Source organism: Cibotium barometz, chromosome 1, assembly GCF_041138505.1.
Source record: "Cibotium barometz isolate CiBa-2024 chromosome 1, ASM4113850v1, whole genome shotgun sequence".
Taxonomy (NCBI): Eukaryota; Viridiplantae; Streptophyta; class Polypodiopsida; order Cyatheales; family Cibotiaceae; genus Cibotium; species Cibotium barometz.
This window is the reverse complement of record NC_141046.1, coordinates 23,553,125-23,625,213: the sequence shown is the minus strand read 5'-3', so window position 1 is coordinate 23,625,213 and position 72,089 is coordinate 23,553,125. Positions and strand designations below refer to the sequence as shown.

The window sequence follows — 72,089 nt, the reverse complement described above, 5'->3', positions numbered from 1 at the left end:
GTTCCCAGGTCCCCTAGCCAGATCTTCATGCAAATTTAACACCAGTCATGCCACTTACACACCCAATATGAAATTGCCTTTTTCACAGATTCAACCATCTTTAAAACAATCATTTAATGAAATCATAGTATCACTGATCACAATCTTCCAAAATATCCGGTTGAATCTTAATTTCCAATCATTCCTTCATCGGAGTATCTATGGCATCATTGGCAACCAGAACGCTCACCACCTGTCCACTCAGGGGCCTTTTCAATAGTTCCTAGCTCATAGTACCCGACAATATAATCACTTATAAAAATCAAGATGGAATCTCCGTTGAAGATCAGCAAGATCAACCAATAGATCTATATAAAAGAGCCATGGACTCATCCGTTGAGGACCAGCAAGGCTAGTCAACCAGATCCATGCCTGGTTCCAGAAAACAACTCTTACTCCTTGTTCCAATATCTTCCACGACGCACGTGTGGGTATTTTTGGCGACCCAGAGCCCGAGCACCGTATGGTCAGCACCCTCTAGGATCCTTCGCAGGTCACCTAGCGCTTCACTCATAGGCCGCTTCCTTGGTCCCTCATCCACCGTGTCGGAAGCTCACCATTTAAATCGAACCGAGGCTGGTCAAGACCTCGGCCGACCTTGCTACGCGAGACGTCCTCCGTTGACTCTCCATCAACTGTTGCAACTTTATCAGTTAGGTCTCCACGACCTTATTCACAAGACGGTAAAAAATGCTTCCCCAGCATTCTTGACAAAACAGTCATTTATAAACAGGTCACAAATACAGTTTCAATTGTTGCCATATATATATAGGCAGTGATGTGTGTGAACACACTTAGGACCGCCGGGGCACTTTTTCCCTCTTTAGGAGGTTTTTTCCCCCGGCTTGTATATACGCCCATCCTTCTAGGGCTAACTTATCTTTTGTACATTGACACAATCTAATACACTTTGTGTTGTGTGCATTCTTGCTTCTTCTTCTCCAAGCTTTGTGTGCTTTCCTGCAACCCTAATTCCAACAATTGGTATCAGAGCAGGCATCGGCTCCCAGGGCTACGCCGCCAGCACCCTCCGACTCACGTTCTCCGATTGAGGTGAGTTTTTACGTTCTCAAAATTTGCATCTGAGGTCGTTTCGGGCTCCGTTTTTGCATTTCAAGTTCTGCACAGGTGTTCGTCATTTTCTGCAGAAATTTCGACAGTGCAATTTTCTGCAAAACAGGCATACGTACTCTATTGTGGACCGTGCTACATAGCACGAGTTGTTTTCTGTTCAGTCTTTGCTTCATTACAGGTAGCTTTTGCATCAGTTTCAGTCAGTGGCCATGGCTGATAACAGCAATGATGTATTTCGCATGTTATCTGCTGATGACAAATTGGATGGAGACAGCAACTACCCACTTTGGGCATACATGATGCAGCATGTTTTGGTTGCAAAAGGAGTGTGGAACATTGTGCAGGGTATGGATGTACGTCCAGGTTCTGTGGATGTAGGATCTGTTGAGGATGTTGCAAGTTCTAGCAGCTCTACTGTTGCTGCTATTTTACCCACTGCTGAACAAGCTCGTTGGGATGGTAAAGATACGCAGGCTCATGCCTTGATTGCACTTTCTGTCAAACGTACGTAACATCACCCCACATATTCGTTCAATTAAGACAGCAAAACAGGCTTGGGATATTCTAGCTGGTTTGTATGCAGGTCGTAACGAGGCAAAAATTGCTTACCTGCATAAAGAGCTAGAATTGAAGATTATGCAAGAAGATGATGACATGAATGTTTTTCTTGCTGAGATTAAAGATCTCAAAGAACAGTTGATTTCTGCAGGTGAGATTATTCCTGATCATTCTCTTGTGCAGACTGTTCTTGATGATTTACCTGAGACATATCAGACTTTTGCTTCCACGTGGAGACTTCTTAATGAGGACAGACCTGATGCTGTCAAGTATGATACTTTAGTCAACAAGCTCTTGCAAGAAGCGCAGTCCAGGCAAAACAAGGCCAGGCAGCGTGCAGTTGATCAAGCATTTATTGCTATTCAGCAGCAGAGAAGAAGTGGTAAGGCAGCCCCTTCCACTGTTTCTTCTCCTATTAGTAGGTCTGCAACTTCTTCTCCTTCCCACAGGTAGCAACAATAAGTCTGAGAAGGCTCTTGATAAAGGCAAGAAAAAGACCAGGTGTAACTATTGTAAGGCAAATGATCATGTCATTAAGAATTGTCCTAAGCTAAAGGCTAAAGAGGCAAAGAAGAAAGAGTCAAATGCAGCCACAATAGCGGATGCTTCTACAAATGCAAATTCTGCAAATGTTGTGCAGGATACAGAATGGGCGTTTAGCGTGTATTGCCAGTATGACCCATCTGTACATGATGCATGTTTGGCAGTTTCTGTTGACTCTAATGTATGGTATTTTGACAGTGGTGCTACAAAGCACATTACCTCGCATCGTGATATGTTCACTTGTCTTGAGGCTGCCTCTAATGGGAATACTGTCACATGTGCCAATAATGCTTCTTACCCAGTGAAGGGCATTGGTAAAATTATGCTTACTGCTGCAAATGGCAGCGCTTTCACACTTTCAGATGCTTTGTATGTGCCAGGGATAAAGAAGAATCTATTGTCTGTCTCTGCGCTTGCTAGACTTGGATTTGTAGTCAAATTTGTGGATGACAGATGTACTGTTCATGATTTGACTTCTGGTGATACGATTATTGCATCTGGCACCTTGTTTCATGGGCTGTATAGGCTCAATTCTTATGACAAGTGTGTGGAAGATTCAGCAAATGCAGTTTCTGATGAAAAGGCAGTTTCAGATGCAAAACTATGGCATGCTCGTTTTGGTCATCTGAACTTTGCTAGTTTGCTGCGTTTGCAGAAATTTGATATGGTTGCTTCATTGCCCCCTCTTGAGGCACCATTGAAACATGTTTGTGAAGGCTGTATTTTGGGCAAAATGCAGCGTTCTGCATTTCCAAAGGATGGTTCTGTGCAGGCCACTCGCAAATTGCAGCTTGTACATAGTGATGTATGTGGGCCTATGCAAACTCCGTCATTTGGTAAACACTTGTACTTCGTGACTTTCATTGATGATTACTCAAGGCATGCATGGGTATATCCACTGAAGGCAAAGTCCAAAGTGTTTTTGTGCTTCAAACAGTTTATGCTTATGGTTGAAAATGTATCCAATTGTACTGTGGGCACCCTCCGTTCTAATCGGGGGGGGAGTACATGTCTAAAGAGTTTGATGCATTTCTGGCTAGTCGTGGGATAAAACACCAATGTACAGTACCGTATACCCCTCAGCAAAATGGTGTTGCTGAGAGGAAGAACAGGTCACATATGGAGATGGCACGATGTATGGTCAAGAGCCAAGCTTTGCCACATGCGTTTTGGCTTGAGGCTGTCATGTGTGCTGCATATGTACTCAACAGGTGTCCCACTAAGGCCTTGCAGTCTATTACTCCATACGAAGCTTGGCATGGCAGGAAGCCTTCTATTGGTCACTTGCGTGTCTTTGGTTGCTTGGCCTATGCTTTAGTGCCTATGCAACAACGCAAAAAATTGGATGATAAGGCTGTCAAATGCATTTTTGTTGGTTACAGTGCTGAAAGCAAGGGTTACAGATTGTATCATCCGTAGTCAAAGCGTATCTTGATTAGTCGAGATGTTGTTTTTGTGGAAGATGCTGTGCAGCCCTTGTTATCATGTACCAAAGAGACAGGTGTGAGCTCACGGGATGTATTTGATACGTTGTTGCCTCTCTTTACAGGTGGGAATTCAAATGTAAGTCCTAATGAGGCAAATATTCAGCCTATGCAGATTTCAAACGACATCATAGATCAGCCTATTTCTGATGCAGATTTACAGGATGTAATTCATGAGGATAGGGCTGAAAATGAGCAGGCTAGAGGTATGCCTAAATGGCTGGTGCAAACCTTGCGTGATAGTAAGATTGATGTACCTATGACTAGTCGTACTCGTTCAGGTTTTCAGCATGCCTCTTATGCATCAGATTGTTATGCTTTGGCTGTGTCTAGTATGTGTGAAGAGGAAGAACCTCTTTCATTTGATGAGGCACAAAATTCAGAAAATTGGTTGGCTACAATGCAAAGTGAATATGATGCTATAATGAAGAATGGTACATGGTCTTTGTGTGATTTGCCTATTGGTAAAAAGGCCATTGGATGTAAGTGGGTTTTTAAATTGAAACGAAAGCCAGATGGTAGTGTTGATCGCTATAAGGCTAGACTTGTTGCAAAGGGTTATGCTCAAGAAAAGGGCATTGATTTTGATGAGACCTTTGCTCCCACTTGTCGTATGACTACCATTCGTAGCATTTGTGCATTGGCAGCTCATAATGGTTGGAATGTACATCAGTTGGACATAAAGACTGCGTTCTTGAATGGAGATTTGCATGAGGAGGTGTATGTATCGCAGCCTCGTGGTTTTGTTCAAAGAGGGCAGGAAAACAAAGTGTGCAGGTTGAAAAAGGCTTTATATGGTTTAAACCAAGCTCCACGAGCTTGGTATGAGAAGATACATGCATATTTGACTGCACATGGTTTTCAGAATAGTCCAACAGAAAGCACTTTGTATGTTAAACATGTGGATGATGTACATCTAATCATTGCTCTCTATGTCGATGACATGCTACTCACAGGACCAAATGAGAGTCATATTGCTGATTTTAAGGCTGATTTGAATGCCTCTTTTGAGATGTCAGATTTGGGGCATTTGCATCATTATTTGGGGATACAATTTAAGCAGTGTGATGGAGGTATTGCTTTGTGTCAGACAAAGTATATTGAGACATTGTTGCGGAGATTTGGCCTTGAAGACTGCAAGCCTATTGCTACTCCAATGGAGACAGGTTTGAAGTTGAGTCTTCATGATGCTGGAGATCACTTTGATGTCACACTCTATCAGACAGCTGTTGGTTGCCTCATTTATGTATGCATTACGAGGCCGGACATTCAGTTTGCAGTCTCATAAGTGAGCAAATTTATGCATAGCCTAGGGTCTCAGCATTGGAAGGCAGTTAAACGCATCTTTCGCTACTTGAGTGGCACCATACATCTTGGGTTGTTTTATCCCAAGGGGGGATCGTTGCCACCAGATTTACATACTTTTTCGGACTCAGATTGGGCTGGTTGCTATGACACAAGAGTGTCCACAAGTGGTTTTTGTTTCATGCTCGGTAGCTCATGCATATCTTGGTTGAGCAAGAAGCAACCTACTGTGGCCACTTCTAGTTGTGAAGCTGAGTACAGGGCAGCTTTCACAGCTACGGTTGAGTGTGTGTGGCTCAGACGGCTTATGGCTGACTTGGGTGTTGGACAGGAGTCTGCCACCTCTATCTTCACTGACAGTCAGAGTGCATTGGCAGTTGCAAGAAACCCAGTTTTTCATGCTCGCACAAAGCACATTGAGGTGCATTATCACTATGTCAGGGAGAGACTCTCAGCAGGAGAGATCAGCTTGACCTATGTGCCAACACAGGACAACCTCGCCGATCTTTTCACAAAGGCGCTTCCTCGTGAGAAGTTCGAAGCTTTCCGCAAAGCTTTGGGCTTGCTCCCCTTTGTGGACTGATCTACTTCGGGCATGGCACTCCCCTATACATGAGTGCCAGCTCTCGTTCACACCATCACTCCCAGGGGGATTTGTTGCCATATATATATAGGCAGTGATGTGTGTGAACACACTTAGGACCGCCGGGGCACTTTTTCCTCTTTAGAAGGTTTTTTCCCCCGGCTTGTATATACGCCCATCCTTCTAGGGCTAACTTATCTTTTGTACATTGACACAATCTAATACACTTTGTGTTGTGTGCATTCTTGCTTCTTCTCCAAGCTTTGTGTGCTTTCCTGCAACCCTAATTCCAACATCAATAATGAAGTCTCGTCTTTCCCCATTATCCTTCATCAGTCCACATTACTTATTCCACATTCCATTCATATGTGTACTCATTCTCATCCAATCACATCATTTTCCATCTCTTCACATCAGATTCATCATATATCATTTGTTCACATCCCAATTCACATGTCATCACATCTCATCCATTCACTCATATCGACGTCACATCATTTCACATACACATTCGCATTCATTATTCCACCTACACATCCACATTCATACATCCACATCCACATCCGCATTCATATATCCACATCCATATCCACAACCATACATCCACATCCATATCCACATCCATACATCCACATCCACATCCACATCCATACATCCACATCCACATCCACATATCCACATCCACATCCATACATCCATATCCACATCCACATTCATACATCCACATCCACATTCATACATCCACATCCTCATCCACATCCATACATCCACATTCACATCTACATCCATACATCCACATCCACATCTACATCTATACATCCATTTTCACATCCAAATCCATATATCCATATTCTTCCATCCACATCCATACATCCATTTTCATATCCACATCCACATCCACATCCACATCCATACATCCACATCCACATCTACATCCATACATCCATTTTCACATCCACATCCACATCCACATTCAAACATCCACATCCATACATCCACATCCACATCTACAACCATACATCTATTTTCACATCCACATTCATACATCCATTTTCACATCCACATCCACATCCATACATCCACATCCACATCTACATCCATACATCCACATCCACATCCTCATTCGCACATCCAATTCCCCATTCACATTCATACATTCACACGGACATCCATACATCCAGATCTATACATGCATATCCACATTCACATTCATAAACATCCTCATCCACATTCCATACATCCATTTCTACATTCACATTCATACATTCACATACACCTTCACATCTATTCTTTTATAACACAACCATTCTCATCTTATCACAGCCCATACACATCTTATCACATCAGATACACTTCTTACCTCATCCCATACACATCTTATCACATCCTATCACATCCCATATGCATCTTATCACATCCTATCACATTAGATACACATCTTATCACATCCGTTACACATCTTATCACATCAGATATACATCTTATCACATCACTATTACATGTTATTACTATTTAATAGCTTTTTTCTAGATTGATACCAATAATAGGACCTTTTTTTTCTTCTAATCTTCAGCCACTTGCTTGGTTTAAATTAAAGATTCTTTTGTGACGACTATTTCCATATTGCTTCTCAAATCTTCAATTGAATTTTATTTCATATTCTTCTTTTGAATAAAGGAATTCATGGGATTTATAGAAATCAATTCTACCCACATTTCTTCATTTGGTAAAAAATAACCATAAATCGAATTTATACTAAAATTTCCTCTTCTTCTTATTTAATTTCTAGGTTTCCAATTACCAAGGGAATTTCTCTTTTTGCGTTTAATTAATTACATTCCAATGTTCTTGGAATTCCTCTTTTTGTGTTTAATTAATTACATTCCAATGTTCTGAAAATTCCTCTTTTTGCGTTTAATTAATTACATTCTAATGTTATGGGAATTCCTCTTTTCCCAACAAGTATTTCTCATATAATAAATTCATTAAAATATCCATTATTGCAATATGTTAGAAATTTCTCTTTGCCCAACTAAATGAGGGAATTCCAATTGTCGTAAGAATTCCTCTTTTGACATTTAAATATTTCTCATAGGTAAATAAATTTATCTAAAAATTTCATCTTTGAAATTAAATAAATTATCCCATAATTCCATTATGATAAGAATTTCTCTTTTCTCATCCAATCATGGAATTCCAAATGTAATGGGAATTCATCTTTTAACATTTAATTATTTCTCATAAATAAATAAATTTATCTAAAAATTTCATCATTGAAATTAAATAAATTATATCATAATTCCATTATGATAAGAATTTCTATTTTCTCATCCAATCATGGAATTCCAAATGTAATGGGAAGTCCTCTTTTAACACTTAATTATTTCTCATAGATAAATAAATTTATCTAAAAATTTCATCATTGAAATTAAATAAATTATCCCATAATTCCATTATGATAAGAATTTCTCTTTTCTCATCCAATCATGGAATTCCAAATGTAATGGGAATTCCTCTTTTAACATTTAATTATTTCTCATAGATAAATAAATTTATCTAAAAATTTTATCATTAAAATTAAATAAATTATCCCATAATTTCATTATGATAAGAATTTCTCTTTTCTCATCCAATCATGGAATTCCAAATGTAATGGGAATTCCTCTTTTAACATTTAATTATTTCTCATAGATAAATAAATTTATCTAAAAAAATTCATCTTTGAAATTAAATAAATTATCCCATAATTCCATTATGATAAGAATTTCTCTTTTCTCATCCAATCATGGAATTTCAAATGTAATGGGAATTCCTCTTTTAACATTAAAAATTTATCTATACAAAAAGATAAATTTAACTAAAATCTTTCTTTAATTTTTTTACATAAATTATACATAATCTTAGCCTTCTAATTCTTTTCTCTAAATCAATGGAATACATGGATTCCCAAGGTCATGGGGATTACTCTTTTAATATAAAATTTAATTACTAGAAATTTCTCTTTTTCTTAATTCAATAATTATGCATAATCATAAAAATCAATTTCTCCATGATTACTATGAAAATCTTTCAATTAATCTAGGATGATAATTCCTAGAGTATGGTAGGAAGTCCTCTTTTCATACTTTGAATGAAAATGTTTTATGTGTAAATTTTACAGAAATTTTGCCATAGCTCCGCTGCTATTACTGAGAAATCTCAGTTTATTTTAAAAGAATGAACTTTAACATTATAGATATGATTAGAATGATCCCTAATTGGATCATTAACCCATTATGGATTGAATCATAAATTCTCATGAAATAACTAACTTAAAAGCATAAAAAAGCCATTAATTTGGCCTCCAATTAAACAAGCATAGAATTTATTCTTGGATTAAGGAAAAGCTTCATGTGAGAAGCTTCATTTGGATTGAGAATCGGTCATGGGAATGACCATTCTTTGAGTGAGAGAGAGAAATTACATAAAAACCATTAAAATTAAGCATAAATGGAAATGTATGTATTCCTTTACTACCATTCATCAATTAACTTCAATAGCATTCAAAAGCCATTTCAATTAAGCTTCTCAAGCTTGAGAGGGGTTGAGAAGAGAGAAACATTGAGAAATTATGGAAAAAGATCAAAATTCACATTTTACTTTACAAATTGCTTGATTCTTTGATCACGGTAGAGGCCCCCAACCAATCAATTGGTTTGGTATGTTGATGGAGCCACCAATGGGGATTGAAGAAAGAGGGAAGCTCTAATTTCTTCAAGTTGGAGAGAATTTAGAGAATAGTAAAAATTATCATTATTTCAACATAATTTTGGTATAGTAAAATTCTCCTATTTTTTAATAAATGTTTAGGTTCTATTTATAGGAGATGGAGGCTCTAACCAAGACCAACTGATTTCTAGAATTTTCCAGATTTCAGCTTGGTTGAATTTGGACAAGATTTGGACCTAGTTTGGTTCCTTTTTGATTCGGTTTGAACCAAGAGAGAGGAGAGATAAAAATATCACATTATTTTTGAGTTTAAAACTCATTCAAGCATGTGAAGTAGGCACCTCCTTGAAGGGATCGCCTTTCCTTACACGTGTCATCTCCTCCCCACACGTGGATTGATCTTATTGGCCCATAGGAACCTTAATTCGACCATAATCCAAAAATTTCTGAAAATCTAGACCCTTAGGCTAAGGTCCTTTATACCCATTTCCAATTAATTCCAATTGCACATTGGAAAGTTCTTTTTGAATTCCTATTTCAGGGGAATTCATTTTAAACACTAGGAGGATTTTTATATCCAAAAATATCTCAATTTTGGACTACCTCTCTCTAAACATTTTCTCTCTCTAGGTCAAAACAGGGTAAAATAGAATCTTTCTTTTATTTCAGAGAGGGGAATAATTATAAGATCAAAAGGGGAGGTTCTTACACCTACACATCTCAAAAGCTGGAGGGAGGAATCTTACATCTTACCCCACTTAAAAAACGCGAGATGTCCTCATCTCGCAACTAGAGAACAACTCTTTTCCTTAAGATCCAATTTGATTCTGGGGTTCCTTATATTCTGGTCAACCCAACAAAATCCTGGGATAAAGATCCCTTATATAGAACTCGTCATCGGATAACGATTCATTCAGATCATAACATTCATACTTTTAACACAATAATGGTCCATTAGACCGAAAAAAAAAAAATTTCTTTCTGAACATTCCTCGACGGGAATTTCAGTCAAACAAGTCCTGAATTTGTCATCCAATTAACTTAATCCACTGGGTCAAGTGTTAATAGTAGCAATCTAACAGCACAATCCACTAATCTCATAGTGATTTGCTGAAGTCACTATCATCATTCCTATTACGAATATTAGCACAGGGACTTGTCCCGTTCATCCTCATTGTGGTTTTACTCGGCTTATTACATTTCAACCAAATTTCAGGAATCATCATTTTTCAATCAGAATCCAAATCAACTCATCAGTTCACAACCAGAATTTAAAAATCATATCAACCACATTCGAATTCATCATCTGATAGCATTTTAGCTTATAATTTCAGGGTCTTAGATTTACTCGTATATACTACCAGTAAAGAGCTGCAGCTATACCCTCGGTATATACGGGTAGTCACGGTCCTTGGAATTATAAGGTAAATACCATCATGTCTAGGTCTCAAGCAAGTCAGGGATTCCATACAATTGCGGTACTTCCATCTGAAGACCCAATTACTAACTTATGAATTTCACTCTGAATATCAATTTGTATCCACATTTATATCCACATCCATACATCCACATCCACATCCATACATCCATATCCACATCCACATTCATACATCCACATCCACATCCACATCCACATCCACATTCATACATCCACATCCTCATCCACATCCATACATCCACATTCACATCTACATCCATCCATACATCCACATCCACATCTACATCCATACATCCATTTTCACATCCACATCCATACATCCATATTCTTACATCCACATCCATACATCCATTTTCACATCCACATCCACATCCACGTCCACATCCATACATCCACATCCATATCTACATCCATACATCCATTTTCACATCCACATCCACATCCACATTCATACATCCACATCCACATCCGCATCCATACATCCACATCCACATCTACATCCATACATCCATTTTCACATCCACATTCATACATCCATTTTCATATCCACATCCACATTCATACATCCATTTTCACATCAACATCCACATTCATACATCCACATCCACATCCACATCCATACATCCACATCCACATCTACATCCATACATCCACATCCACATCCTCATTCGCACATCCAATTCTCCATTCACATTCATACATTCACACCGACATCCATACATCCAGATCTATACATCCATATTCACATTCACATTCATAAACATCCTCATCCACATTCCATACATCCATTTCTACATTCACATTCATACATTCACATACACCTTCATATCTATTCTTTTATAACACAACCATTCTCATCCTATCACAGCCCATACACATCTTATCACATCAGATACACTTCTTACCTCATCCCATACACATCCTATCACATCCCATACGCATCTTATCACATCTTATCACATCAGATACACATCTTATCACATCCGTTACACATCTTATCACATCAGATATACATCTTATCACATCACTATTACATGTTATTACTATTTAATAGCTTTTTTCTAGATTGATACCGATAATAGGACCTTTTTTTTCTTCTAATCTTCAGTCACTTGTTTGGTTTAAATTAAAGATTCTTTTGTGACGACTATTTCCATATTGTTTCTCAATTCTTCAATTGAATTTTATTTCATATTCTTCTTTTGAATAAAAGAATTCATGGGATTTATAGAAATCAATTCTACCCATATTTCTTCATTTGGTAAAAAATAACCATAAATCAAATTTATACTAAAATTTCCTCTTCTTCCCATTTAATTTCTAGGTTTCCAATTACCAAGGAAATTTCTCTTTTTGCATTTAATTAATTACATTCCAATGTTCTGGGAATTTGTCTTTTTGCGTTTAATTAATTACATTCCAATGTTATGGGAATTCCTCTTTTCCCAACAAGTATTTCTCATATAATAAATTCATTAAAATATCCATTATTTTGATATGTTAGAAATTTCTCTTTGCCCAACTAAATGAGGGAATTGCAATTGTCGTAAGAATTCCTCTTTTGACATTTAAATATTTCTCATAGGTAAATAAATTTATCTAAAAATTTCATCTTTGAAATTAAATAAATTATCCCATAATTCCATTATGATAAGAATTTCTCTTTTCTCATCCAATCATGAAATTCCAAATGTAATGGGAATTCCTCTTTTAAAATTTAATTATTTCTCGTAAATAAATAAATTTATCTAAAAAATTTATCATTAAAATTAAATAAATTATATCATAATTTCATTATGATAAGAATTTCTCTTTTCTCATCCAATCATGGAATTCCAAATGTAATGGTAATTCCTCTTTTAACACTTAATTATTTCTCATAGATAAATAAATTTATCTAAAAATTTTATCACTGAAATTAAATAAATTATCCCATAATTTCATTATGATAAGAATTTCTCTTTTCTCATCCATCATGGAGTTCCAAATGTAATGGGAATTCCTCTTTTAACATTTAATTATTTCTCATAGATAAATAAATTTATCTTAAAAGTCCTACCATGCTATGTGACATATATAGACAAGTTCCTTAATTAACTTATACATTGTTGTTTAAACAGCCTTTAACAATGATACAACACCACTAACAAACAAGGGATTTAAAAATATATATATATATAATGCTCAAAATTATCCGTAGCCAGATCCAAGCTCTCTCATTCCTTTACGTTATTCTGTCGATGATCTAGAATTCGGCCTTCCAGCCTCTATAGACTGGGCAATCCCTACTGGACAATACACCTCGTTATAATATCGAGCAGCTGGCGAGGACTCAAGTTGGCCTCTCGCCCTCTCAAGCTCCATCGCTTGATCCTTCCGCTCCTTAGAGGGATGTCTATACGCTAGGGTGGGCTTATTCACTACACTAGCCTGAGCCCGCAAAACTAGGCACATCATAATACTCGCCTAAATCAGCGAATCTCATCTTCCCAATGGTACAAGGGATACCTTGGGCCTCGCTAATGTCGCCGCCCAGCTACATAACACGGAAATGTAGTCAGGCACATTGAGGCAGGGAGAAGATGTACCTATACTTTTTAACTTAATCAAGATAACAATTGCTAAACTAAACCTTAGAATACGATAAACAACATCACCTAAACGAGAAAACAACAATATCACAAGGATTTTGGTATTTTTCAAAGCAAGGATAGTAGTATCTTCTTTCTTAATTAATTAATGCTAATATTAAAAATTCAATCAAAAACCTCTTTTTTAAACGATGACCAAGCTAACCTAGCCATTCATTCCTTGTGGGACTCCCAAGGGGAGAGATAGCGTCGCATCCGGAGCATTCCCTCTAGTGTTGTTATGCACACTTTCCGAGGTAATATTTTGGCATCTTTGTGGAGGAGCCAATCTGTTCACCTTCTCGTAGCCCACGTTGTCTCGCAAATGCAATGCTTCAGTCAGAGGATCACAAATCAGAGTTCGTTTGCTCTCTTTATGAGCATAAAACTCTTAGGTGGGAACCACCTTTAAGAGCCCTTACTAAAGTCACCGCAAATGGGGGGGAAGGTGTCCTTAAAATGGAATTTGGGGCAAAAGGCTGCACCTATAGGAAGAGAGGGGGAGTTCTCCCTTAAGTCTATTCACACGGGGGAGAGCAGCTAAGGACGCTCTCTACTTAACACAAGGGCGAGATGATGAAAAAAATTATCTAGAGCTTACTTGGAGATGGGCTAAAAAGGCTTGCTGGGAGAGGGGCCGCAGAGGGTTGTCGGGTACAATCCCGCACAGAGTGTCAGGTATGGACTTTCGGGTATAGTCTCTACACAGACTCTGAGGTGGTACGAGCAACATAGAGTGTGGGGGGTGTCGACCATGGGGGTGTTGGGGGGTTTATATTACGAAATTCTATAAGGGTAATCTTTCCACTGTACTAGATGTTCTATAAGAGTTCTATAAGGGTAATCTTTCCACTGTACTAGATGTTCTATAAGAGTTCTATTACGGAGTTGCCTTTCTCTAGAATCTATAATCCGACTAGGTTATAATTCAAGGACTCTTTGAGTTGGGATTACAACTTGCTCATCATCAAGAATATGATCGAGACTGGGTACATAAGGCTTTAGTAAACTTACATGAAATACACTGTGGACCTTAATATGGACTGGGACTTGTAGCTTATAAGCACGTCTACCTAGACATTTGATGACTGTATAAGGTCCACAGTATCTTGGGCTGAGCTTCTTATATTTCCCAAGTGAAAGAGAGCTATGCTTGGTTCGCACTCATAGAAGAACTTTGTCTCCTTTTCGTTGTCGGCATAATGCTTTTGCTGATCTTAAGCAGCTTTAATATCTTTCTAGATAGCTTTGGTCTATTCCTCCATCTCCTCAAGCATTTTCTGGAGACTTGGACTCTTAAGGTTGGATCATAGAAATTAGAGGGGATAAGCACTCTTGCCCATAGAGTGCTTTGAATGGTGACATTCCTAAGCTCTAATGATAAGATGTATTATAAGCGAATTCTACCAGAGGAAGATATTGAATCCATTTTCTTGGCTCCCGTCCACAATATGCTCTGAGAATGTCTTCGATTATTTGGTCAACTCTCTCAGTCTGGCCACTAGTCTCTAGATAATAAGTTGCACTAAAACAAAGTTGAGTACCCAAGGCCTAAAATAAGGACTGCCAAAGCTTTGAAGTGAAGTCAAAATCTCGATCACTGACTATCCTCTTCGGTAGACCATGAAGCTTGAAGATCTCCTTGATTAATAACTGGGCAACATCAGAAGCTTTGAAGGTTTTCTTTGCTGTTATAAGATGAGCTACTTTGGTAAGCAAGTCCACCACCGCTAGAATGGAATCATATCCTCCTTGTACGGCGGGGAGGCTTGTGACAAAATCCATACTAATGCATTCCCACTTCATTTGGGGGATATCCGAGGGTTGAAGCTTCTCAGACATTTTGACTCTTTCAGCTTTGATCCTTTGACATGAGAGACATTGCTTCAAGTACTGAAGGACATCATTTTTCAAGCCCACACAATTGATAGCTCCTTCTTACAGCATTCAAGGTGTTTGCATAGCCTAGGTGCCTAGCGGAGCTATCATGAGCTTCGTGGAGGATTTGAAAAGATGCAGGGGAGAAGAGAGCTCGAGCTCTTGCAAGCACACACACTCACAAAATCCTAAAAGAGAACACATAAGGTGAGAGGCTGAAAATCTTCTTCTTCTTCACACAACACTCAACACACCATATACAAAGATAAGAGTACACACAATATGAAAAGGTACTCAACCAAATACATACTAAGGTTCTCTATAGTGTGAACCCAACTAAATGAGCTGGCACTATAACTATGCCAGTCTCTAGAATGGCTGTCACACAGCCTGTCATCCCACTAACCGCATATCACCCATGATCTCACCAACTATGCCAGTGGTGTAAGTGTGAGGCCTATCCCCCAGGCGGGTCAGCAGTGTCCACCGCCTCACTAGATGAGCTCGATATCTCAACACTCCCCCCCTCAAGCTCAACTCCATCTCATGTACACCAAGCGAAGCCCTGAATCTGCGGAGCTTCTCTGTACCCAATGCTTTGGTGAAGATGTCAGTGACCTGATCCTGTGTGCTGACATAAACAAGGTCAACGTTTCCTGCCAAAACCTTCTCTCTGACAAAATGGTAGTGGACCTCTATATGCTTTGTGCAAGCATGAAAAACTAGGTTCCTGGCCAACTGTATACTGCTAATGTTGTCACAGAAAATGACAACTTATCTATCCAGTGATAGACCCAAATCTGCAAGTAGCTTTCTCAACCAAGCTACCTCACATGCTGCCATAGCAGCACCTCTGTACTCGGCCTTTGTACTGGATAGAGCAACCGTAGGCTGCTTCTTGCTTCTCCAAGTCACAGCAGCACTCCGCAAAGAAAACATGAAGGCACTAGTAGATCTTCTATTTGAGATACTCCTAGCCCAATCAGCATCTGTGTACCCATGTACACATATCTCTGTCCCAGTTTCATAAAATAGTCCACAATGCAAAGTAGACCTCACATACCTCAGTATGCGTCTCAATGCATCCAAATGTGGCTTCCGAGGAACCTGCATAAACTGACTCACCAACCCAACAACATAGCTCAAATCTGGCTTGGTGATCATCATGTAGATCAAGCTTCCTACTATGCGTCTATACATAGTAGGATCCTCCAAAATCTCTCCTGAATCTGCACTCAACTTGCCATTCTGATCCAATGGCACTGAGATAGGCTTACAGCCTGTCATACCATACTTGGACAACATGTCCAAGCCATACTGTCTCTGCAGTAATCCAATACCATGTGGTGACCTAATCACCTCAATGCCCAAGAAATATCTGAGCTCTCCCAGATCCTTCATCTCAAACTTCTGTCTAAGCAAGATCTTTACATCAAAGATCTCTACATCATGGTCCCCCCGTAATGATCAAGTCATCTACATAGATGACAACAAGCACAACCCTTCTATCACTGTGTCTCACATACAGCGAGAAATCTGCATTGGCTACATGAAAGCCAATAGTGACAAGATATTCAGAAATCTTGTCAGACCATGCTCTTGGTGCTTGTTTTAAGCCATACAAGGCTTTCTTCAACCTGAAAACATGCTCGGGGTGATTCACATCCTCATAACCAGGTGGCTGCAACATATACACCTCTTCCTGCAAATCCCCATGCAAGAATGCATTCTTTACATCCATTTGATGTAAAGAATGCATTCTTTACATCCATCTGATGTAAAGACCATTGCTTTGACGCAGCCACTGCTATCACAACTCTCACTGTTGCCATCTTGGCCAACTGGGCTGAAATTTTTCTCATAATCAATGCCATATGTCTGCGCATATCCTTTGGCTACCAATCTAGCCTTGTACCTGCTTATGCTTCCATCACTATTATGTTTTACTTTGTACACCCACTTGCATCCAATGGCTTTCTTGCCTTCAGGTGATTGCACTAAATCCCAAGTCTCATTTCCATATAGTGCATCCATCTCCTCATCCATAGCTTTCTCCCAACACACATTTCCAACAGCCTCATCAATGCATGTGGGCTCTATAACCTGTACAACTTTTGCCATGTATGCATAGTGATGTGCCACATAACCATCATAAGTAAACCTCTGCACAGGATTCTTCGCTCTCCCAGATCTTCGCAGCTTTGCATTCATGGCTTCCATAGCCTTCTTTACACCATGTGTTCTCATAGCTGGTAGACTCTCCATCAACATGAGAATGCCTTGTAGAAATGTCAGGGATACTAAGGGGCTCAACCACTTTCTCTTTGCCTTTATGTGATATACTAATCACATTTGCAGGACTGGTATTATGATGCAGCCTCCCACTCCATGGTCTATCAACTGAACCACTAGATGAGGACTCTCCTGGTCCACTCAAAGACTGTGATTGCTGACTTGCATTCTGTGCAACCACATTTCCACTCACATCAGTCCCAACAGCTTCTTTTTTAGCAGCATACCAGCTGAAAAAAATAGCATACCAGTAGCATACCAGCATACCAGCTAATCATCTCATCAAAAACAACATTACCCTCAACTCACATGTAGCAGGGTTATAACACCTGTATCCCTTTTGCTTAAGGGAATACCAAATAAACACACATTTTTCAGCTTTTGGATCCAGCTTAGTTCTCAGCTCATTTGGCACATGCACATATGCAATGCATCCAAAGACTTTCATATGAGACAAATCATGTTTTCTGCCAGTAAACCTCTCCTCTGGAGTTACATCATGTATGGCTGCAGTTGGATTCCTGTTCATGAATGTAAACTGCTGTAGAAACAACCTCAACCCAATAGCTATGCGGCATATTCTTCTCTCCCACCATCAATGCTCACGCAATCTCAGCAATGTGCCTGTTTTTTCGCTCAGCAATGTGCCTGTTTTTCTGCTCAGCAACTCCATTTTGCTGCGGAGTGTATCTGCATGTAAACTGTATCTGAATACCATTCTTCTGCAAAAATTCAGAGAACTCATTGGAGAAGTACTCTCCCCCTCTATCTGACCTTAGGCACTTTACATGTTTCCCTGTTTGCTTTTCAGCCACCATAACTCTGAAATTCTGAAAATGAGTGAACACCTCACTCTTCTCCTTCATGAAGTATACCCACACTTTCCTTGTGTGGTCATCAATAAATGTCACATAATACCTGCAGCCTCCCATAGACATGGTCTTCGTAGGACCCTATACATCTAAATGCACAACATCTAGTGCATTTCTGCTCACATTTCTGTCACGTGGAAATACATGCTTTGTTTGCTTTCCAAACTGGCATGCTTCACATATTTTCTACATACCTTCAACTTTAAACTTTGGCAGCCCTGTCACAATTCCTTTAGTCTCTGCATAGACTTCATTCTATGCACATTCACATGTCCAATTCTTTTATGCCAAATGCCTATGTCTACAACAATTCCTAAACCATTTGCAAACATCGCAGCACTCACTTCAGGCATGTTTACATTCAATGTAAACATTCTGCCCACTCTGTTGCCTTTTGCAACCAACCTGCACTTGTCTTTAAAGTCTTCAACATAACAACCATCAGGGTTAAACCGAACCTACAAACCCTGCTCAATCATCTGGCCAACTGAAACCAAATTCTTTGTTATGTTCGGAACATGAAGTACATCTGCAAGGTACTTCACTTTGCCATCCAGCATAGACAATGGCACATCTCCAACATGGGCAATTGGATGAGCAGTGTCATCCCTTGTTTCCACAAAACCTGGTCTTTCAAGGTTTTTCATCTCCTTGAACCACTCCCCATGACTTGTCATGTGGTTCGAAGCACCTGAATCAACGTACCATACATCATCTTTATGTGCTGCTTCAACATTTTCAAACATGGCATTAACGACATGTTGCATAACAAACAACCTTTCATTATCCTCATTGTTTCTGCTCGAGGATGCATAGTTGTTTTGGTGCAATTTCCCATTTTGCATGTCAACCTGCTTCTTATAACAATCTGCCTACAAATGTCCAGACTTACCACAATAAAAGCATCCACGTGTATCATTATACTACCTTTGCCAATTTCCATGATCTCTTTGACTCTCCCTGCCTCTGAATTGGCCTCTTCCACCTGCGTGTTGTTGTTGTTGTGAATTCTGGGACTATTGTTGCTGCTGCTGGCCATAATTCTGATTACCTGTTCGGCCACCTCCTTGGTCGCGTCCACGGCCTCCTCTACCTCGTCCTCTTCCTGAACTTGTGTAGAAGGCCTGTTGCTCTGAACTGTTTTTGTTTTGTGAAGTCTGTTGGTCTTCACCCAAGCTCTTCTCTTCTATAATCAACATAGACACCAAATGTGTGAAATTGGGAATGTTTTTCCGAGTCTGAATAGACATCTTGAATGCCTTGTATCGTGGCCCGAGACCACGTAGATAGACTTCCACCTTATCATCATCATCTACTAAAACGCCAATAGATGCAAGAGATCCCACAATACCCTTGATCTTCAATGCATAGTCATTCACAGACATACTCTTTTTCTCCACAGTATGAAGTTCATTCTTCAATTGTATCTTTCATGCCTTGGTATTCGTTTCATAGAGTTTTACCAAGGTGTCCCACGCCTCCTTGGGGGACTTGGCATCCTGTATGTGCCCAATCATGGTGTCCTGTATACTGATAGAGAGCCAACACATAACTTTTCTCGCTCCTTGGTTCTAATCCTTGAACTCTTTCACATTTGCAGCACTCAGATTGATCTCCGGTATCTCCGGTGCCTCTTCATGCTCACCTTCTATGTAGTCCCAGTAACCCTTTCCCATCAGAAAATTTGTTAACCTGAACCTCCAAGCATGGAAGTTGTTCTTGTCAAGCTTCTCAGCAACAATCTGGTTTATGCCATCATTTGACATCTTGCCAGACACACAAATTTACTAGAAACAGCACTGTGGTTTCTCATGCACAAACTGTTGTATTTTCTGCAGCGGTACTATACTACACTCAAATGTCACACCCACCAGTGGCCTCAATGTGCATACATACACCCAATGGCATCTGTTTGACCTCCTTGCAGCACACACAATGTCTGCACAACCAATCTGTCTTCTTGCAGTTCTTAAAACAGAGTTCTGCATAAAATCGATGACTTACCCGCAATGCTCGAAATCACCTGCTTTCCGAAGAATGGAGGTCCTAACGCGCCCGAAACGCGTTTTCGGCCTGATAAATTTTATCCGATAGGACTTTATAGTTGCCCTATAGCTTTACTCCTGCGAAGAAAGCTCCTCAATCAGAGATCGTTTGTTGCCGGTGCCTCCCGTAGAGCTCCCGAGGGTGTAGTCGCCAACACAAATAGGGAAGAGTAGATGAAGCTCTTACCCTCGTACCACTTCCTATGCTTCTCTTGCTTGCAGCTCAGCCCTTAGCATAAACTAGGCTCTGATACCATGAAAAGATGCAGGGGAGAAGAGAGCTTGAGCTCTTGCAACAAGCACACACACACTCACAAAACCCTAAAAAGAGAACACACAAGGTGAGAGGCTGAAAATCTTCTTCTTCTTCACACACTCAACACACCATATACAAAGATAAGAGTACACACAATATGAAAAGGTACTTAACCAAATACATACTAGGGTTCTCTATAGTGTGAACCCAACTAAATGAGCTGGCGCTATAACTATGCCAGTCTCTAGAATGGCTGTCACACAGCCTGTCATCCCACTGGCTGCATATCACCCATGATCTCACCAACCATGCCAGTGGTGTAAGTGTAGGGCCTATACCCCCCCATCTGGGTCATCAGTGTCCACCACCTCACTAGATGAGCTCGATATCTCAAAAGGATTAACTTCTTTAGGGAAGGATCCTTAGGAATACATAGCCTATGATTAAAGTACAGGCACCCATCATGGGTGGAGTAACCTTTGACTAGTTTTTTCACTTTTTCTGAGGTTCCTCCTTCTTTGACGAGTTTCACCATCTTTTGTTAATTGGGATCATGGAATGACACTTCTTTCACCTCGATTAGAATGGGACAATTTGGAATAGAAATTGCACTCAATAAAGATTTGCGGCGGCTAAGTGCATCAGCTACTACCACAGTATCCTTCCCAGGGTAAAATTTGATGTCGAAGTCATATTCTTGTAGGATCTCAATCACCTTCTCTGCCTCATGTTGAGGTTAGGCTAGGTGAAGATCCACTTCAGACTCTTGTGGTCAGTAACAAGCTGGAATTTGTATCCCAAGAGATAATGTCTCCATAACTTGAGGCAATGAACAACAGCTAAGAGTTCCAAATCATGGGTGGCATGATTTGCCTCAGCTTGCGAGAAGTATAAGCTACTAGTCTTCCTTCTTGGCCTAAGACACCACCAACTACTAGACGACTAGCATCAGTAAAACCACCTCAAATTCATTGTGAAATCGAGAAGTTTTAAGATTGGTGCTGAGGTAATGATGGCTTTGAGTTGATCAAAGATGACTTGATGGATTGGCAACCACACTATCTTTGAATCCTTCTTAAGAAGATCCATCAACCAGGGCATAATCTTTAATGAAAATCATGTACCATTCTATGATTCCCAAAAATCCATGAACTTCACGGGCTGATTTAGGGGGTGGCCATTCTAGTATATCCTTAACCTTGACGGGATCTATTGAGATACCATCTTGGGAGACAATGAATCCAAGATACTCAATATAATGAGTAAAAAAGGTACATTTTCTCTTCTTAGCATATAGTTTATGTCTGCGTAGCAATTGCAGAACTCTGCACACATGCTCCTCATGCTCTTCCACCGACTTGGAATAGACTAAGATGTTATCAAAGAAGACAAGCACAAATTCATCCAAGTAGGGATGGAATATATCTTGCATTAGGTGGTTGAAAGTTGTAGGAGCATACAGAGACGAAAAGTGTTGTCCTTCTTCTTTTGGAAAAGAATGGGTGCTCTCCAAGGAGAGCTGCTAGGACGTACAAATCCTTGCTCAATAAGTTGGGAAAGTTGCTCCTTGAGCTCAATGGCTTCAAGGAGAGACATCTTATAGGGTGTTTTTGAGACTGGTTGCCCCAGGGATTAACTCGATGTCATGATCAACTTCTCAAGGAGGAGGTAGCCCTATAAGCTCTACAGAAAAGATATCAAAGAATTCTTGGAGCCAAGAGGGTTCTGATTCCTTACTAGGTTCATCAGCTTTGTTAAGTTTAACTAGGAAAACTTGTTGTCCCTTATGTGCTCCCTTGAGAAGATGTTTTGCTTTGACTACCCTAGACTTGGGTTTAAATGTCTTCTCCGGAACTGATATTACTTGGCCATGCTCCTTTTTAAAAGTGATACTCCCCTGGTCATAGTAAATACTAGCATTGTTTACAATTAACCAATCCATCCCAAGGATCCTATCATAAATACCTAATGGTAAGATTCTAAAATGGCCATGAGTTTGTTCACTACCCAATTTAAAGTCAAGGTTTCCTACAGAATGGTGAGATACTATTTCCTTCCCATTAGCTAGCTCTACAATCATTTTCCTAGCTAGTTTTTGACTTAGATTTAATTTTTGTAAGCACCTAGGAGAAAGAAATGAATGGGTCTTGCTACTACAATCAATCAAAAGCTAGAATGGCTTACCATGATGGAGTGGCTGGGGTTTGAATAACACCAAATTGTTAATTTGGACCTTGATGTTCTACTGCCGCATGGACGGTGGCATGCTCTTCTTCAGCCATCTCCAAAGTTGGTTCTTCACTTATAGCATAGGCTGCGTGGGCAACTACTCCATGACCTCTGCCATGTCCACCACCTCTTGCACCTTGGTGGATGGGGTTCCACGGCCCTCATTTGCTCGATTGCCTTGAGGAAAAGATGATGCTAGCTTGGGGTAGTTGGCCCTAAAGTGTCTCGGCTCATTGCATTCGAAACACAGAGGGGCCTCTTTAGAAGTAGCAGCATACGAACTGGGAACAAAGGAGTTGGTTTGCTGCCCTCAATTGTAGTAGGGAGCATTTTGCTGGGGCTTCTTGTAAGACTGATCTTTAGGGTTTGCTTCAAGGTAAGACCTCTTCTGAGGCTTAGCTTTACTAGACTTCAACTCTTTCACAAGAGGTTTTGCTCGTATGAGAGCATCTTGCAATGTGCTCGGCCTCATTGCTTCGAGGCGGGAGTCTAAAGATTCATTCATACCTTGGTAGAAACGGGCTACTTGTTGGGAGCTAGGGTATACTTTCGGAGAGTGATGAACTTGGGGTAGTATTCTTCCAGGGTAAACTGAGCTGCTTGAGGCTAAAGAACTCATTCATCTTGATAGATTCATGAGATGGGGGGAGATACCGCTCCTGCACAGCTTTCTTGTTGTCATCCCATGTTTAGGAGTGTTCAGTGATCCCCTTGTCACGGCACCATTGCTTCCACCAGAGTTTAGCATCTCCAGTGAGGCGAAATCATGCAAGCATGGACTGGTTTGCCGCTCTAGGACTGACAGCTGAGAAATAATCCTCCATTGCCTCGATCCATACCTCCGCATCCTTCTCAAATTTTCAACCTTCCCCCTTAAAGGAGGGAGGTTACATTTGTTTGAGTAGGAGCTTCTTCTCTTGGACATCTGTGTATAGTGCATTGGGGAGTGGAGGCTGATTGTCCTAGCCATTAGTGCAAGATTAACTTTTAGGATTACAAGATTCATACATTGCACTACGCTCATGTTTTTAAAAATAAAACTTTGAAATAATTTTATTTCTCAAATATTTACAAGGACAAGTTTTATTACAAAGATTTGAGACTAATTTAATTAGTCTTATTCATCATAAAAGAAAATCCTAAGCTCAACTAAGACATAAGACTAGAGTGGTCCACATAGGTGAAATATGGGGGTTCCGCCATGGTCTCTAAGACTCGAAAGATTGAGGGTTAACGTAGTATGTTATTTATGCTTGTTAGCACATTTTAAAAGCTTCTTTAACTAGCATAGAATATAGTAGTTGTGTGGGGTGATATTATAATAGCCTAAAATGTGTGATAAATCTTAACAATATATTTACCATGTGTGAAATATCACGTCAAGTTTTCTACCACTATTCTTAATGATGACTCAAGTTTTCTACCACTATTCTTATTTAATGATGATGAGGAGTAAGGGAATCGAAATGTGAATCATAAGTCCTACTCGTGTAAAAGCAACGTTTTGAAATTTTTGTGGGTATAACTCGCGGGGCTTACGTTCTATTTGTGAAAGGATGAAGCAGCAGAGGAAAAGAGCAGGCTCTCCAACTAAGCAGAGAACACCAAAGCGAGCGAAGAAATTTGAAGCAGCAGGCTCTCCAGCAGAGCAAAGAACATTAAAGCAAGCAAAGAAATTTGAAGCAGCAGGCTCTCCAGCAGAGCAAAGAACACCAAAGCGAGCCCGAGTAGCCCCTCCAATCGAGGTGGAGTCAGACAGAGAAGAGTAGAAGATGCTGAAGAAAGACAAGTTGTCCTCAGGGAGTAGGTTTCGTGCCCCACGGCAATTCAGCTCCCGCAAGACTATGACTGTCATCACTCAAGGTCCTTTTTTCCTCTAACAATCTAGCACTTGGCGTTATTCCTTGCACCCATTTCATGCCAGTGTGCTCTAAGCATGCCACCACGCAAGCGAAAATCGGTTTCTCCTCCTCCTTAATAATATAATAGAAGATAGATAGATATAATATAATAGAAAATAGATAGATATAGACGCCTAGCAATTTAGCAAATAAACATGAGGTGCCTTAGTTTGCCATGTGGCGTATCGATGTTGGTAGTAAAAGGGAAGAAAATCGAAGGGACGTTCATCTCATAGAGAGCGCAAAACTATGGCTCCCAAGAAAGGGGTTGGGAGAGGGTCAAAGCTGAGTGGGGAGGCGCTATGGAGGGCTCCGGTGGGAGAGAGGCCCATACCCAGGATCTCTAGCTCGAAGGGTGCTGTGCGCGAAGCCCCCAATTACAACTACGCTATGAGCGTCATGAAGGTAACTTCCTGCTTGCGTGCGAGCGACTGAGTGAGATAGAGGGAGAGAGAATTGCGAGATTGAGAGATTGATCTTTTTGCGCAACTAATGCAGCACCCTGACCCCATCGGCATGGGGCTCGCCAGTGAGGCTTTCTTGGAAGCTGCTGGGCCTGATTGTATCGTCCCCGGACAGCAAAAGCCAGTGAGAATTCTTGGATTGCAGGTGTGTATATATGCAGCATCATCTGTTGTATGAGGTATTTAAGCTATTATTAGGGCAATAGCTAAACCAAGTTGAACTGCCCCAGAAGTGGGTTTGCCCCCCTTTTAGCAGCTCTAAGATAGCAGGGAAGCCAACCGTTTTCATGTCTTGTTCCTTGAGTGAATGTGGGTTAAGGAAGGCTTACCACATGTGGTTGTGGGATGCTACCCAAGCTTCACATTATTATGCCCTTTCAGATTTTTTTTGGGTAAGGGTAGACGATTTGAATACGCCAGGTCCGTATGTGAGCCTTGAAAGGGCAAGGAGATGGCAACGATCAAAGCCAGGGATGTACCTACCTTGAGTTGTTGCTATGGCTACTTGAGTTGAATGCAAACGACATAACTTAGCAATGAGGAGAAAAGCAAATACACTTATAGGCTGAATGTCCTTAATAAGGATGGTCTGAAAGGGCAAGAAAGGATGGCAACGATCAAAGTGAGGGATGTACCTACCTTGAGTTGCTGCTATGGCTACTTGAGTACTAGCTTGAATGCAAAAGAAAATACTTATAGCTTTATATGTTCCTTAATAAGGATGCTCTTAGTAATATGGCCCTTTGAAGCATTCTTAGAAGATAATTTGATCTTTAGACCAGAGCTGTCAAAGTTTTCAATGCTTTTCATATGAGTTTCTCAAGAAAGTATGTGGATCAGGAGCAATGCTTGAAGTTCCACTTAGGCAGAAGTTTCGGGAGCGATAGCAGATGATTTTCCAGTAAGATTGACATGGCTGAGGAGGAGAGCACAATATATGTCATCAGAAGATATTATATCAAGCACAAATTGTTTCGAGTTCGAATTCAAAGTGGTTGGAGCTTGCGAAGCTTTGCAAATGAATGAAAAAGCATTTAGAGGCTGGATATGAATTGGAACATAGCATGTAATCTAGAGTGTTTGCATATAGAACTGATTAGAGCTTGTCATTTGATGTCAAGGAATGAAAGAAGAGAAGATAGTTTTCTATTTGATATTTTTGTTAAAATATGTGCTTCTCATGTGTGGGAATAGGTGCTTGTATTGGGTTGGGCATTTATCTTTGTGCAATATATGTTTATGCTAGTCGTGGGCCAGTCGACCAGCTGCCCTCCTATATAAAGGGCCTCTCTCCCACTATTGTAATCATTCAATCCTCGTGCATATTGTCTATCGCCCATTTGCTGGCTGTACAACCTTTGTAGCCTCTTTGCGAACTTGATCATTGCCTACTCTCTCTCTCTCTCTCTCTCTCTCTCTCTCTCTCTCTCTCTCTTTTATGCTTCCGCCTGTGCCCCACTCTAGCATGGTATCAGTCGCCTAGGTACCTGTCTGTCCACATTACCTGCAATGTCTTCCCTTCCCTCTTTTGCGTTTTTCGGAGGAAGAAGACATTGTTGCATTTTCATCAGTGGTTGCGTTTTCATCAGTGGTTGCATTTCTTCTCCTGCACTTCCTTCTTCATCAGCGTTTTTCATCTCCTAGTGCTCCTGCCCTGCAGTTTCCTCACGGAGTCAAGGTGCAACCTAGAGGGGGGCTGCATTGGTGATTGGTGGGCTGCGTTTTCTTCATCAAGAGCCTCTTCTTCATCAGCGTTTTGCTTCTAGCGGTGCTCTTGCCCTTGGTGTTAACCATGAGGTGCCAAGGTGCAAGCCTAGTTGGCCGCATTTTTTGCTTCTTAGAGCATTTTCTGCAGCAGCTGGTGGTGTTTGGTCTTTTTTTCTTTTTTTTTTTGCAGCAAAGACAGCAGTGGAGGGTGGTGTGTTTATGTGTGGTGCGGCCCGACAAGTGGCTTCAATGGATCCTCTTCTTCCTCGGCTCCCCTCCCCTTCTGGTGGGTGCTTTCCATTGCGTGTTGGTGGACTGTTTTGCTGCTGTCGAGCCCCTTCTTTCCTCAGTTCTTTTTAAGGGGGCTGAGTGGTCCTCGTGCTCTTATCCGTTGGATGTGCTTTGGAGAAGTATTGGAGTGTTGAGAATCGAGTTTTTCAGGCGGTTTTCTAGTAGCGGTGGTGTTTCTTTTGCTGCGGATATGGCTCCCTCGTGTACAACAAAGGAGGACAAGCTTGATGGTACAAATATGGTGGCTAGAGCTTTCCGATGCTAGGTCACTACCTATCTTTTAGATTCTGATGACCTAAGCTCCCTCCTATTGGAAGAGGAATCAATCCTCAGGACACACAGGGTAAGTTAAAGGTTTTGTGTCTTGATCCTGATTATGCCTTAGCATTAGTGCAGAAGAAGATTTGGAGTCGTTGCTACTCATCTCGGAAGAAAGGACATTTGTCTAAGGACCGATTGTCCAAGGAGGACACAGGCAAGGGCAAGTCTTCATCCGAGAAGAAGGGCAAAAACAAGACATAGCGTAGTGATTCAGATGCTTCTAGTGGTTCATCTAGGGCTCCCAAGGCACTTCTGGCTCGGGAGGTCCAGGATGGTGTTCCTCTCTAGTTATACAGATAGGTTTCCCCCGTGTGCTTCGAGCGAGAGGAGGCTTGTGGATGGAAGAGGGGACTGGCAGCAACTACTCATTTTTGGTGCACAGGAATTGAAACCGGCCTTTAGTAGAAACCAAAATGCGGTAAACCGCCCAAACACAATTGTAAGTCAGCAACGAAAATAGACAAAAGGGAGCTAGAGTGTTCCTACACAAAAACAATGACACTTGTTGGCCCCAAAGCTTGGTGCCCCTTTCGGTATTTCTTTATTCACATTCAAAGAAGAGTTCAACTAAATACATCATGGCCATACATGGCTTAAACACATGCATGTCCAAACTGCCAGTCCCCCGGACCTCTCGGCTTAGAGGTTTCACACAGCCTTGTGCTCAAAACACCACACTACTTTGCACCTCTAATTTGCCAAGAAAGTACATCCACGAGGCCGTGAATATGTAGCCAATTGGCCCATGCACATGTCAAAATACGTGGCGGAGATGATGACATGTGCTTCAAGCGAGAGGAGGCTTGTGGATGGAAGAGGGGACTGTCAGCAACTACTCATTTTTGGTGCACAGGAATTGAAACCGGCCTTTAGTAGAAACCAAAATGCGGTAAACCGCCCAAACACAATTGTAAGTCAGCAACGAAAATAGACAAAAGGGAGCTAGAGTGTTCCTACACAAAAACAATGACACTTGTTGGCCCCAAAGCTTGGTGCCCCTTTCGGTATTTCTTTATTCACATTCAAAGAAGAGTTCAACTAAATACATCATGGCCATACATGGCTTAAACACATGCATGTCCAAACTGCCAGTCCCCCGGACCTCTCGGCTTAGAGGTTTCACACAGCCTTGTGCTCAAAACACCACACTACTTTGCACCTCTAATTTGCCAAGAAAGTACATCCACGAGGCGCTGAATATGTAGCCAATTGGCCCATGCACATGTCAAAATACGTGGCGGAGATGATGACAAAATCTGGAAACACTTGAGCAAGAACAGTGCAGAAAAACAGCACGAGAAGGAGAGAGATAGAGGCGTGTAACTCTGTTCTATATACACAAGATCCCGGAATATACAAGATACAAGACAAAATGACAAGGGGGCTATGGGGCCATTTTAGATGGCCCCAATACTGCAGTCGGCCTGCTCATAGGCAGCCGACAGGATGTGTAGAACTCCACGACCAGTAACAAAACACTAGTCGGCTAGCTGTGTACTATCGGCCAGCAACTGTGAAGTCCACGACCTGTCAAATACAGTCGGCCACCTCCAGCAAGTAGACTGATGGAGTCGGCTAACAAATAGGTCCTCTTGCCACCACAGTGCTGCCCCCAAGCCACAGAAAAATGGAAAAAATGGGGGAAAAATATGAAGAGTGGGGAAAAATGAGAAAACACCTAATAAGGGCGAGCACACCCACAACAAAGGCCCTGGTGTCTGGTAAAGATAGGAGATGACTTCTAACACCCCCTCTCAGCTCCTGGCTATGAAACCAACCACAGGGAGCTGGGGTGCCGCCTAAGCAAATCTTGAGATAGCGACTTCGTGAGTGAAGAGGTCCACCGTATTGTCCTCTGTTGAACAGAACTCTAGCAAGATGTCATCAGTAACAATCTTTTCACGAACAAAGTGTCTTTGGATGACCGTGGGTTCCTCCAGTGGAAGCCCAATCTTGCCATGTAACCTATGCAACCTCACCACCTCACAAGCTGCACTACAAGCAGTCCAGTACTTTGCCTCTGTCGTCGACAAGGCAAAAGATGACTGCCTCTTACTGCTCCATAAAACTGCTCTTGGGACTGAAGTAGAACTCCTCGTGTTGGAATCTCCTCCCGAAACTGAGTCACTCCAACCGTGGAGGTCCGACTCCATCCATCAACCCCCCTCCTGTGCAAAAGAGACCAGGATCCTTCGCATGCCGCAAAAACCACAAGATACGCAATCCTGCCTCCCAAAGAGTCATCTGCAACCATGAGCTCAATCTCTCCTTTAGTGTCAGAGTCCTTGTTGGACTTATGCTTAGGACAATTAAAAGACATATGTCCCTCTTCAGTGAATTGGTACAGAAAAAGCATTTCTTGGCATCCAACAAAGCCTGCTTCTTAGGAGTTCTCTTAGGCATTGGTAACATTTACGCCGCTTCTCTGCAGCCACTGTTGCATCCCAAGATGCATGCCTTGACTTCTCAGTTTTCTTGCCAGTGCTTTTGCTGCCCTTAAATCCAGTTGAAACCTTAGTGAGTAACGCATTTGCCATCATGGCATTCTCTATCATCTGCGGCATATTTGATACTCGGGTCTTAATGCAATAGTCACACTTTTCCTTGGGCAACCCACAACAATACTTCTCAACCTGCCCAAACAGTGGCACTGCACGATAAGAAGTAACTGGGAGTAAAGCTTCCCAAAACTTCTTGTTATAATCCTCAAGATTCTCACACTTCGATGCATCCAACTTATGCCACGCTGTCATTACATCCACCTCAAATGTAGATGTGAGCCACATGGAAGAGAACACCTGTTTAAAGTGTATCCAAGTAGATGGTGCTATGCCCTACAAGAGAAGAGTGGATCAACATTGCAATGCATTGCCCTTGAGAAAAGTCGAAGCTTTTCTCACTTTCGAGGACTCCGTGTAATTTCCTCCAAAAAAAGCAACATCAATTTGCTGCAAAAAGGTAAGATCCTTGAGCCCGTCTTTTGCCCCATTGAATGTGTCAGATTTCATTGTAGCTCCCCCCACCTACCCCCTCTGTTGGTGCAAAACCGTAACCTGCTGCTGTACTACCCGTACACCAAGTGCCATGTCAGCAAAGTACGACAATATCCTTTCAGCTTCAGAAGACCTGGGCGACCTGCTGTATGCTATTTTTTCTGTTCTGTACGGCCTGTTAGGGCTGATGTTAGCAGTTCGTGCTGTTGATATCATCATTTTGCAAGGACAGAGATCAGGGCTGCTGCTGATCATCATTGAGGTGTATCTCAGCTGAGAGTGAGAATTTGCCCTTTTTTTGGTGGTCATTTCTTCGTTGGTGCAAACCCTAATTTCCTTGGTTGCTTCTGGAGATGCTCAAAGAGTTCCTGATGTCCACTGGGAGGTTCTTTTTGCTAATGCTGGCTGAGAGCTATTTTTGTGCGCCGAACCATCACAGAGAAGGTGTCTTGAGTATTCTTGGTGCTTGTTTGGTATGCCCTCATGCAAGTACAAGGCACTTGCTATCTCCTGGCGAGAAGACTTGCATTCTTGAAGGCTTCTTGGTGCAACCAAATCCTTTGATAGATTGCTTGCTTGGAATTGAGAAGATGAGAGCTGGGTAAATTCTGGGTCTAGTGTAGTTCTTGCAAGTTAAGAAATATACCGGCCAAGTTTTGGTCTCTTGTGTGGCATTTGGAGTATGGTGATTACAATAATTCTTGGTACCATTTGTTTGTTTGAGTCATTTCATTATGGTTTGAGTTTGCAATGGTAGGACTTGGTTTACGATGAGAAGTCAAGATGCCACTTTGGTTTTTGTTAAGTTTAAGAAATAACCTAAACTTTCATTTGATCAATCATCCATTATGTGCAGGCTGAACCTAATGTTTTCTTGCTATGTATTTGGTCAGCAATGCTTCCTTGTTGCGTAAGTGGTCAGCCATTTATATGTGGGGCTGAATGTCAAGTGTCCTTGCCATGTATCGCATGAGCCAATCATGTGCAGGCTGATTTTCATGTGTAAGAAACATCCAAGCGCACATCAGGTGGTACCTGAAGCTTCGTCAAGGCATGTCTTGAGCCTAGTTTCTGTGACACACTACTACCCTGTAGATAGGGCCAACTAGTTTGGCAGTGTTTTGGGCAGCCAGGCCACTAGAAGTGGACGCCTAGGTGTGGACAGCAGGGGCGGACAATCTACGAATCAGTTGGGCAGCCACACGTGGGAAAATGATGGGGAACAAACAGGTCGTGGGCGGTTGGACTTGGCCGGCCAGTCCTACAGGCTGATCAGCCCCATATGCACCTGTAAAGGGTGTTTTGGGTCTTTCTTCATTCTCATATATTTTCCAGGAGTTCTTCGGCAGAGGAGCATTAGTCTACAGGCATGTGAGAACTGGAAAACTGATCTGCAGTTAGCATTTGGGCTGAGAGACAATAGTATACAGCACCAGTAGGGCTGAGATCTAGGGAGATCAACCAGTAGTCTTACAGTGTCTTTGCTATCGAGACTATGCTACTTCATGATGGGGACACTTCATTCTGCTGTAGCATAATTGTGCATTGGATCATATCAAGTGCTTGGTCAAGCTTTTCTTTTTTAGGGTTACCTAGACTTGTGTCTCCTTCCCCTTGGAGGATATAGGGGCACATCACTTTTCACCTCTCAAGTCAAAACTCTTTGCTTCAAGCATTGAAGGTGGCTTTGTTCTCTTTATGTTGTAATTTTTGCAGATTTGGCCTGTTGATATACCAGAGATAAATTTCAAAGCATTGGAACCAATTGGACGCGAGCTGAAAACTTTCAGCAAGGTAGGCAGTTTAACCTATTCTGTATGAATATATTATTCAAGTTAAAGCTTTCTTAGCATGAACTTTTTACTGCTTACAAAGGAGGGTTATGCATATAACCCCCACCTCCAATTCTCTCTGTGGGTCTCCCCTGTCCAAGCCCTGCTCACCAGCAAAAGCTTTCTTGGCATGAGCTTTTACTGCTTACAAAGGAGGTTTACGAGTATAACCACCACTTCCCATTCTCCTTGTGGATCTCCCCTGTCCAACCAGCAGATGGGTGGCGCTTAAGTTTATAAAGAGCCTAACGTGACGTTTCTTGTTGCAGATGATGGACAGAGCTTTCGATCTTATGCAAGCACCATTCAATGAAAGATAAGCTGCACCAATCTCATGAAGACATTTATTCGGTTACAGAGATGTGTGTGTTCTCTTCGGGTCTATTTGGTTACAGATGGCTAAAAATTTGATATTTCATGCCTTCTGAGTTGGTCTCAAGCAAGCTACCAAGTTACGTTCATCAGCACTTTGTAAGGGTGATAATATGGCTTTTGGAGATTGTAACAAAGTTGTATTTGTAGTTATGGATGAGCTGATTTTGCCTAAACAATATCCCATTATTGCAGTCCTATTACTGTTGGGATGGACTCCCAGGTGTGACATGTGCATACACAGCAGTTCACGATTTCTTTACGTTTGATAGAGAATCTTTTTTGTCAAAATTTTCTACTTTATTGGTTATCCAGTTTGTTATTTGAAGGCAAAGTGAGATTCTATTAAATGTCTACAGAAGAAGACATGAAGGGTATATGAGATTATTAATGAGTACATGTGATCCACAAATCATTGTGTAAGGCATCGTGCATTTATGTTTTATGCCTCTTTCAGCCATCTCTCTCTCTCTCTATATACGAAGGGTGTCACTTTACATGCAAGACACATTTTCAGCCATAGGAATAAAATGTCTAAAGCATGAAAAAACCTTCGCCTTCAACAGATACATCCAGGTGTGCTTGGAGTAGTTATCAACAAAATCACATAGTAGAGATAATACCTTGATTGAAGGTGTCCTCATAGGACCATATAAGTCCCTATGTATAAGCTGTCTGCACTGATCCAGCTTTTGAGAATGATGATCATTATGCCTTATCCAAAATATTCAAAACGTACCTTTTACATACATCACTATGTATAAGCCATCCTTATTGATCCATCTTTCAGGAATAATGCTAATTGCATCTTGTCCAAAATGCATCCCTCAATAGGGGTCTTAAGCTATGGCAACTCAAACACTCTCTCTCTTACCTTTTAAGGTATAAGAAATTGTCAAAATTCAAATGACCAAAGTGGGTATGTTATAGCTCTGCGTCACTTATAGTACGTATGGAAGTAACTAAGAACACAAGCATTATGTGCTAATCTCTCATACTTGTCCAACTTATAAAGCTCATGGCTCAGAGTACACTATATACCATAGTGATGTCTCAATTAGTTCAATTATGAACTGTCCACTTGTCACATCAACAAGTCTGCCTTACTAGTTCTATCCTAGTAATGCAAGCAAGGACTACCAACAAGTTCTTTTTAATGCTTGGCATAAACATGATTTTTGAGAAAGATTATTTCGCCATTTACAATAGTAAGCACAATCTTAGTTTACAACCTTATTAACTTCTTTCTTTTTAATGCATGGATAAACAAGACTTCCTTATCAACTTCTTTCTTTTTAATGCTTGGCATAAACAAGATTTTTGAGAGAGATTGTTTCACCATTTACAGTAGTAAGCATGCTAATCTTATTAACTTCTTTCATTGGATATGAGGAGTTGTTTATACATGTGACCATGCTTCCTTGAGGAGAAACTTAAGGAAGGAAGACAAAGTAATACACTTGCTAGCACCACTATCAAAATATCAAACATGTTGATTTCTTATTAACATCATACCATCATGGGCAAAAGGGTGATAACTTTAGTCCACAATGAATATCCAATCCTCTTGTGCATAGTTCATTGACTTCTTCTTTTCAGCACACTGAGCGCTGATGCATCAATCAAAGTCATGCTTGACTCTTTCTTCTTCCCCTTCGCTAGTCTTTTGCTGCACTCATTGATATAATGACATGGCTTCTAACAATAGTTGCATTTGTCGCCTTAGGCTAATTACCCCCCTCTTCTTGGCATCCTTACTAGAAGACTGAGCTGATTTTGCCTTTGCTTGTAGTCACCCTAAGAGAAGACTTTGCCTTTTAACTTTTCGACTATAGTAGCCAATGCTTGATCTCCCACATACATACTGGTTCAATTTTGTTGGGATTGCTCTTCTTGCAAGAGCAAATCATTCATCCTTATTGACTTCACGATTCATGATTAGCGGTCATCAAAAGGACACTGATCCAATTTACCTTCTCTATTATTACTCTCCTTGTAACATCACATCCTTGATAAATACCCGTCACTTCGAATTTGCCTCTCTCTCTCTCTCTCTAAGTGTCTCTTAAGGCTATCCACAACCTGTTGCTTCCTCTCTGTAGAGATAGTCGGGTATCTGCACATAACACACATGCACGTATGCATGCATGCTAAGTGTCTCTTAAGGCTCTCCACAACATGTTGCTTCCTTTTTGTAGAGACAGTCGGGTATCTGCACATCATATGCACACGTACGCATGCATGCACGCACGCATGCACACGCATATACCAAAAAAAATCACCTTGGTACAAATCCGATAAAGTTGTGAGAATAGTGGACACCAATAAAGTGTCTGGATATGTCTTATTATTACATGCAAGCTACTCTCTGAGATCTTTAATCCTTGTGAGAAACTCATCCATCAAATCTCCCTCATTTATATGCTTAGATTCTAACTTTGTCGCACATACCTTGCTACACACGTGATAAAGCATAGCAAGCACATCCCAATCTTGCTTGGCAATTCTACATAAGTAAATATGACGAATAATTCTCCTTTTCAAAGAAAGTGTTACCCATGCATGTGCCTATACATCCATGCCATTCCACTTCCCTTGTTCTGCTATGAGAGGTGCGGAGGTGGATGTCACAATTATATGTGAACTAGTATCACCATGTGAAGCACCTATACTATGCTACGCTAGTGAGGCCTCAATGCCAATAACAACATTCCGAACCACTTTAGCAATCAATACATGATCCATCATATAGAATTACAACATATAGTTAGTCTCGTTAAAGTTTATCCTCTAAGGAGCACATCCTAAACACATCATTGCATGCCATTTCAACTTATAAATAACAAAATTGACACAAAATACAAATATCCCAATAGCCTACAAGTAATGTCAATGCCCACACTGAATGCAATCGAGATTAAAGAGACTTGCAAAGTGTATGAAAAATGAAAAAGTGTAGTGTAGAATTGTTAGTGGCAAGGATGCAAAAGTTGATGGCAATGATGATGATGCTAATGAGGTTGTTGATGATAAACTCAAAGATATGATGTTGATGATGACATAGAAGTGATAATGACAGCTTTGTAACACTTATGGGATATGTATACAATGACTGTATATTATGTTGTAACCTAAAATGAAAAAAAGACAATTTAAAGTGACACTACCATGGATGTCTATAAAAACCTTACAGCATGAGAAAATAGGTCCCGAAATGGCCTGAAAGTCGTAAAAAGTTTGTTAACATTGTTAATAACACACTATAGGGTATACCTTCTCCAACTAAAAGGATAGCTCAATCTAAGACAATCAGAAGAGCAACTCATGACAAGAGAAAACAATGAAGGCAAGACTTGAGAGAACTTGCTCTGGTACTAATTGTTGGAGTGGCCCAAAATTTGTAAAAAGTTTGTTAACATGTTGATAATTAACTTTGTTAACAATCAACTTTATTAGCAACACACTATAGGGTATACCTTTTCCATCTTAGAGGATATCTCAATTTGAGAAAATTAGAAGAACAACTCAAAGAGGTAATGACAAGAGCAAACAACTGAGGCGAGTGGCTCTCTTCCTTCTCAGTCCCATTTCCCCAAGATGGTTTTCTAAATTCTATATGTTTAAGACTACTTTGTACAAGTGTCCTTTTTTGTCAAAGCACACGTGTGAGGTGAATAGACCAATTCAATGGGTGGTAACACCAACTTCATAGTCCCATCATTCATGCTCCAAGTAATAGGGAACGGACTAAAGTTCTAAAGAACAATTGAAGAAACTTTTCCACTACTTCTTTAACCATTTCTTAGTGATTCAATTGTATGCCCACTTGCCAATCTTGTACTTCATAGCTTTTGTATGCATATTTCTTAGTGATAGTAGTAGTTAGCTTGAGAGAGAGAGAGAGAGAGAGATGTGTATTGCATAGTGTTTAGAAGGGAGTTCCAACCTTAGCTTTATGAACTATTAACTTCAATACAATGGCCTCACAAGGAGTACAAGGGTTTGTTGCTTAAGAAGCGCATGTGTGTAAACATGTTCATGCACACACACTTGCTTGCACTTTCCTTTTCATATTTTAATATTTGTTCTCTAGAAGTAAGTACATCTTATATATCACAATGTTAGGGAGTACAACATCTATTATAGTGAATAAGTATTTTTTTAAAATTTTATTGGTGTTTATGTTTTATTAATATTGGCTCATAAAAAATACAAGAGCGCTTGCCTCTCTAACAAGAGGTACTCGGTACCCTAGTGGCATCTAAATTTTAGTACATGGTCTCACATTCAAAGAAAAAGAATGCATGAGCAGTGAGAGTAAATTATGCCCTTGATGTAGTATTTGTCACACATGATAAGCTTAATGTAGCATGTACCCACGTAAAATCACATCATGCAAGACTATGATGGGTGCGTGCATGCATGTGGAATTGTAACTTGTGAACTTGGTTTGAACTAAGGGTGGAAATATGAGGTGGCTATATGAATGGACAATAAAACCACCACTATTCAATCTTGTAGTAGTAAATGGCATAGTTTCTTCTTTGTAAGCCTAGAACCAAGTGGAAATATTAAAAGTTATGATCCGATCATACATCAAAGTAGTAACACTCGTTTGGTAGCCTAATGCGACATAAAATTATCCTTTTTAAGGGTTACATTTTTTTTTGGTAGTATATACCTAGCTCCAATAATGCGAATTTCCTTCAAAGTGTGTAACATACACAATGAAAAGGACATGTGAAAAATATTGGCACAAAATAAAAGGCTTTTAACGCAACCTATTACAAATGAGGGGGTATCATGCCAATTACGTTTGCTATAACAATCAAACATCTAGTACCCAAAAAATGTAAACTAACATTTTTTCCCAAGTGATTAATATCATAGAGAACAAAATTTAGTGGAATCAGAGGTACTAAAATCATGCATATAAATTCCTTTTTGGAAATATCTAAGAAAGATCTAAGAAATTGGTCAAATCTCACAAGTGATTGTGCGTAGGATGGTTTAGCGTCATCGAATAAAGGATTGTTTCACTCCAATTTTCTTGAGCATAGGTGTATAAATGTGTCGAGTGACAATGTAGAATCACACTCTGGATAGAGAAATGTTTTCCCTCTGGAAGCTTAGGAACGGCCATTCGCTCACAAAGGAATGGACGTTCTTTTGTGGGAACGGGCAAAGCTTAGTGAGAGTTGCAAGCGTACGTTGAAATTGGTATGGTCATGGATTAAGAGGAGAGCGGGCGTTCCCTAGTGTAGGAACAAGCATTCACTGAGAAAAGCATGGCCGTGGATGGGCATTACTTAGTGGAGGAACGACCGTTCACTTAGGAAAAGTGCGGCCATGACTTATGCCAAAAAAAGATCTTCTAGTGGAGGTACAGGCGTTCACTTGTCAGGGAACAACAGATGTACATTCTCACAGTGCCTCTAAATGTAGTCACTCGAATACGAAGTAGAAGAAGAGCTGCAGCTCACATTGCCACCGAAGCGTCTACGTTACAAAAGCAGGAAACCCAAGGTCATGCAAGAATTTTGTCTTCTACGGAGGTTCCTAAACAAGCACATGCAACTAGGTGCTCTCGAAAAAAAGAAAACGGGCACAAATATTGGCAAGGGAGATAGCCACGTAGATATTAAAAGTGGGTCCAGTACAACTACCAATGTGTCATCTTCCTCATCAAATGAGGAGAAGATACTACTATTCACCCTTCAAGGAAAAAGGAAAAATAGACCCCAATCAGCTACCTTGAAAGTTAGCCGAATATCCAAGGGCCAATCAAGAAGAAGGGAAGGCTAAAGGCCGCTCAGGAGTTGGTTATGGAGTGTCAAGCTCGAATGGAGGAGAAATCTCAAGTCGTACATGTTGCGGGAAGTTCCTTTATGCTGATCTTAAAACCAACCGAGGAAACCTAGGAGCTTAACAAAAACCCCAACCACCAACAAGCACTCCATGAGAAGCTCTCCCAAGAGATAGACCCAAAGGCCATGCCAGTCCCCCAAGTAGACCCAGTTGCTGTACATCTCAAGAATATAAGGGACACACCCAAGAAGAACTGACACGAAAGTTCATATCCCTATACCCTACACCTTGAAAGGCCTAAGCACAAATAGGAATAATCAGATTCATGAACCCACACCCATTTTGAGAGATATACAAACCTTTCCTCCTTTATTCTGTCTTCACAATGTTGATCAACGTGATGCCACTGAGCACAAGGAAGAGGTAGGGAGTGAGAATGAGTAGCCAAGCAAGAGCAAAGTTTAGCATGAAGCCATATGAGCAAAGGGAATTATCCCACATTGATGTACAAGCCCAAGGGTGTACCTCCTCATATAAAAGGGGGCCATTTCAAGTAATGAACATATCACTTGCACTTATCTCAAGTCTCTTTATGTATCCAAGATAATTCATCTTGGTGTCTAATTATAGTTGAGTGCATCTTAAATTAACACACACTCATTATGAGTTTTTTCATTTCTATCCACCTTAGATTAGTGTTGTCATTAGTGTAGGATTAGGTAATTATCCTTGCATTATAGAGCTCGATCCATTTTTCTCAACATGGTATCAGAGCCTAGGTCTAACTCTCCAAGCTTAGTTTAGTTGTAGCTTATTAGTAAGTGATTAAGAAGATTAGGTTGTTAATCTCATGTCATGTTCAATAAGATTTTTAAAACCTTTCAGCTTTGCCCCATTAGGGTTCTTCTCTAGGTCACTTTATCACTATAGTGTATTGGTTTGAAAGCAAGAGGAAAGAGCACTCTTTCTTAGTGTTTTTTTAACACCATGCCAAGTAAAATAATGGCATGGTGTTAAAAAAGGGGGCCATTTCAAGCAATGAACATATCACTTGCACTTATCTCAAGCCTCTTCATGTATCCAAGCTAATTTATCTTGATGTCTAATTTCACTTGAGTGCATCTTAATTAGCACACACTCATTATGAGTTTTTTTCATTTCTATCCATCTTAGATTAGTGTTATCATTAGTATAAGATTAGTTTGTGATTATGTAAATGTATTTGCATTAGGAGAGCTAGATCCATGTTTCTCAACGTGGTATCAGAGCCTAGGTCTAGCTCTCCAAGCTTAGCTTAGCTGTAGCTTATTAGCAAGTGATTAGGAAGATTAGGTTGTTAATCTCATGTCATGTCCAATCAGATTTTTAAAACCTTTTAGCTTTGCCATTAGGGTTCTTCTCAGTCACTTTATCACTATGGTGTACTAGTTTGAAAGCAAAAGAAAGTAGCACTATTTCTTAGTGCTTTTTTAACACCATGCCAAGTAAAATAAGGGCATGGTGTTAAAAAAGGGGTCATTTCGAGCAATGAACATATAACTTGCACTTATCTCAAGTCTCTTTATGTGTCCAAGCTAATCCATCTTGGTGTCTAATTGTACCTGAGTGCATCTTAATTAGCACACACTCATTATGAGTTTTCTTTATTTCTATCCACCTTAGATTAGTGTTGTCTTCAGTGTAAGATTAGTTTATGTCTTTGCATTAGGAGAGCTCGATCCGTGTTCCTCAACATGGTATCACAGCCTAGGTCTAGCTCTCCAAGCTTATCTTAGCTATAGCTTATTAGCACACGTGATTAGGAAGATTAGGTTGTTAATCTCATGTCATGTTCAAGATTTTTAAGACCTTTGAGCGTTGCCATTAGAGTTCTTCTCTAGGTCACTTTATCGCTATTTACGGTGTAGTGGTTTGAAAGCAAGAGAAAGGAGAACTCTTTCTTAGTGTTTTTTTAACACCATGCCAAGTAAAATAATGGCACAACTCTCTCATGCTACCACCGATGCAATCATGGAGGGTAGCAGCCATGGAGCATAGGCAATGGTGAAGGCTAAAAGGGATGACAAAACCATGGCAGCCATGGAACCATTGGGTAGGATGACACCCCTGTAGGCACTACTCCTTGAAGGAGTTAGCACCTACACGAAGCATCTTAGAGCCGTGTGGTGGCCATTAGAGAGCACATAAAGGTAGAGCAGAGTTGGCTACATCAGAAAGCACAATTCGTGGAGCGGCTGTAAGCCATGAGAGATCCTGTTAGCCATGAGAGAGCATAGCTCGCTCACGGCTATAGCGAGCAGAGCTACAAAACACACAAGAAGGGGACACTAGCTCTAAAACAAAGTAGAGAAGATTGAGAGAGAAACAACTCTCGCAATGCCAAACGAGGAGGTCTCTATCGCCAGCAATTGGCCACCATCAAGGTGGAAGATAATAACCAAAAATAAAAAACCTAAGGGTCCCTTAAAAACGTAGTGTAAAAGGCTTACACTAGAGGGTGTTCACATGCTTTATAAAGCCAGGATAAGAATGCACTCTTTCATGGGCATCAAGGCCATATTTAATGGTTGGATCATCATCAACAAAGCTCTTTTATATCAAACAAAAAATACACTGAATATTTCATGCTTGACTAGGAGTCAAAAATCATTATAAAGAGGGGCCAAATGAGTACGCTAATATGTGTTTGGGTGAAAGAGAAGAATCCAACCCTTGTAAAAACGATGTAATCACATGAGTATGCGAGCGTATGTGTGCAAACCATAATCATTGCCAAGAAGAACAAGAAGTGGAGTCAAGGTCATAGCAACCAAGAGGCTACCATGACATTAACATCAACATAAGCAGCAAAAGAGCAACTAGCCACTACCCTAACCTAATTAATCATATGTTGTAAAAGATACCAAGTGAGTAGGCAAATTGATATGTTTTGAAAACACTCGACCACTAGAGTGTAGCCAAAGTAGCACCCTATGGGAGTGAAAATCAACCCGACCGTCTCTAAAAGTAACCTCTGAGCTAGAGAGTAACCAAGCCAAAAGACCCTCTAACTTACCCAACCAAGTTAGAAATGAGGGGGGTAATGATATGTTGTAAAACTCGTATCTTACCACCTTGCAATAGCCTAAGAAAATGGCACCAAGGCAGGGTGTTGAGAAATGTGGTGCCATTGAGCATAAGGAAGAGACAGGGAGTGAGAATGAGTAGCCAAGCAAGAGCAAAGTCTAGCATGAAGCCACATGAGTAAAGGGAACTATCCCACATCGATGTACAAGCCCAAGGGTGTACCTCCTCATGTAAAAGGGGGCGATTTCAAGCATTGAACATATCACTTACACTTATCTCAAGTCTCTTTACGTATCCAAGCTAATTCATCTTCGTGTCTAATTGTAGTTGAGTGCATCTAAATTAACACACACTCATTATGAGTTTTCTTCATTTCTCTTCACGTTAGATTAGTGTTGTCTCATTAGTGTAGGATTAGTTTATAATTAGGTAAAAGTCTTATCTCATTAGGAGAGCTCGATCCATGTTTCTCAACATAAAAGTCCAGATTCTCATTGGCACCTTACTTTAAGGTAGCCCGAGTCTATGGAAGGACTTGAAGGATTGGATTGAAGGAAGGCTAGGATCAAGAATGGAAGAACAAGTGGAACTGGGAAGTTTAGGCAAACTGATGAGGATGGATTCATAGAACCATACTGAATTACCGATGTTCCCACGGTTTGAGTGAACAAGTTAGGGCAGTATTTCAAAGGGGGGACGAAGTTAACACAGCACTACCCTTAACTTTTGATGACCTCCAAGTCACCACCATCTTAGATGGCGGGGCAAGAGTAAGCATTGCTACCAAACAATGCTAGGAAAAATGGGGAAAACCTCCTATGGATGACATCACACTAATTGTGAAACTACCTGCTTGTGAGCCACCGCAAAGCCCATAGGTCTTTTGTAGGGGGATTTGGAGGATTAAGATTCTCGGAACCAATTTTCAACACACCTTCATGGTGATGAACTTTGGCCAGCAGCCTATTTTCTATGATTGCATCTTAGGATATCCCTTTATGAGAGAAACCAAAATGATCTATGACTGGGACACAGATCACATTTACATCCCAAAAAAGGACTAAACGTTAAAGGTGAGCCTATTCACATCATGGAAGATCCACCCTATGAGTGGGGGACCCTTAGTAGAGGATTCAATGATTACTCCCGAGGGGTTCACTCACAATAAAGGGGGACGTTACCTGCGTGCATGAACCTCAAGAAAATGCCCTATATATGATGCTCATAAGATGATAACCCCCCCTATTTAAGCTTATAAGGATACCTTTAAAAATGACTATGTCACCCCCCTTCCTTATATCTATGTTTTTTCTCCTCTCTCCTTAGATTAAAGTATGTTACTTTGGACCTTATTGAGTGAACATCAGTACTTCATGCATGCTACCAAGAAATAGAAGTTAAGTACTAAGAAATCATTGTTGTAAATCACCACAACCTACTTGAATCATTATTGAAGCATATTGCAATCATTTCTTAATATCGTTAGATCACCATGAAAGTGATGAGAAACCATGACACAACATACACGGTGTGCAAAACATCTTCCCAAGAAATTTCCAAAGTATATAGAAACTAATGATGTACCATTAACTTCCAACTACTGCAAATGAGGACTTCTAGCACCAATGTTATCATAGGATTTTAGCATGCTAACAAAGGTGACTGTGTTTGGATAGATGCCTATTTGGAGACAATTTAGTGCTTTCTCACCATGTTGGGCATGCCCTAGTTGTAACAAGCATGATAGCTATTCCCATCAATTATTGGCAACTTCAACACGTATGTTTTCCTAATGTAGTACAATTAAAGGGTTTTTGGAATGCTTGGAATATAAGTGAATGGTTTTTAGAATGCTTATATTCTCAAAGAATTTCATTGCTAAAAGTATTCTTGGAATGCTACCAAAACATTGCAAGAATTTTCTACAACTATGTTCATCAAAATTACTTATGACATATCATTAATGTTGCTATACCCCTCCCCATCCCCCCCCTGCACACCCCCCCCCCCCCCGAGGCCCCCTCCACTTAACCTAAATTTAAGATTTATTATTCACCTAAATATATAGCCTTACTCCTACCTTATAAGCTTATGTGTCATTTCAAAAAACCCCCCTCTTTTACACTCAGGTGATATTAGAAGTTTTCTAAGAGTGAATCCCACGGGTGACTCCAAGGTCCATGGTAGTATGCTTATGCCAAACGTGCCATAAAACATTGGATGATGAATAAGATAGCTTGGAATTTTCACCTCTTCCAGAGCCATAAGACTCTGATAATTGGATGCACATCTTGGTTACCATGGACATACTTCCAAAACGAATGGGTACAAGATTTTCCATGGCCGACAGGCAGAGATCACATCCCTCTACATGCTCAGCACTGCTGCGTGTATGCCCGATGTTGTAAGCCAGGAATCTGTGAGCATTAGAGAGGAAAGGCCATTAAAGGAAAAACACTCTTGCAAAACTTATAAATCAAATGGCTTCACGAGAAAGGAAGCTTACATCTTCCTCATAGAATCATAAGAACATTGGTTGAGATATGTGAAAGCTGACATTCCTACTTCTGCCAAGTCTGGCAAAAGGAGCTCGACGAGCTCCCATTCTAGTTAGCACTGTGACCACAACAAAGGAAAAATCAGTTGATTCCTAGCCCGAACCCCAAAAGCTTTGCCGCTCTCTATGCACAAAGCACAAAACAAAGAAATTGGAATTAGCCAAGTGAGAAGCCAAAAAGCTAATGGATGAGGAAAGCACTAAAGCTGAGGAGACCAAACAAGTCCCCAAACACTTCAAGGCCTACAAGGTAGCACACAAGTTATTATTTTTGGAAGGCATTCATTATTTTGGACAAGCTTTGTATTTATGTGCTAGCTTGTGCGCATCCATTTGTTTATTTCTGCAAGATTAGACTTTAAGCATAGACTTGCAAATATTTATTTTGTAAAGCTTAAAAGGTTTCCCCTTGCCCCAAGTAATCTAATATTTAAGAGCTCTGTATTTTGGGTAAAGAGAGAGCATTGTGCAAGAGAGAGAGAGCGTTGTATTTTGGGTAAAGAGAGAGCGTTGTGCAAGAAAAAGCACAACTTTTGTATTTTTGGAGGCTATGGACTATTTTGGCAATTGAATGCTCAAAAATACTCATGTGTTCACCCAATGTTTATGTCATGCAAGAGCTAAGTATTTCTCATGTATTTCCATGTGTTAATCTCGAAAGCTTGGTTTATGTTGAATTTATTGTAATAGCTTAAGTTGAATGGTTGAATAATTATTTTGCTTGAGAAATTATTTCCACAAATTCCTAGATGGGGATCCTTGTGTCACACATTTTTAGTCTAAATAATGAAAACTAGAAGCCAACCTGGATATCTCTTTTTGATAGGAGTTGTGAGACTTTTTACATGCCCGAAGATATGCTCTCCAATGTTGCTTCATAGTAGCTTCAAGCACAACTCATAAATTAGTTTGATTAAGCAAGATGATCCCACATTAGATTAAAGCAAAAGAAATTCAAATCACACTTAACAAATTTTACCCTTTTCAAGAAATTCTGGGGGGATCAATTGTGAACAATAAGCTTTTATACAAGCTTTACTTCGTGGGCTTCCTCGTTTATAATCTTTAACAGGGCCATATAATCATTTGCACTTTTTGCACTTTAGTGCAGAATAAGATTGATTTTGTAAGTCCACAAAGTGTTTTACTTTACATAATTAAAGTTAAATAAGTACTATAATTTATTAGAATATTGAGCATCAAAGCAACTTATAAAGTGAACCTATCTTTTCCTCGTGAAACTCATTACTCACATGCATTCCTTATAAAAAGCATGATTCTTTCTTAACTTTTCATTCTAATCCCTACACTTTTCTTAATCCATGGTGTTTGTCTATTCAAAGTCACTAGACTTCCTTATGAGATAAGATTAATATAAGAAGTGAAACCTTATTGGTTATAAACTTTTCATAATAACAACCCTTAACCACTAATTGTAAGCATATAAATGATTGAATTTAGCTTAATCACAACCACTGATCCTTATAATAGCCTAGCCATGATTTAACTTTAGTAATATGGGGGTTTAACCATTGTTTCCTAAGCTAGCCTATCAAACTTAAACTTCCTTACACATGGAATCTAACCATGAAAGAATCATTAAACTATCTTAAGCATAGTATTGTATTTTTTTATGCCTTAGATTATCTTAGTCATAAATATGCTATCCAAATCACGTTATCTTCTTCTAAATAGAGACTAACCTTCTAACAAAATTAGTCAATGCTAAATCACAACGTAGATCAACCTTAATAGATCTAAACATAAATTAAAAAAGCCCTTAATCTTAGCATAAACCATCCTTCCTCTAAACTTAATTAGAAGAATCTCTAAACTTAGCATAATCCTAACCTTGATTAATAATTCCTAATCTTATCATAAACCATCCTTCCTCTAAACTTAATTATAAGAATCTTTGAACTTAGCATAAGCCTAACCTTGATTAACAATTCCTAATCTTATCATAAACCATCCTTCCTCTAAACTTGATTAGAAGAATCTCTAAACTTAGCATAAGCCTAACCTTAACAATTCCTAATCTTATCATAAACCAATACCATGGATTAACATAAACCAAGTAGATTTTCTAAATGTGATCACCAAATCTTAGTGAAAGTATATGTATAAAAAGCCCAAAAGTACTAGTTTGTGAGATGGATACTTGTGCTTGTCCTTAAGTACATTTTACACAACCTTCAGTGCAAAAAATACCCAAAAGTACTAGTTTTCAAGATGAATACATGTTCTTGTCCTTAAGAATAATTTAGACAACCTTAAGTACAATTTACACACAACCTTAAGTGCATGGTTGCCATGCTAATCTAGAACACATAAAGCTAATCTCAAATGAAAAGTTAGCATCACTAACATGAATGCATAGCCATAATCTCAAGTGAGGGTTAATATAAGATTAGATTAACATAAATATAAACTCAAGTGTGTGGGATAATCCAAAATGGTTAGTTAAATCCAAGGCATAAGCATAACATTGTTCATACTAATCTAAAGGTTAGACATTATATAAAGGTTGGATTAGCATAACATTGGTCATGTTAATCTAAAGGTTAGATAAACCCCATTGCATAAGCATACACTTATGCGTATGGTTTGTCAATTTCAATCAAAAGAAAACATGATTTCTTATGCTTAATTTCAAATAGACAACACTAATCTAGGTTAGTATAAACACATAAGCATAACCTTAAGTACATGGTTAACTACACCTATCAACAGGGCTAGATAAACTTAATGAGAGATTAATCATCACTAATCCCTATATGTGATAGCTTAGTCACAAAAACTTGCTTATTAATAAGATAAGATTAGGCAATAAGCTAAATCTCCTTTAAAAAAACTAGATTAGCAAGTAATATTCACTAATCTAGATAACACATCACTAATCTAGATTTAAAATCACTAATATTAATGAATATAAGCGTAAATATGATTAGTAATAAGATAATTAATGAGAATCTACACAAATCATGAGATTAGCTACCCAAAAGCTTGGTTCCACCAAAATGTTAAAAAAATAAACCCATCTATTGGATTAGCAACATGATTAGTCACCTAAAAAGATTTCCATGAAACCTTCATACTCACTTGAACATCATACAAGCATGTAAATGGAGGTTCTAGCCTAATAGAAATCCATTCATGAGCCTGTCTAAATCCCAATGGCACAATACAAGCAGCACCTCATGAAATATTAAACTTGATTAGAGCATGATTAAATATGTAAAAAGAGAGAAATATGAACATATTTTGGAGGCTCGCCATCACCCATGGGGTGGGTCATTAAGCCTCAAGTAGGCATCATTCACAAGTTTAATATGATTATTAAACACTTAAATTCCATGCCAAGCCACTCCCCATGTGTGTGGGCACTCATATGAGCAAGAGAGAAGGCCAATTTTTAACATTTTTCATTTCATGGGAGTGAGATTTGATTCACTAATCATCTCGATTAGGTTGAAACAACAATGGAAAGGGTTTAGCAATGATGGAAAGGGTTTAGCAACAATATGAATGCTTCAAGAATAGAAAGGGTTTAGCAATGCTTCAAATGTGGCTTACCTTCAAATGGGCTAGAGGAGGTTGATGGAAAGAGGATAAAGCTTGCAACAATTGTGTGGAAAATGAGGAGGAAAAGGTGGAAAATACAAAGGAATGGGTTGTATATATAACCATGAAAGCTTTGCATGTGTCAAATCTCAAATTTATTTTTTTATTTGAGTAATAAACTCGATCGCATGGCCTCCTGTCCATTTGAATCACACAAGTTATTTTTCACCTCTTATGACTACTTTTAGGACTTTTTAGGGGTAGACCCTTTCAGTGACCCTTGGGCAGGCATGCGTTCATTGCTCGTTTACACTAAAAAACTAATTCCTGACCCTACAACTACATGTACATGCCCAGGGTCTCATTTACCCAATTTTATGTTCCCATTAGTCTTAAAATATTCAACCAATCAATTTTGGTATGTTACATGACCCAATTTGGTTTCAGATGACCATTTTCTAAACTTGTGCACCACCAGCTTACTTTGAGGTGGTGTAACCAACTTGTTTTCTAAGCATCTGATTCATGCAAAGTTCAAACTAAGATATTTTTTCATATATGAGCTATAGGGACTAAGTAGAAATTTTTCCTTCAAACACTTTTTCTAGGCAGAACTTTCTCTCTCTAGATTATTTTCTCTTCTCTAACTTTCTATAGGGCAAAATGAAATGCTTTTCTCATTTTGATTTTTCTAATAATTTCCATGGTATAAAAGTGACACATTCAATAGCTTACATGACTCAAAATAACTTTCAGTGGTCTACTACTAAGAGCCCTGCACACCTAGATGATTCCTACTACATACTTGAACTTTAAAATTTTCACTTGTTTGGCACCCACTCAGCGATTTGATAGTCATTCAAAGTTCTAGGGACCAAAAGAAAGCTTTCTATTTATATAAATTTCCAAAGCTCAAATTTTCTCTCTCCAAGGTGATCTTCTCTAGATTCTTAATAGGTAAACAAAGGAATGTAATCATACCTGTTGAGGGATTCAAAGGAGGGATCTTACATCCCCCCATTGAAAAATTAAGATGTCCTTAATCCATTTTTGGGTTAACATGAGTTGCCTCTATAATTCTACATCAAATAGCAACAAAGACGCAGACACCAAAAGTATGTATAATCTAACTATGAAGCAATGATGTCCAAATCGACAAATCTACAACTTGGGCGAGTGTGTGTGATAAGAAAATTCACAAGAGCTAAAGATGAATCTACGATGGCTTGGGAAGAAGGCTCCAAAAACCAATGCATCATCAAAAGCAAACAACACTAGTAGGATGGAACTTTACATGAGGATAGGTTCCTAGATCTTGTTCCTAAAGGGATAAAAAAGGCACAAATTTAGACGATCCAAATTCAAGTACTATTAAACATATACCACCCCAATTATGGGACCATGTGCACACAAGAACATAGCCACATTCAACCACACATCCGTGTACCCATGCTGGTATGAGCATGTGCCACAAGAACACAACCACATTCAACCACACATCCCGTGTACCCATGCTGCATTAACATTGAAAGCAACCATATTTCTCTACACTCAATCACATGATTGGGCATTCAGGCTGGATCTTATGGGAGGCTATCAACAAGCCCTTGTATGTGCACTCTATGTCACCTACGTATGCCAAGGAGATGACGAACATGTTGCACTCACATACCCACCTTCCTTTCTCATTAGGGTGCATTGTTTTACTAGCTCCTTCATGTATTCGCACAATTGAGCATTGAGGCTGGATCTTATGGGGGGATGTCAACAAGCCCTCATATGTGCACTACATGTCACCTACATATGCCAAGGAGATGAAGAACATGTTGCACTCACATGTCCATCTTACTTTCTCATTAGGGAACACAATCCTCCTAGCTCCTTTATGTATATTACGACTTGTAATAAATAGCTTGTTTGGGTTAGTAAAAGGACTCTTACTATCCTTGGTACATACCTTGCCACCATTCTTGATTTTTAATAGCAACTTATGGATTACCAAGATTCCGAGCTAGTCAAGGAGACTAAGGTCTAGGCTTTGACATGTCGATATCTATCAAACTTGTTTCACATTACTCTCCTTCCTTGTAGATGCAGACTACTTATATATAGCTTTGGGGCTACCACTAGAGGTCCCATAGCACCTCCTGCCATGCAATAATATATTTTTATTCATTTCATTCTCTTCGCCTTTCAAGGCTATGAGGATACACAACTCTTTGTTAAACATAGGCTTTCTCTTTATGTACTTGTAGGGGAGTGGATTCTCCGAGGTCTTAGCTTGCATACAATAGGGGGGCAGATTCTTTGAGGTCTTCTGTTACATGGACACACAAAACAAGCAAAGGAATTGATGGAGGAGGCTTGGAAGATAAGGGTAACATCAAAGTTTGGGTGAGTACATATTTTAATATTTACATGCCTTTTATGTAAGATCCCTCCTAACCTCGTAAAAGAAAATTGTTAGGAAAGGAAATTTTGGCTTAAAATAGGTAAAATTGTGCATGTGAAAAAATAAGGTGTACGTATGGAAAAATTACTCTTAGTTTGGTAAAAGCATTAGAAAAAATTATATTAACCCGAGAACATTAGTTTTGACCCTAAATATTGTTGAAATTACAACAATGTGATGAGCTATGGTGGATCAAATACTAGAATCAACATCATTAACAAAGTGATTAGTAAATGATTAAGATGTGATTAGTGAGTAATTAACAAATAGCTTAATGTAGGCATGGATAATCAAAAACCAGCAAATTCTCATTAGGCCAATGCCTCAATTTATAGTGTTTACATCCAAGCATCTAATCCCATTGATTTCTCCTTGATTCACTCCACCTCTTTTGCTTGATTCTCTCCACCTCTTCATTTTTCCCAGAATATCTCCACACTTCCTAAATCTTCTCATGCTACCCTTTATTCTCTCCTAGTAGATTCTTCTCACCTTTTCACAGGTTCTCTCACATTTACAGATTCTCTTTTATAGCCTCTAACCAAGGGCTTGTTCCCGCACACACCCTATTCACTTGTATATTTCAACACCTCCCCTCAAGTGAATACTCCTAGCACACCTGGACCCTATACCAAGTTTCTCTCTTACTTGATAGTCTACCGACGACCAGTGTCTAGCACACCTCCCCTCAAGTTAACTTAGCACACCTAGACCCTATACCAAGTTTTTCTCTTACTTGATAGCCTGCGACCAGTGTCTCAAGTCCCTAAACTCATAGTCCTTGACACTCTCTCTCTCTATGTATGTATCCAAGGCTTACTACAAGCGCCCGTGTGACCTTGACTAAAGTGCTCACACATACATCTACCACGTGGCCTACATCATCGGTGACTCGGAGGTGGTTTTACTTTGTTGGGGTAGGTTACATTGGGTTGTGGGGTCTCTCTCTCTCTCTCTCTCTCTCTCTCTCTCTCTCTCTCTCTCTCTCAGAGATTTTCACATGGCTCCTCTCTCTTTGGAGCCTCACATCTTCTCTTGCCTTCAGTCTTCTTGTCGTGGCAACTTCTCTTCATGCGTCCATGTCTTCTTCTTCTTTCAATCTTCTTGTGGCAGCTTCTCTTCTTGTGTCCATGTCTTCTTTCAATGCATCCTTTAGATCTTCTTGGTGTGGATCTTCCTCTTGGAAAGAGATGTTCTTCTTCTTTCATGGCTGGGGCCATGAGCTTGTCCGTCAGGTCTTCTTGCTCCATGTAAGTAACATGTTTAAATGTTTTGCTGACAGTTCCTTTGGGTTTTTGATGTTTATCTTGTGTCATTATGCAATGCAAACCCAAATCTATGCGGGAGGTCTTACCTCTTGCCTTATTTTGGACAAGGGCAGTGTCTGATCCCATTTTTACACTGATGTAATGTGCCCAATACATAATGCGTATAGCGTTCATTCTTATGCACATTCCCAAATGCAACTCTGGCAATCTTGAATTTGAGTGAGATTTACAGGCATTAACCAAGGGTTAAATGCAAAATGATGATTACCACAATTTTATCAGCATAATTTAGAAATTACATTAAATCAAGGGTAACCAATTTGTACGGAATGGTTGAAGTATCAAACCAACTCCGAATTGCAATCTGAAGTTATAGAGATCTGTATCAGATACCTAATGGATAATTTGAACCCTCAATTGCACCAAAATATAGTGATTAGCATTGATTAATCACTGATTAGCAAATTAATCCTAAGTTTTGTGTGTAAAAAACAGAGTATGTGGGGAGTCCAGATCTGGGGCCTTAGACTTCAAATGAGCTCAAATGCTTTCAAGGCCATCAATAGCAATGAGTCTAGTAGAGGATTAAGCCAATAAACACAAGATTTGACCAAATATTGAATGCTTAATCTCTGTTTTACCAAAGTCACCTACAGATTTGATGAAGAGCTTGGATCTCATTGTAGACTTGATCAAATTGAATTCTGACTTCACCACCTTGTAGAGCATAGTTGAAAACCCTAGAGCTATGAGGAATTAGACCAATTTGATTTGGAGCAGTTGAAATGTTAAATTTCCTCAGAAAAAACGCGCTTACAAATCGGGCTACCGTCGGCGTTCTGCGCTGAATTGGCTCAAATCCCTTGAGCTGTGTGTAGCCCCTTGAGTCTACTATGAGAACCTAAAAGGGATTGGGCAATGGTTGAGTGTGCAAAGAGATAGAGCTCCTCCACCAGCTGGGGGTACAGAGGTGAGTTGAAAAATAACTAAAAATTTGATTATTTTTTAATTATCTACTAATCCTAATTAACCAGATAATGGGCTCATAAACTTGATGGATTCTAGGCATGGCTCTGATACCATGTTGAAATTACAGCAATGTGATGAGTTATGGTGGATCAAATACTAGAATCAACATCATTAACAAAGTGATTAGCAAATAGTTAAGAAGTGATTAGTGAGTAATTAACAAATAGCTTAATGTAGGCATGGATAATCAAAAACCAGCAAATTCTCATTAGGCCAATGCCTCAATTTATAGTGTTTACATCCAAGCATCTAATCCCATTGATTTCTCCTTGATTCACTCCACCTCTTTTGCTTGATTCTCTCCACCTCTTCACTCTCCCAGAATATCTCCACACTTCCTAAATCTTCTCATGCTACCCTTTATTCTCTCCCAGTAGATTCTTCTCACCTTTTCACAGGTTCTCTCACATTTACAGATTCTCTTTTACAGCCTCTAACCAAGGGCTTGTTCCCGCCACACACCCTATTCACTTGTATATTTCAACAAATATTAAGGCTTGCATGCATAAATAATTTATATATATTTATGCATATACATACATACATACATACATACATATATATATACATATATATATATATACATACATATATATATACATACATATATATATATATATATATATATATATATATATATATATATATATATCTATATATATATGTACATATATATATGTATACACACACATACACACACATATACATATACATACATATATACATATATATATATATATATATATATATATATATATATATATATATATATACATATACATATATATATATGTATATGTATATGTATATGTATATGTATATGTATATATGTATATGTATATGTATACATATACATATACATATACATACACATACACATACACATACACATACACATACATATATATATATATATATATATATATATATATATATATATATATATATATATATATATATAAGGCTTAGGGGAGCACATGTGTGTGCGCATGTAAATATTGTAAAATGTGTAAATTAGAATTGGATGGTTTAGAGAATTTATGAGAAAAAATAATTAATTTAAGAGCCCATTTCTTATTAAAATTAATTCGATTAATTTGTCTAAGGTTCCCATGGAAAGAAAATTGAATTTAGGTCAAAAATTTATGCCCATGTGTGCACGTGTGTGATGAGCACCCTGACCCTAAGGGAATTTGTACAATTTGAGTCCATATTTAAGTCTGAAGTATAGGAATAACTCTAAGGTCATGTATATGATCATAAATAATGAGGTTAGCACCATAGAGGAATAATTAGTCAAAAGGGTCTAATGTGTGCACATAAATTAAAGGTTAAATGGTTAAGGTCCAAAAACCATGGTTTACTAGAAACCTTAGTGGATATAGGATGAGTGGTAAGTGGTAAACTTGTAAATGGTTTTAGGTAATGGTATTTGCTAGTGGTATTTGACAAATGGTATTGTGTGGGTGCTGTCGGGCTCCCTTCTCTTAGTTGCATTAGTGCATGATGGCTCATGCATGAGTCAAAACCTTAGTGTAGCCCACCGTAGCCTACCAAATTCAATTAGTTCAACTCAAATTGTCACCTCTAGCCTCCATTTTCTTGAGTTGTAGTAGTGAACTAATGTCCATATATAGTGTGTTATACCATATATGGGCTATCTACACATAGGGTGTGCTTCCCCCATGTCTTCATTTTTCACATGCCTCCTTCTTGGAGCCTAGATGTTAGTATTTTGGTCAAACTCCCTTACAGTACTACCTTACACCCCCTTACATGTTATAGTACCTTATAAAGTAGTCAAACTAGCTTGTCTATATCACTTTTTGGCTTGAGGAGGCACTGTTTCCAAGGAAGAAATAGGCGTGGAGTTTTTCGTGGATTTGGAGGCCTTCTCTACACCCTACAACACCCATACATCAAGCTTGGACACATTTACAAGTAGGTGATTTAAGCCTTGTTTGTATTTTTGGAAAAAATGAAGTACATATGTTAATTTTTGTTCAATTGAACCCTTGTATTTCAATTTCATTCTTTTGTTTACATTTTAGCTTTATAGTAAGCAGAAACATTGCTTAAATCAAATAGGCATATCCTTTTCAACCTTAGAGACCCTTAATTCCCCAAATCAATACTCATACAGTAAGGTGTGTACAATCAACCATAGGCTATGGAGAAAAGCTTTGAAAATGATCTATTACATTACTATGATCCTTGCATTGCTAATTTATTGCATTAAATAAATGCAATAAACCTTAGGAATTGGCTTTCCCTTCCCCTCCCAAGGTTCCACCTTAGATTAGTTTTGGATGAATAAATCTATAGGCTCACTATAGGATAATATTATAACTTAGATCTAATATTTTTTAGTGACCCTTATGTTAAGATTTTGAAATGAAACCTTAAATAGATTTTAGCCTAAGGTGATTAAATTGTGCACAAGGTTACACAAGTACACTTGAATGTGCATTCACTTGACCCTAGGGAAGGTTTTTGTTCGATACCCTAGAAAGTAGGAAAAATTTTAGGAAGTTATTTGTAAAGATTAGGCAAATAAACCAATACTCAAATAGAAAGAGAAAGGCCTAGTTTGTAGAGAGATAAAGTAGAAAAATCAGCATAAACGTATAGTGATAAAATCATAGGTTAGGAAAAATTTTAGGAATTTGACCCCCAATCATTGGTTACATGGATAGCTTAAAATCTAGAGAGATATAGGATCTTTCTAGAGAGAGAAGGTAGAAAGAAGGACCTCATAGATAAATATAGAAGTAAGTCTTAACCTATATTGAAATTTCTTTGTTAAAATGTTAATCCAAGGTAGGGAGATAGAATTCCTAAAGGATTAAGAGTAGAACCTATTTTAGAAAGAGAAGATGCTAGATGTACATGGTGTAAGGGTTAATTTGTAACCTTGAGGTCAATTTGATGATCTTTATGATGGAAGGTTGATAACCCTTAATCTTGAACCCTTGGAATTATTAGAATGATCAATCCTTATTCTAGAGAGAAGTGGGAATATTATAGTGAGAGAATGTGAGTTAGAGTGTAGTTAAGAGATGATTTAAAATTTGGGAACCCCAAGATGAGAGGACAAGAGGATATTGGTCTTGAATCTTACTCTTAAGAACTAGTAATGTTCTGATCGGAGATCGAAGGTCATGTGTTGAAGCGATATGGACCTGTGTTAAGATGAGAGTAGAAGAGCATATTGGTCTTGAATCTTACACTCTTAAGAACTAGTAATGCTCTGATCCTAGATCGAAGGTCATGTGTTGAAGCGATTTGGACCTCTGTTAATGAAAACCTTAGATTATAGCTACAAATATGATCTTTTAAATAGAACTTAGGGTCTAGTTGTGATCTTGAAGTAACAATTATTTGAGAGAATAGATTAAAAAATATTGAGTCACAACTCTAGTAGATATGAGCCTTAGAGACCTTATGGTTTAAGGGAAGAACAGATTCTAGAAGTTCGAATAAACCATGACTCATTAGATTAGAATGCATTCAAAGATTTGATGGAGGGCCGAGATTATCTCATCGGAGCTTACGATGGTTTACCCCATTTCACAATGTATGCATGATGCTGATCATGTTTATACATTGCTTGGATACTATTTGATGGGATACTGTTTAATGGAATACTATCTTTTGTGAAGCTTGTGAAGGTACCACACAAGCTTATCTTGTGCCAAGCAGATATCATTCGAGTGGTGAATCGTGTCACAAAGACGGTCGTGTGAGACCTTGACTCATCTTGGTGAATGTGGGTGTGCTCCTCCTTACACATCTTTTGTCATGGACAAGGGACGACTCTCGTTGTATTGGGCAATGAGTATGTGCGATGTGTGACCCGTGTGTTAGTCTTTTGGTCCCCTATTCATATGGTTGGTTGGAGCATTCTTGCCTTTGGTGTGGTGTAGCTGTCAGAAGCAGTTGTTGTGGATATTTTTACATGACTACAGGATCTAAGCTGAGACTTATGGGCTCTTCACTAGATGGCATAGTGGTTTAGAGTGTTTAGGTTTAGTAGTTCATACTCCCTTGGTCTGAGGATCATAGACGCGGTGCTAGGAGATATGATGGATTATACAATGATATTGTATTTGAATAATATTGTTTGAGTTAAATTTTTAAAGTTATGAATTAGAAAAGAAATGTTTGCCACAAGGTGCATGCGTGAACTCTATCTTGCATCTTGTTTTCTATTAAGGTGTGTGTGCATAATGAATAAGGAGTATCAATTATGGGTGTATGAGTTTACACTGGCTCCGTAGGCCCAGTGGAGGGAAGTAGGCTAGATCCATTAGGATCAGATGGGGTTTAGGCTGTGCTAATGGATTTGGTTAAAGTAAAAATTGGATACACCACTAGAAAGCAAGAGGTAAGGTGGACTGAATAAATAGGTGCTTTCCAAATGAAACACAAAAATTGTTTAAAAAACTTAGTAAATTTGGGTAAAAAATGGGATTTTTATTCTAGAAGAAGTAGAATTCGAGTAGAAATGTCTGCTCCATGATTAAGGGATAGGACATCGGCAATCAGTTGCTCGCTGATATGACTTCTATTCATGAGAATTATGGAGGGACACTTCCATGGAGGAATCATATGCATTTCCTAGTGCGAAGTCTACAGTTATAAGAGAAGCTGCTGTAATGGCTCACATTAGGATAGTGTGGCAGTGAGGAGAAGCTATTGGAATAGCTCACATTAGCAAGGCTCTGTTGTAGTTGTTTTGAGTGTCTGTAAGGGGTAGGGGCCTCACATTTTAGATGAGCCTTTTAGATGAGCACATATATTAATATTTACATGCCTTTTAGATGAAAGGATGCATTGTACAAGAGCTAATATTACCCATTTTATAAAAAGGAAAGTACATTGTATAATCACTTTTAGATGAAAGGATGCATTGTATAAGAGGTGCGATTACCCATTTTATAAAAAAGATGAATTGTATAAGAGTTGCCATTACCCATTTTAGATGAAAGGATGCATTCTATAAGAGTTGTTGTTACTCATTTTAGATGAAAGGATGCATTGTATAAGAGTTGCTGTTACCCATTTTGGATGAAAGGATGCATTGTATGAGTTGCCATTACCCATTTTATAAAAAGGACAATACACTGTATATTTAACTTTTGCTAAACATTTTTGGCGAGCTTAAAGAATACATACATTTGGTAATGGATGATAACTCCTTAGAATAAATACATTTGAGAATTGGTTTTTAGTAGAAGTGAGAATTCCCTAGCCTTTAGAATAAATACATTTGGTAACTTGTTAGTAGAAGTTAGAACTCCCTAGTCTTTAATAAGAATATGCATTGGATGCCCTCAAAAGTACCAACTACGGTTCGGAAAAAGATAAGTTTAGCTAAACCTGGAACTTGTTCAAATTTCAAAAACGCCTTTCTCAAATTGATGGGAGAAACATAAATACTTCCTCAAAAATTTCAAAATTTGGTAGTATATAAATATTTTTGAGGAGATATGCTTTGGAAAAAGATAAGTTCACCTTAGCCCATGAGTTGTTCAAATTTCAAAAAAGTTTTATGAAATTGATAGGAGAAACAAAAATACTTCCTCAAACTTTCATCATGATATATTATATTATATTATATAAGGGCTATTACATCATGATTCTCAAGGGGTGATGTGAAAAAACAAGTGTGTGTGATATGTGTGATGTATCTCCTCAATATATATATATATATTTTGATATGTGTGATGTATCAGACATATGTATATATATATATATATATATATATATATATATATATATATATATATTGAGGAGATACATCACACATATCACACACTTGTTTTTTCACATCACCCCTTGAGAATCATGATGTAATAGCCCTTATATAATATAATATATATTTCCCAAAAAAAAAGGAATCGAGCCCACATCCTCCAGAGAGTAGGAGGACATGCCCCCTCCATGGATGGGCTATGCCACCTCCATGGGTGGGCTATTGTCTGCGCCCCTAGATTTAGTTATAATTGGATTAAAGTGTGAATAAAATGCTTGTTCTAAATGGCCCCTAAATTTAGTTATAATTGGATTAAGGTGTAAATAAGGTCCATTACACTTCGCCATACCCCTGCTTGCCCATGCTGATGTGGTGGGGGTATCCACCGCCCATAATTCATGGGCAGGCAATCTCCCCCGCCCAATCATGGGTGGTGGGGTATGTGTAACGGGCCTAAAATGCTTGTTGTAAATGGCCCTAAATTTAGTTATAATTGGATTGAAGTGTGAATAAAATGCTTGTTGTAAATGGCCCCTAAATTTAGTTATATTAATTAAGGTGTGAATAAAATGCTTGTAAAAGGATTGAAGCAGGGTAAAAATAATTTCTCTAAAGACTAAAAGCGGGTTAAATTTTTCATTAATACAATATTTTGAGGCGGGAAAAGGGGAAAGTAAAAGATTTGAAAATTGGGCAGCGGGAGAAGGGCACGTGATTCTCTGCAGGGACAAAATATTTTGTGCAGCCATTGTGCCAACCTCAGGGTTTTTGCTTTGAAATGCAGCTATCTGTGAGCTATGTCTGGATGGCAACATGTCACGGATTTATGATCGAATGTGCGTACATCCTAGATCTTGCCAAAAGAGAGCCTCTCAAAGCTCCACCTTTTGTAACCATCTCGTTCAGTTTCTTTGTGTGTTCCCAGTTGAAACCATACACAAATTGCCGCAGTACCCATGACGATGCAGCATTAAAAGGGAAGGCGAGGTGGTCTGAGGAGGTTGGTGCAGGGATGCCAACCGATTTGTGAACAAATTAATGAGTTGCATGTCAACCATTGTGCGAGGAATGATGACAGAGCTAGGTTGAGGCTGTTGCGTTCAAGTTGAAGAAGGCTTGGATCTTGTTTCAAATTTTGGAGAGAGAGAGAGAGAGAGAGAGAGAGCCTATGGCTATGCTGTAGTAATCAAGAAGAAAGCACAGGATTAGGGGAAGAATATGGTTGATTTAGAGGTTGCGAATGATTTGCTCCTCTGTAAGTTAAACATTTGGATCCTTGTCAAGGGTAACAGTTAGTTTTGGCTATGGCGATGAAAGGCTTCCCAGCTTAATTTTAGTTTATTAGTTAGATCTAAGCTTAACTATAGACTGTTTTTTCGAGTGATCTCGGCTAGTGTAGCTGGAGCAACGGTTCTACACGAGAGGTTAACCTATGGTTGTAGCGGGAACGTCTTTGTGATTCATGTTGGCTATGGTGTGTCTGCTTCTCCCTTAAGTACTCACTTTCTTCTTCTTCTCTGCTCTCCTCTTTCCCCTTTTCCTTCTTCATTTTCATCCATACACCCCATTCTTTTACTTGAAGCTTCCATGGGGACCTTGAACCCGGGCATTCTGATGAAGCTGCTGCAGCACATGAACTCTGATGTGAAGGTAGCAGGGGAGCACCGTTCAGTGATGCTGCAAGTGATAGGAATAGTCCCTGCACTGGCAGGGGGTGATGAGCTCTGGCCTAACAAAGGGTTCTACATAAAGGTCTCCGATTCATCACATGCAACCTACGTCTCCCTGTGCGAGCAAGACAACGAGTTCATACTCAGTGACAAGCTTCAATTAGGCCAGTTTGTGTACGTGGAGAAGTTGGAATCACCGGCAGGTAGCAATAACAACAGTAACAAAGCAACTCTCCCTCGCGTGGTGGGCATCAGGCCCCTTCCGGGCAGACACCCTTGTGTTGGAAACCCTGAAGATCTCATCGCCCACCTCGTGCCCAACATCAACAACCATAACGATCCTTCAAACGCCATGGTAAGCGCTGCACCTCTACAACCCTCTAAGAAATCCCAGCTCTCTAAGCCCGCAGAGAAGCCCTCAAAGCTAGACAAACACCACGAGCTTCTCCCTGCTAACGCTAATAGGTTTTCTGATAGACCAGATTCAAACCACTTTGCCGCCAGATCCTCTTCAAAATCTGCTTATACCCCTGGCTATGGTGGTGGAGAAAGGCATGCTTTTTTAGATATGCCAGATTCAAACCAATTTCCCGCCAAATCCTCTGGCTGTGCTGGTGGAGAAAAGCATGCTCCCAAGAGCTCAAGCAAGCTGCTGATGGATGACGTCGAGAATCTCTACAATGAAGGTCACAGAGGAAATGATTTACTGGATGCAGATGCGGCTTCCAAGGCTAGAAGAAGAGCTGTGAAGTCCAAAATCTTCAGGGATGCCTCGCCTGCAAGCAAGTCTCGCTCAGCAGCAGCTTCAACTCCAAACAAGCCCACTTCACCCCCGAAGAAAACCCCTAAACCGGAGGAGACCAAGTCAAGCACCAGAGCTCCTCCAATTGAGAAAGAAGGGGCACCCACCAGCAGGCCCATGAATCCCATATGTGAAGATAAGAAAGGGGCCTACATTGTTCCCTCTAGATACAGGCAAAGCTCGCCCAGTGGAAAAGCTAGGCAAAGCTCACCCAGTAGCAAAATCAGGCAAAGCTCGCCCACCGCCGCCCACATCAGACAATCCTCGCCCACTCTCAAAATCAGACAAGTTTCTCCTAGTGGAAAGATGAGGCAAGCTTCTCCGAGTGGGAGAAGCTGGCAAGCGTCCCCCACTGGCAAAATCCGCCAATTTTCTCCGTCAGGGAAGAGATCCATCAGCACTGGCAGATCCTCCAGACCCAATCTAGGAGAGGTAGGGAGACGGAGATCTTCGATTTATGTGGCTGGTACTAGCTCTAAAGCGGTTGATCTGCTTGCTGTTAGCTTGAAAGCTCTGAGACAAAGCATGGAAGAGCTCCCTGGTACTGAAGGCAAAGAGAATGTCTTCTCCCAACAAAACAAGCATCCCAAAACTAGTGGGAGCACTCCGGTCAGTTCTTTTCATCTTCTCTTTCGCGTATGCTTACATTGCCCATAATAATTAACATAGCATTGTTGTTATCAATAAACTAATGACAGGAAGATGTTTGTTCCTTGACTCTCAGCAAGAAGTCGATAAGTCCCAGAACAAGGTGGAGGCCAAAGTCCAAGGATCTTCATCAGCCAAGAAGGCTAGCTCTCATTCTGAGAGTGGCTGTGCACGGAGGCCAGCTATCCATGACAAGAGATGGACTGACGGCAGTTTGTCATGGGAAACTCTACCTTCGGGCTTAAGCACTCTGGGAAAGGTGCTCCATATAGTGCTAGGACATACATCAACAGAATTCCCTTTGATTTAAGTTCTCTCATTCAACTATCACAAAGAAGCTTTACAGGCAAATCTATGTGCTATGACAGGAAGTTATGCAGAGAAAGAATGTGGCCTCATTAGCTGCAGCTCAAGCTTTACAAGAGGCGTCTGCGGCCGAGTCTGTGATCAGATGTCTAAGGTGAGCCCTTGTCTGTCTAATAAAGACTTTCTTTGTTTATGTGGTGTTCACATCAAGATAAGTATTTGTTTTTTTCCCTTATGATCATTTGCTTCTAAGATTTATCACTATTTGCTACATTGTACAGCATGTTTGCGGAGGTGCAGTCTCTGGCAAAGCCCGAGAGTCCGGAGCTCTCAATGGAGTGCTTTTTTAGCCTGTATAACTCTCTTTTAGAAGCCACAAAGGTGTCACAATCTTTAGCTGAGGTCAGAAATGTGGAGGAAGGTGTGGTGTCATCATCAGATGCCAGAAATGACCATGTGGATGAGAGCTTAGACAGTGCAGCTTGTTGGATTGGTGCTGCATTGGCAGCTGATCTTGCTCCGGTTTCCCTTTTCAGCAAACAATTTGCTGCTGTATTGAGAAGCTCTCCTCAAAAAAGTGCACCATCATTACAAGACCTGTTGCCTACGAATGGGCATGTCAAACAATCAAATGAGCTCACATCCAGTTCTCACAAAGCGTCTTTCGCAAGGGTAATGGGTTCACCAGCAATCCAGAAGACTCCATCAAGCACCCCTTACAAAGCTCAAGCAAAGGCGGTGATACTCTCAGTCACTCAGAACAAAAATGCCAGAAAGTACACGAGTCAGGAATCAAGGCACCCTTCTCCTTTCAAAGCATTGAAACAAAGCTTAGGTACATCAGGTGCAGAAAGTATCATCAAAACTGCAGGCTTTTTGTTTGCCGATGCGCCTAAAAAAGAACCTGGAGCTGATGAAGACTGGTGCGTTGGAAATGGGCTGAAGGAAACAGTGGACCTAGCAAATAAGCTTCAATTAGAGTTGCAGACATGGTTTCTGAAGTACGTGGAAGAAGTTTTGGATTGTGGGTTTCAGTTTTCTTGCTCAAAAAGTGATGGGTCTACAGAGGATAAGGTTACACAGCAAGAGAACAGCCACATTGCATTTATGCTATCACAGCTCAAGAGGGTGAATGATTGGGTAGACCAGCTAGAATCCGATAATGAGAAGCCTTTGGATCCCCAGGTGGTAGAGGTCCTTGATAGAGTAAAAAGAAAGGTATATGAATTTCTGCTGCAGCATGTAGAGTCTGCTGCAACAGCACTCGGCAGATGCATATAAGCAAAAGCTTCAGTGGAACTAGTCTTGAAAAAAGAAGGCTGGATTCACCTGCTTTGATATACCCTTGCTACACCACTTGGGAAGGAAAGTTCTAAATCTTAGAAATGCACAACTAACCTCACATGTCACATGCCACATGCCACACGTGCACTAACCTTACAAAAGGGCGGTTCACATGTAGATTTGGCATAGTAGCCACTTTATGTTTGCCAAGGCCCCATGTGACAACTGTTGAAATTCTGTGTCCCACTCATAACTTGAAGAGGACTACAATTTAATCCAAAAGGCTTACACCATCGCATTCCAATTTGATTTTCAACGGGAACTGACTCACATTTTGTTTGAACTAGTTTTAGTCTTACATTATGATTGTTAGCCACTCTGGTTATGGTGTAATGCTTAATATTAGAGGAAAGATATACTAAACCAAGACAAAGTCCAGGGGTTCTGCTATGATGATATCCATGCTCAACTTCTCTTAAGTTGGCATAATGCTTGATTCAATTGTGATATCGGGTTTTGAGGTGAAGACAGTTTGCCTTGTCTTCCTCGGAAATTAGTGTTGTTTAGAGGTGAAGACAGTTTGCCTTGTCTTCCTCGGAAATTAGTGTTGTTTATTGTTGAAGGTTCAAGTAACAGTAAGGTATTTGTGATTTATTCTGTCTAATTAGGTCTAAGAGTCTCTAATATGTTGTCACACAGATTTATTTCTTGAGCAGTTAATATGTGTAAGTTATGTTATAGTGTTAAATGTTTACATGCTTGTGGCAAGTGCATTTGTTCATTTGTTTGTAGTTTTGGTGTTGTGTTATATGCTAGAGTAGTACAAACCAAAAATGTATGCAATATATGCCTATGATTTGAAGAAACCAATTTCTTAAAAATAAGACTTGTCGTATTCAGAAGTAGTTCAAACAAAAAAAGGTACCAATAATTTGAGATGTTTTGCATATTGTCATTCATTTGCCTTTGTAGCATATCAAGGAGGGCCTTCTAACTAAATCAAGCATCAAGCATAAACTCTATGAACTCCTTATCACACTTTTGGGCTTTTTTATTTATTTTTTTTTGGAGGAGATACACACTATCACCCCTTTATTAAGTGAGGGGGAGGGGAGGGTTGGGAACAAACCTATGTCTTGGAGGAGCAATTACCTAACTCATATTCCTTTCTAACTTGCTTCGACCTCCATTGTTGCTAAAACTTTGCTTATCCATGTATTAGTTTTCTTTGACATTTACGTTAACTAAATGGGTTGTTAATTTATTGGATCCCCTTTCCTATTCAACAGAATTTCAATTCTTGGCATGTCTTTGAAAGTGACTGATCTATGGTTGTGGAAGTACTTGACCATGTTGTAATGATCTATTTGTTGGCAGAAGTTGGGGCCTTCAATGAGATTGAACACAAGTCACTCTTTGCTTGTCCATTGGTTATTGGGCACCTCCTCAAGGATGAAGAGGTGTCCATTGAGATTGAGATCAAAATTAGCCACTCTTTGCTTATCCATTGGTTCTTGGGCATCTTCTCAAGGATGAGGATGATGAGTTGGAAGAACTGACATGTGGCTACTATAGTGGGGTCAGGGACCTTGGTGTAGTAGAGGTTGTTAGAGGGCATCAAGTATGGGAAGTTGTAGGCATGTCCTTGATTGGCATATACTTGGGATTAATGTCTTGATTGGCATGCACTTCTTTGGGTGTGACCATGTATTCTGACCACTATTAACCCTTGCTTGCGGAGATCTCTATGGCATCGATGTCGGCCATTATATCATTTTCATCTTCTTTGGGCCACATGCAGTGGAATGGTTGGAATTCACTTAAAAGCCATGTATTGTATATTTTATGTGTGCTCGTCGTCGCTTGTCTATAAAAGATGTATCATGGGATCAAGAAGTTTAGGTTACTACCTTTGGATGAGTGTTTACACTAGTGTAGGTGGGCTAGACAGTTCGAAAATCTTATTTTTAAGTTCGTCTGCCCAAATGGTGTAAACCCTCGAAACCAAGGAGATAAGGAGAGCCAATGTCTCATTGTCTTGTATTCTCTTATGCTAATTTAATAGAGTGCTCTTCGTCTCTACTATCTTATGCTATTGCTTTCTTGCTTGCCTTTACTTTTTGAGCTCTTGTGTGCTTGCTTGCATGTATGTGAGAGAGTGAGTGTATGAGAGAGAAGGGTCGAGCTTCCATTGGTGTGCAGCAGTGTAATGGAGTGGAGCTTTCGGGTGCTTCTGCATGGCGAAAGGAAAGCTAACCTCTCATTATCATGTCTTCTCTTATGCTAATTCAATAAAGTTCTCTTCTTGCTACTATCTTATGCTATTGCTTTCTTGCTTGCCTCTTCCTTGTTGAGCTCTTGTGTGCTTGCTTGCATGTATGTGAGAAGTGAGTGTATGAGAGAGGAGGGTCGAGCTTCCATTGGTGTGCGATGTGCAACGGAGTGGAGCTTTCAGGTGCCTCTACATGGTGACCGACAACATTACCTACAAGAATCCAAGGCAACTGACTTTCACGAGGTGAGTGACACACCTCAATTTTGTATTTGCGAGCTAGGCCATGGCATACTGGTTTCTCAGTTGAGTTGTTTGTGCTCCTGAGTGCGATTGGGCGAATCTCCATGATATTGGATTGTTCCCTGCATTCTTTCCATAGCGCCAAGACTTCCCATAAGTGGCACCTCTATTGGGAAATAGCCCCACCGCATAGCCACAATGCATTTTGAAAGTTTGTGAATGGTTTAAATCTATAATATTTCTGGTTTTTTCAAGAATGGAGTAGAAAAGAAAATCCAAAGAACTATTTATTTTGTCTCATTATTCTTGTTCTATGTCGCATTTTCTTGTTATCTTAAGAAATATGTGCTTAGTTTCTTGTCATCCTTAAAATTGTGTCTTTTAAATCCTACAATTCTTTTTTTTTGATTAATTCCTACATTTTCTATTTTCTATTCATTTTTCATTTTTGCACAAAAAATAATAACATGGGCTTGAAATTGAAAGAATTTGGTTAAATAGACATGAAAATTGGAGCATGGGGTTTATTTCAATTCTGACTTCTTACACGAAGAATTTGGGATAAAAACAACGATTTAGATAGGATTTGCAAACTGGATTACTTTTTGTATTTTGTTGATTTTTTGCATTTTTGTATTAGTGTGAATAACATAGATTAACTTGGTTTAATCCTCCTATAATTCGGGTCATTGTTTGTTAGCCTTTTGGTTGGCCGAATTTAATGTAGTAGGATTTTACACTCCAAGTCAAAGAGGGATTCTAGGAAAAATGCAAAAATCGTAATTCCACCTCTTCTTGGATAATTTGTGAAATTGAAAACCGAAAGTGAAACCATAACCGAAAAAAATTTAAAAAATCATTTTTGAAAAAAGAAAAGAAATATTTGTCCCTCGGTGGACAAAGAGTTTGGAAATTTTTGGAAAAATGCATGCACAAACTCTCTAGATATCGGTTTTAAGTTGTGGGGATCACATTGGTACAACTTGTACACTCCAAAAATTTGTGTAGTAATATACAAACTAGCACTTGGGTGTCTCGAAAAAAGTGTATGCACAACCCTTCCTGAGTCTTCAGAACTGTTTGAAGCCCACTTTGGACAAGTCTAACACTATTTTTTAAATTTTTTAAGAATTGGCCATTCAATTTCTTTTCCCGACTAGCCCTAAGTCACATGCACTTATGGTCGTGACATGTTTTAGAGGCCAATTTAGAGGATAGCACATCTATTGAGCTAGAGACGTACCACCCTACTCTGGGCTCTCGACCTTCGGTTGGAACCCAATTTAGCATAGTATAGGATCCTAGACTTGCCACTAGTGACACCTTGTCTAAACTTGACTCAATGTAAGGTTCTCAATATTTACCGAGGGAAAGCCCTACCATAGCCAACTAGACTACCTTCCAGCGTTGCTTAGTTGTATGGCGAGTTATCTTAGAGGTTTGCTTCGATTGCCTGCTGCCTCTGAACCACTCTACAATACATACTAGCCCATCAATGGAGGAGTTGAGGTTGACTATAAAGCAATATTAGATGTAGCCTCGCATTAGGGGAATTTTGGACTCAACTTTGGGCCCTCTAAGAAGTGCCAACTAAGCTTAGAGAGAGAATCCAAAAAGCCTAAAAAATAAGTTGAAATTGATTTTGGCGTATTTTCTCTTGGCATTTTCTTGAGATATAGAAGATATATTTCTATTCTTAAATGTACAAAAAATGATAGAATATTGCCAGTTCTCGAAGTCTTCAATCTGTTCATGTACTATATGTACTACGTGAACAATGAATTGGCCAATTCTCCAAGTTTAATGGCTTATATCTCAAAATCTCTACGTACAAGCCGAAATAGAATATTTCTTGAAATTTGAACCAAGGATCATCCAAAAATAGTTCGACTTTCCTCCCTGCAAGAAATTTCACCTCAAATTTCGAAGGTTTTCGACTTCCCTCCCTGCAAGAAACTTTACCTCAAATTTTGAAGTTTGCAGGTATTGGTACCTTTAAAATCAAGGTTTTTCTTGCAAATTAGTTGGACTCTTTACTTCTTTTTACTATTTTGGCACCTTTCTCTTTCCATTCAGATTTTTTTACTAATCAAGAGCAAGGAGGAACACAGAGAGAATCAAGAGGATGGCAGAGGGATCAAGAGCAAGGAGGAATACAGAGAAAAGAGACATTAACAACCTGTACAACATCGAGCTTGAACATGAATATGAACCTCTAAGTAAGAGAAATAAACCTAATACTTTGTGTACTGCTTCTAAAGAAATGTTGAGGATATGCAAGGGAAGAAAAACATAGATTTATGGATTGATGGGAGGTTATATCCAAAAGACCCTTTTACAAACTCCACACCCCCATTTAGGAATACGACATCTCTGCTTAACTTTGTTGGAGATGGCTATAATGGACTCCTAAGATATACACATCATTTGGAAGCAACAAGCAATGTTCTTAAATTAGAAAGAGATTTGTTTGAGAAGGAAAACATTCATTTGAAGAAAACCATGGAGCATTGTGTGCAGAAGTTATTAAGCAAAGCAATAAGGAAACCATTTCAGGGCTTGAAAAACAAATGTCTGAATTAAGACATAAGCAGACCTCATTAGGTCTCCGTAGATGACAAAAAAAACTAAGGGATATTGAGCAAATGAAGCTGGGAGGTGGTGGCATCAAGAAGAGAATACATGCAATCAAGTAAGCTCCTTTCTATTAACTGGTTTATTGTTTCTATTGTGATATTTTATGAATAGAAATCATTATTGCATATGTTCATGTATATCAATTTCTATATTTCAATATGATATCAGATCATTGTTGCACCCTGATAAAGAATCAACGACAGAACCTTCTGGTGCACATTTAAGTCTTCTTTTAGATCGCCAATATGCAGAAGCACTGATGAACGAGAAGAAATGTCTCAGAAAAGTAAATAGACAACTTTTTCAAAGATAATCGACTCAATCCATAGGACATCCAGGCAATACTTGATGAGGCTGGTATATCACATAGAGGGTACTCAGCCATTTATAAGACTTTGCAGGAAAAGATGAAGGATTCTAGTATGAAAGGATCATTATTGCCAAATCCTTCTTTGTTTAAAAAAATACATAAACAAGTAAACGAAGAGGTACTACAAGCACTAGGAACCGCATTTCATATTGAAGACACCTATGTTGCACCAACAGGAGATGTGGTTTACAATAGATACAATAATATTTTCTACGACTTGGAGGCCTTACAATCATATGCTATTCAGTTGTTTGAAGTTACTCCTGAAGAATGTGATGGTGTCCTCAAATTTGTGCTAAAGCTTGATGAGTGTCAAATTGTGAAGGAGAGAAAGTTAGAAAGGGTTACCATTACACTGATGAACAGGGCACTTGATACATCTATTCTAAAAGATGATCCTAGATGGTTTAGTGTTTAATCTGAAAACAATATATTATCGTTGGGATTGTTTGAGGTAAAATTTATTAGACAGGTTAAGGAGTAGTAGTATATTCCTATCTCTTGTAATAATATTCTCTCTCGTGTAATGTCATGACAGTTTTGCATATGATCATTTCTGAATTTGAAATGTTAATCATGGATCTCTAGGTATCCAAATCTTCCCATTTCTTTGTTTTGTTACTCGCCATTCTGCATGCTTAATAATTGCATTAGATCTCCTCCATATATCTTGTTTTCTTTCTTTCTTCACAAGTTTTACTGCTAGATTAATTTGGGATGCTTTGAACTGCTGCTTCTTTTTGGCTTTGTGTACAAGCTTCCTATATATCCGTTGATGTAATTCCTCTAAACTATTAGCTTTTTCTGCTCCTCCACCATGTCTTGTATGATTGAAATACCCAGAGCGTGCTTGATAATGTGTTTTCTCCATTCCCTGGGTTGACCATATTGATAAACTACCATACTTCTTTGCAAAGCAAGGGGTATGATGGTATATAATATGCTTCAAGAGAATAAAAGAATACATTAATTAGTATATTTTTTAATATACAGTATAAAAACTAGTTCAATGCATAATCAATCTAATACCATATAGTGGGTGATGTGTTGATCCGTCCATGCATCAATCATTGATCTCTTGAACTCATCTAGCACTGTTTGAAATATCTCATGGTCCTCCTTCATCCACACTTTCTTTTCATGGAACTTAAACATAGTGTCTAGAGATTTCTACACCTTGGCTTTCCGTGTTCTTGCTTGACCATTGTCTGCATGGTCTACTACTGCATTGTGAATGCACTTCCATCTGTTGTATTTTACGATCTGCACTGATCGTCTTCTTCTACGACCTTCTGGTGTTGGTTCAAATAGAAACCTTCTTGCTTTAACACCCCCAATGGAAGGTTTCTTAGGTACATTCTTCCCATCCTTAGACCTTTTTTCATCTTGTTCAATTTTTGCATGTCCACCATGCCCTTTTTTCATCTTGTTCAATTTTTGCATGTCCACCATGCAAACCAATGTCTGACAGAACTTTCTCTAGTGCTTTGATGGATGTAACCTTTGCTGTATTGGGCTGAAGAGTCCATGCAAAACATATGTATAAAAACAAGATTTTTTCAATGATTCTGCAAAGAGCATGCATTGTACAAATGTGGACACTTGACAATGGAATATCAAGAATTGGCTTGAAGTTTGGGTCTTTCAACCTATCCGGTGCCTTCTTCGAATACCTCTTATCAAACACCTTTGTACTGCACATGCAATATAAGCAGGGACTTTTTGAATTGGCACCCTTTGACACATTGTGCATACATTTCAGAGTGTTAAGATTACCCGCCATATGCCACTCCACCTTATATTGTCCCATGCCTTCCACATCCAAGATTTTGCCATTTCTCTGCTCGGCTGATGATCTCGGGTATCGATGTCTTATGAAAGACCCAATGCAGAACATCAAAATTCTCTGATTCTACCTGCAATACATAAGAAACATAGGAATGCAATATCCATTAGTGTTTTTTATATGTAATTCTTTTTTCACAAACATATCCGAGTCGGGTGCATGAAGCCTTGCTTGTCCATATATTGATTGTTGAGTTAACCCGATTCAAATGTCAAGGACAGTGAGTTCCATTCTGCTGCCGACACATTATCCATGATGTACAAGGATGCAAAAAGCTATGAATCTAGCCTTCCCACTGAAGGCTATTCAGCAAAGACTGAATATTTCACACATGGGAAGGGAAGGGGCGTCCTCATCAATAGTCCAAGAACACTAACTCAACAATCAATATATGGACAAGCAAGGCTTCATGCACCCTGCTTGTCCATATATTGATTGTTGAGTTAGTGTTCTTGTACTGTCGATGAGGACGCCCCTTCCCTTCCCATGTGTGAAATATTAAGTCTTTGCTGAATAGCCTTCAGTGGGAAGGCTAGATTCATAGCTTTTTGCATCCTTGTACATCATGGATAATGTGTCAGCAGCAGAATGGAACTCACTGTCCTTGACATTTGAATCCAATAAGAGATACTTATTCAAATCTGGATCCACAAAATCTTCATCTTTCTCAAGATTCTGTGCAATGATGGCCAGACAGTAGTCTTCCCTTATGTCAAAGATAGCTTGAATATCTGTAATTAACAAATATTCTTTGTCACCAATAGGAGATGTGGGGAGTAGTGGGGTTGGAATGTCCCCTGCTTCCTCTATCATAGAGGGTTGTCGTCACCTGTAACCACTAAGGTGTCTTCTCTTCCGAGCGCATCAATATCCAACTGCTCACTTAAGTCCCTCTTTGCAGCCAAGTTTATCTCCTCCGTAATCTCTTGAACTTCATCTTCTGCTCTTGGAGGTTCCTCTGGCTTCTCCTCAATTTTTTCATTTGCAACTTCTTCATTCTCTCAAGTAGCACATGCAGGTAGCAGATAAATCCATAGTGGTAAGCAACGAGACGACACTTGCGATTGTTGTGAATGGGGCACTTACTGTGTGTCTTCTTCTTATCATCTGGCACCTTTAAAACATCCCTGTTTAAATTTTGTCTCAGGGTTGTTGAAGGCACGATATCATTCACGTGCACGTACTGGACGTTGTTAAACATGACTGTACCACTCAAAGTGGTCTGCTGAAATTGCTGCCCTTTCTCAAGATACGAACGAGCAAAAACGATCATGTCTTCGATGGAGAAATTGAAATTAAACATGGTGAGATTTCAGGATGGCGATGATGCTGCTGTAGAACTTTATACAGGAAGTCGAACAACTTTTTATCTGGGGTTTCTTGAAGGCCAGCATCATCAGACTCAACCTCAATCCCAAAAGGTTCCATCTATAAGCCAGGAAATATGTCAGGACGACAAAAGTTTTGTGTAAGATAATAAAGGATTAGCCAAGATCAGTATAACGCGATAAGCGTTGGAGAAATCTCACCGACATCTCTAGTTGCGTTGTAGTAATTTGATGAAATATTAGTGAGAAAATGAAATTGCAAGGAAAAATGTGCCAAAATCACTGCAACACGATACGTGTGGGAGAATTCCCAAGGAGCTCTCTCTTCACGTTATAGTGATTTGATGCAATATTTCAAAGGCAATG

At 39.4% G+C, this 72,089-nt stretch overlaps 2 protein-coding genes across 2 annotated transcripts; both read left to right on the top strand.

The window, feature by feature from the left end:
* The first annotated feature begins 25,045 nt into the window (after nt 1-25,045).
* LOC147641756 (uncharacterized) lies at nt 25,046-33,106 on the top strand. Its single transcript, XM_086799164.1, has 4 exons — nt 25,046-25,240; nt 25,334-25,444; nt 32,328-32,405; nt 32,713-33,106. The coding sequence occupies exons 1-4, from the start codon at nt 25,085-25,087 to the stop codon at nt 32,761-32,763; spliced, it is 396 nt and encodes a 131-aa protein (XP_086655290.1). The 5' UTR covers nt 25,046-25,084; the 3' UTR covers nt 32,764-33,106.
* A 25,966-nt stretch (nt 33,107-59,072) lies between these two features.
* On the top strand, nt 59,073-63,320 carry LOC147641755 (protein CORTICAL MICROTUBULE DISORDERING 2-like). Its single transcript, XM_086799152.1, has 4 exons — nt 59,073-61,398; nt 61,514-61,696; nt 61,806-61,897; nt 62,025-63,320. Exons 1-4 carry the CDS (start codon nt 59,905-59,907, stop codon nt 63,022-63,024), a joined length of 2,769 nt encoding a protein of 922 aa, XP_086655278.1. The 5' UTR covers nt 59,073-59,904; the 3' UTR covers nt 63,025-63,320.
* The last annotated feature ends 8,769 nt before the right edge of the window (nt 63,321-72,089 follow it).

Bases quoted from the DNA above. Each gene is read 5' to 3' on its own strand.
- LOC147641756 (XM_086799164.1), top strand. From the start codon at position 25,085: ATGGCTCCCAAGAAAGGGGTTGGGAGAGGGTCAAAGCTGAGTGGGGAG. The intron at 25,445-32,327 runs GTGTGTATATAT...TAATTTTTGCAG, and splicing joins TGAGAATTCTTGGATTGCAG to ATTTGGCCTGTTGATATACC. The intron at 32,406-32,712 runs GTAGGCAGTTTA...TTCTTGTTGCAG, and splicing joins AGCTGAAAACTTTCAGCAAG to ATGATGGACAGAGCTTTCGA.
- LOC147641755 (XM_086799152.1), top strand. From the start codon at position 59,905: ATGGGGACCTTGAACCCGGGCATTCTGATGAAGCTGCTGCAGCACATG. The intron at 61,399-61,513 runs GTCAGTTCTTTT...CTTGACTCTCAG, and splicing joins AAACTAGTGGGAGCACTCCG to CAAGAAGTCGATAAGTCCCA. The intron at 61,697-61,805 runs GTGCTCCATATA...GTGCTATGACAG, and splicing joins GCTTAAGCACTCTGGGAAAG to GAAGTTATGCAGAGAAAGAA.